The sequence below is a fragment of the Taudactylus pleione genome, unplaced genomic scaffold (genome assembly GCF_031769625.1).
Source record: "Taudactylus pleione unplaced genomic scaffold, aTauple2 ptg000306l, whole genome shotgun sequence".
Classification (NCBI taxonomy): Eukaryota; Metazoa; Chordata; class Amphibia; order Anura; family Myobatrachidae; genus Taudactylus; species Taudactylus pleione.
The window spans coordinates 5,298,520-5,370,608 of NW_028284707.1; the positions used below are offsets into that span (position 1 = coordinate 5,298,520).

The window sequence follows — 72,089 nt, forward strand, 5'->3', positions numbered from 1 at the left end:
AGATGGAATTTGGTACTGGGGATATGGGACCTCAATTAACTGTGTAAAACCCACTGCATTAATTGCAGATATTGGAGACAGATCTAATACTAGCATAGCCGTCATGGCATCAGTGATCAGCTTTGCGACTGGGTGAGAGCCGTTATACTTGTTTCCCCTTGCAAAGGATTATTCAACAGTCAATTGTTTTGTTAAACTACTACTAGTAGACTTCTTGGTCCACTTCGGGGATGAAGATCCACCCCCAGCTGCAGCAGGCCTAGCGCTCAAGGATTATTCTGAGCAGTACTGGAAAGGGGATGAGTCACCTAGCAAATTGGATGCCGGACTACCTCTGAGCATTACTGAGGATGTTGAGGATGAAGGTGTTGGCAGTGGAGATTTCAGATGCTGGGATCTAGTAGAGAAAAGGGAGCTAGCTGATGCTGGACTGCTTGTTGTTATTTTTTTAGCACCAGTTTCTGATGTTATAAAATACTTGTCATGAGCTTGCTGCAGATGACTTAATAGCGTAGAGGTTCCTAGATGCTTAACATCCCTACATCTACTTACTGTGGTTCCACAACTGCTACAGATGTCTTGACAAATGTTGTCAGGATTTGGGTAAATATAATTTCACACATAAGAGGTGGATTTGTTGGTCCTATGCCTAGGCATGACAATGGCCTTCTTCTTATCATGGCCAAGAGCTGCTTCCATTGGTGCCTGACTTACACAAATAACATCCTCATCCTCAATGTCCTCATTAGTGCCAGCGTCAGCTACAGAAATATCCCTCTCATCCTCTTGCAATTCCACATTGGCATCCTCAATTTCTATGTCATCAGCAATACTTATGCTGCTCATCCCCACAAATACAGAGGGAGCAGAAACTGTGGATGGCCACTTCTCTGAAAGGTCAGGCTCACTCCAGGGCCATAACTAGGGTAGTGCCACAGAGCACCGCAGGGCAGGGGTCCGGTGTTCGGGCCTGTCAAGTTTATTATAATTTTTACTTGTAGCTTCCTCTTCTTTTATCCCCAGCATCTACTGGCCTCCCATCCCTTCCCTGACCCTTCCCCATGAGGCCATGGCCCTTTTTTGAGTGTGTTTCTTATGTCCCTATTTGAAAAATAATGGGGGGGTGAGCGCCAATACTCTTTCTGGAACAGGGCACCAAAAAGTCTAGTTTTGGCTCTGGCTCACACATAGCACTCGTGGACACACTTAGACTCTCCTCAGGGATTTATGACATTTGTGTTTCTGAACGCACAGTTTGATCTACTTCCTTAGTTTGTTTTTACACTTTTTCTATAGTCTGAGTGTAAAGGTCTTTCATTGTCATGAGAGGCATAAGATGCCTCACTGACAGGAGCAGAATCACCACTCAGAAATAAAGGCCAAAGCATGAGCCTTTCCTTTCCACTGTGTGTGATGAATGATGTTGACAATTTTCTATTTTTCTGCACTAACGTTTAGAGGTTTTTTGTCTTTACCCCTCTAAAATCTCAATTTTATTATTTTAGATACCCTAATTTTTTAAAGCCTCTATGCCCTTGAGCATCAGCTTTAGATCATAGTACAGGACTAGTATCGTCATCATGACTGGTTCCAGCAGCTGCAGTGCTAGCATTTGCTTGCTGCTTCTGCTCTCCTCTCGTTTGGTTGTCATGATCTATATTGATGAAAACACTCAAGTTGTACAAAAACTAATATTTTGTATTTACTAATCACCACTGTGGTGATTCACAGTACTTGTGTGTTATGGAAACACAGAAGGCTAAGGCCCAAGGAGTTACGGTGCTTGTATACACAGAGAGCTAAGACCGAGTAACGGTGCTTGTACACACAAAGGGCTAAGGCCCAAGGAGTTATGGTGCTTGTATACAAAGAGGGCTAAGACCCAAGGAGTCACGGTGCTTGTATACGCAGAGGGCTAAGACCCAAGGAGTCACAGTGCTTGTATACACAGAGGGCTAAGGCCCAAGGAGTCACGGTGATAATAAACATTGTTTGTTATTGTTTTGATATTTTAATCCCTCCAAAGCCTTAATCTGTACCAAGGGCCTGATTCAGCGCATATTGCAATTGCAATCACAGCTGCGTAATCGCACGCAATGAAGCTGCAAAAAATATGCTAATTCTTCTGCTTTCTCACATAATACCTCCCAATCCTGCGTATGCATCGGTAACATCGAAGCACATCGGCCCGTCACGCACAATTACAGCAGATCTGACCCAACGCAGAATTTTCAAGTTTCATTGCACGCATAAGGCTCTCAAGCTGTGTAAGCAATCGCAGCCTCTAATTTATGCATGGATGAACATGCCTGTGTTTCTGCAACCATTCCCCTGTCACCAAACCCCAAACGCTCACGGACTGTCACTCACTCTGCAATGGATTCCTATCTGCGTGAGCAATTGCCGTGCATGCGGGGTGCATATGCATGCGTAATGGCTAGCAATAGCTTCATCTGCGTACGTAGTTGCAATTGCAATTGCTGCTGAATCGGGCCCCAAGTCCTTTTATGTACTAAAATCTTATGGGAGAAAAAAAATCTTATATATAAAATACATTGATCTGTTTGTCTGTCTGGTTATGCATTTGGACACCCCTGCACCGATAGGGATGAAACTAACGTGAGGTGGTCCAGTTGGATCCTGACCAAGTTTTAGGGGGGTTAGGTCCCGGTTGGACCCTGGTTAGAAATTTGTCCTGAGGAGCTTGTTCAGAACCTTCCACTGGAGGGATTTGGACGAAGACTTCACAGAGTGGTAACATTAGATCCCAGAAGGCATACTAGGAGGTTGAGGTTCCAGATGGATCTCACATTGGTGTATGCTTAGCAGAACTTTGACCTGTGGAGGCTGGGCAGAACTTTGACCTATGGAGCCTGTACTTGACCTTCCATTGGATGGTTATGGATAAAAACTTTACAGAGGGGTGGCAATTGGTCTTTGATTCCTAATGAAGTGGTTGGGGTCCCAGTCGGATCTCACGATGAAGTGCGCTGGGGAGAACTTTGACCCAGGAAGCCTGATCAGGGCCTTCCACTGGATGAAGCTTTAAACCCGGGCCGCACTGGTTACTTCAGCTAGTTAAATATAAAGGTGCTAGTCCCTGTGGGTATTGCAATTGATGCTGGCAATCTGGTACTTAACTGAACTGTCAGATTAGTGGTTCAGCAAGAAAGATACTTTTTTAATTGTGTAAGTTGTCAGCCATTTTGACAAAGTAGTCTACTGTACCAAAGTGTCAGTGTGAGAGTCATTTTCAAACTTTATATACACCCATCATCAGCCATAACATGAAAACCACCTTCCTAATATTGTGTAGGTCCCCTTGAGGCGCCAATCAGCAGTTTGGATATATGTGTGTGCCAAGACGTTAGCAGCAGATACTTTACAGAATATCCTGTAAGTTGCAAGGTGGGGCCTCCAGTCCTTGGACTTATTTTTACAGCAAATCCCACAGATGCTCTATCGGATTGGGGCATTTGGAGGCCAGGTCAAAACTCTTTGTCATGTTCCTTAAACCATTCCTGAACAATATTTGCAGTGTGGCAGGGCGCATTATCCTGCTGAAAGAGGCCACTGCCATCAGGGAATACCGTTACCATTAAGGCGTGTACTTGGTCTGCAACAATGTTTAGGTAGGTGAAACATGTCAAAAAGTTACATACATATGAATGGCAGGACCCATTGTTTCCCAGCAGGACATTGCCCAGAGCATCCCACTGCCTCCGAAGGCTTGCCTTCTTCCCAATACATATTCTGGGGCCATCTATTCTCCAGGTAAATGAAGCACACGAACCCACCTGTCCACATTATGTAAAAGTAATATTTATATTCTGTGATGTAAAATAAAATGATTTCTCATTGTATTTTTGGTTTGCTGGTTTCAAGCTGAATATCTATCTAGTTGTGCTGAAGAAATAGACAGACAGACAGACATAAAGATACTGTAGAGATAGACAGATAGATAGATACTGTAGATAGATAGATAGATAGATAGATAGATAGATAGATAGATAGATAGATAGATAGATAGATAGATAGATAGATAGATAGCTGCAACCAACTTGCTTTAATAAGGTCAAAAACTTTAACCTGAACTTTCCTGATATTTAAAAGGGTCAAAGAGGTGAGATCCTGAGCAATATTAGAAAGCTTATTTACATTAATGTTTAATTGATCTGCATTACAGGTATAAATGTGAGGGGTATTTACATTCATGTCTCATCACGATATGCATTCTGCTTCCATTTAAAGTAAATCTTGAACATTAGTTAGACGGCCCCTAGGGGGGATCTGTGTTGTTCACTGAATACATAGCTAATCTGGAGATTAAAAAACAGTAGATAGAGGGCCTGATTCAGCAAGGATCACACCTGCGATTACGCACGCCATTGGCTGGTTGTTGCGTTCTGTGCATGCCTATGCATCGCAGTGTGCATGCATGAACCAGCCACTTCGTTTGGGACAGCGATCGCAGTGACTATGCAGACCCATCGCAGAGTGATTGACAGAAAGTGCTCTTTGTGGGTGGTGACGTGGGAGGGGGTCGGTGAATCTCAGGCGTGCCAGTGTGTTTGATTGCCGTTGCAGGCGCGTGCATGAATTATCCACTGCGATGCCATACGCATCTTGGGCTTTTCTCTGCTTACCGGAAGGTTAGCAATTTCTGAGTAAGGTCTGACCTTGTGCATTGTGCGTGAGGATGCGATGGTACTCGATGTTACCGATGGTTTTGCAGTCTTGCTAAAGATTACAAATGTATGGTAAGGTGGGCGTCCTTATGTAGTGCTGTGATGGCATAGCGATCGCAATGAATTAGCATGCTATCACAGTGAGACTGCGTGTATAATCACAGTTACAATCCTTGCCTAATGACACAACATCCATTAGAACAGGGGTGGGGAACCTTTCTTCTGCTGACGGCCATTTTGATATATATAATATTATTTGTGGGCCCGGTGCAGGCCACGCTCCCTCTATGTGATGTCACACAGGGGGAGGCACAATTGCCAGTGATTATAACAATGCCCGGAGCATCCTGAGGATGCTCCGGGGAGCTGTAAGGGTAGCGGTGCGACCGTCTGAAGTGTCCTAAGGACACTCCAGGCAGCACTGCTGTATAGATTCTGGCTGCAGGGTGTCAGTTTAGGCACCATGCTAGCCAGATGAGGCTAACAGAAAAAGCTCTGAGGGCCAGACCAATTGATTCCAGGGGACTTATACAGCCCCCGGGCCTGAGGTTCCCCATCCCTGCACTAGAACAATGCACACAGCATAAGGCACTGCCATTAATCATGGTTCACCGACAATTCTCCTATATTGTGGGAACATTTCTAGTTACATATTTTGGTTTCTGTGATGATGCATAATGTTACATAACAGTTTATGAAAGGCAAAGATTAATATGTAACATTTGTTTAAAGTTTGCTGAAACTGAGAACAGCATAGAAAGTGCCCTTATAGAATGAAACACATTGTATTAAATACTGGAAAAAAACAACAACAGTATACAGATGTATCCGTGTGACATGAAAACATTCTCATACTGTACATAAGGTACAGTATCAAAATACCAATTATAGATATTGGTGAGGTCCCTAATCTTCCCAGGGGGTCCCTAAACCTAACAATCCCCCCCCCACCCACGGTTAACACTAACCTGTCCCCGCTTACCTTCGTTTGGGATGCCGGCTGTCGGAATCTCGGCGTTGGGATAAAGATAGGCGTCAGTATTTTGATGCCTATCTTTAATCCCAAATCGGGCTTTCTGCGTTGGGATTATGGCGGCTGCCATTCCGGACGCCGTTAACTTAACCACATCCTGTGTACTGTATATGAACACAATACTGTAGCTGTAATGCCCAGCATTGCCTGAATTTTATTTATTTTCTTTCCATAATCCCCCTCTTTCTTCCCACACATTCTACCCCCCCTCCTCCCTGCTGTCTCTCTATCACTGTCCCCTCACTCTCTCCTCTGCATCTCTGACACTATGGGAGGGGTGAGAGGTCATACCAACTTTACATGACCTCATTTATCATTTTTCTCATCAGTCAACTTATATGATAATTGTAGAAGGGTACCTGGGCGCCCCAACAGCTTCCACTGTGAGGGAGAGGGGAAAGACCCTAGCTGGCTGCTGGATAGGAGGAGGACCTGCCGCCTGAATGATGTCATTATGGGACCACGGGGATTGGGAAGGATCGTAGGGGGGGTTGGGATGCAGTGGTGGGGATGGAGCCGTGGCAGAACGGAGGCATACCTCCCAACTTAACCCTCTCTAGGAGGAACACAATGCTCTGGTCCTGGACTTCCCTGGTAATTTATGATTGGTGGAGGCTCCAGGGGTGGGGCTGCAGCACAGTCCAAAATTCAAATAGGGGAGTCACACCAACTGCCAGTGAGTCCCAGCCAGTGATGTTTGGCAGCGTGTGAAATGACAGTTGGTGTGGCTCCTCTATTTGAATTTTGAACTGTGCTGCAGCCCCACCTCTTACCAGGGAAGTCCAGGACCAGAGCATTGTGTCCCTCCTGGAGAGGGTCATGTTGGGAGGTATGTGGAGGGCAGGATAGGGTGGAGCGTGCAGGGGGTTGGAGACTGGGTCCAATATACTAGTCTATATAATACTCTTCTAAGGTCTGTCCTGTGTCCAACATGCAGGCGCAGTGGGAGCTGGGGAACACTCCAACGGCTCCCACTGCAAGAGCGATGGGACAGACCTTAGGGCACATATCCACTACACGATATAAATGGACGATTGAATATGCCGGAAACGACCAGCGATGCGTGCTCCTACTGGTCGTTGTCGGCATCTGCCATCGACTGAACATACTGCCCAACCTGACGATATTGTCAGGTTGTGCATGTTCGGGGATGAGGGAGGGTGCCGGCACTGACCGACATATCGTTCAGTGTGGGCACATTATCCACTGCACAGTATAATGCAGTTGTCATCGTTCAATCGTTCTTTCATCGTGTAGTGGATATGCACCTTTAGTTTAGCTGGAGAGGTGACGACCCACAGTGTATTTATTGATGCAGCAATGAGAGAGGGGGGACAGAGAGGGGGAGGGACAGGACAGAGTGGGGAGTGGAGCGGGACAAAACAGTGGGCATAAGTGGAGCTGGGGCTATATAGATATTATATAACTGCAATATCACTCAGTGCTCTATTAACCTGTGCAGGATTTCCAGTGCATAGAGCTCGCATTAACATAAATATAGTCTTTAACATAAAAAGAAAGTGGGTGGCTGTGACTTAGGGGCCTATTCATTAAACCTAAAAATTCTCTAGAGATAATTAGGTTTCGAACTCGCATGGAGTTCTACCTAATTATAGGTGGAATTCATCATTCCTCCTCTCCATAAGTATCTATTCCGAAAAGCTGTCATTTTTGCAATGACAGCTTTTCGGGAAATAGATACTTTTCCCTGCCTACACTACCTTATCGCATCTGGAAACAGTGCTGCGCATGCGCTGTTACATCTGTAAAACCAGCGCATGCGCAGCACTGCCTACAGATGCGTTAAGTTTGTGTACCCCCCTCCGCTCACCTATCCCCCCCAGACTTACCTGTCCGCGCAGCAGCCTCCGTCCTGCTGGTCTGTCATGTGGTTTCCCAGCAGACCACATGACAGAATAGAAAAAAAAAAAAACTTTTTTTTTTTCTAAACTTTCTTGTGCTCTGCTGGGGAGCACACATGTCCGACCAGCCTCCGGAGCCTGAGGACGGAGCAGAGCGCCGGAGGGACTAGTCGGGGGACCTGCACACGTGGATACAGGTAAGTTTCACCTGCTATTCACCACCTCACAGTGGCGAATAGTAACTGCATCAAATTCCGCAAATTCAGAATTTTCGGAATTTGATGAATACCACAATTTCCACATCCCCGTACTAATGTATGGGGAGTGTGGAAATTAACGCAGGGGAACTTAGCAAGGAGATATCTGTGATATCTCCTGTGCTAAGTCTGTTCATGAATACCAAAATAACGTTATTTAAGGAAAATGTCCTTAAAAACGTTATTTTAGTGTTGATGAATGGGCCCCTAAGAGTGGTGGTAATATTACCATGCTCAGCCTTTTGCACTTAATGATGTTCCCCAGGGCTGTAGAAAGCCTGGCCAACTCTGGGTACAGACAAAGGGCGTGACCCACAGGAGGGGACCTCATGCTCCACAGAGCAGCAGCCTCCCTGTACTCAATGCAGCCCAGTGTGTGCTGGCCACTGCTGCTGCCATCACAGGACTAAGAGGGGGAGGGATCAGCGGACCCGGGCCCCCGCTGGGCCCCTCCAGCAAGGTCGGGCCCGGATATTCAGTACCTGCTCCCCCCCCCCTCTCGGTGCTCCTGATGTTCCTACCCAACACTGTAGCTTTATATTGCCTGAGAAATATAACCAAACGCACTATGTTATCTTCTGTAGCCTAACAAGCTCATGTTAATTGCATGAATAATAATTTTAAAAAAAATGACATGTAATTGTATCTGATAAAATAAATTTTGATCGTCTAATAAAGTTCTTTTAAAATTCATCCTGTAACAACACTTGGTTCATTTATTTTTTTTAATCTAAATAATATTACATCATATAGTTATTAGGATTGTATTATTTTGACCACTAGTCATTGAGCAGTTTCTCTAAACCTCTACACAGCAGGGTGCGGTGTCATTAGCTAACCATACAGCAAATTACAGGAAGATTTTCAGAAGAGGTATCATTTGTGTGTATGGCCAAGGATAGCTGAAATGAATTGAGTGACATTAATAGGATGAATCACACCAAACCGTTATTAAACAGCTTGATACCTTTAATTCTTTCTTATCTCAAGTTATAAGGAATTGTCTGTATATTCCATATTTCACTGGTTTCCATAAATTAAATAGAACCTGACAACGGTGCCGCAGCCAATCAGTTCCCAACTGTCATCTATTTGAAATATGACAGTTGGGAGCTGATAGGCTGGAGCACCAGTTATCATACGCAACAAGTTTTATCACTCGTGAGTGATAAAACTCCTTGATAAATGAGGCCCTTAGAGCCCTATTTATGGAGACAAAACTATTCCTTGTCTTTGCTAGCAAAATGTTTTGTTTTTGTTTTTCATCTACATGCACAGTACTTTTTATCTAAATGTGACAGGTTGTCTTTATCAACTAAGAGATGTTAATGGATGCATGAAGCTTCTCCTGAGATTTTAACAAACATGCCAGACAGAGTCGGGTCTGAGGTGTTGACTGACCTGGTGGGTGGTGTTCCAGGCAATAGATGAGCGTGTAATAGGGCCTTGGGTGCTAAAAGCTACAATGCTGAGCGGTGAAGAGACCGGAAACTACATCAGAGCCGGCCAAAAATCAGCATTGAACCTAAAGTTGCAGGAAGAGGGGTATGACAGAGCGGGGAGGAGGCACGGCCATGGTCTGATGTACAGCCACACCAGAAACAGGTGTCTACAAGTCCGCTAGAGGAGAGAAGTGCACAGGAAAAGTACCCGCTATGTGTTCTGAAGTCAGAGAAGTACAGTGGAGAGACTGCACATCACTTGTGGGCATATTTATAACATCTTACCCGCAAATATTAAGATTCACCGGGAAGCAAGAAGGGGTGACTTTTGAAGACATAGGAGATATCTGCTACAGTACTAAGCTGCACAAGCAGCCCCAAAGGTTCATTTTAGGGTTGCTAAATTGTGTAATCCCCCAGTTTGCATTCCAGAGCTTGGCTCTGTTATCCAACCCCATCTAACTGTAAGACAAACATATAGGAGTAAACAAGGGGAACATTACCCGGAGGACTCCACACGGAGGGCGCGACGAACACACATCCCGGACCGCCGACAGGTGGGAGAAGGAGCGACCTTCACTCGGCTGGGCTTACCGGTAAGCTACACCATACCACACAGTACTGTTCGTTCAAGCGGCTGATTGTTCGCTCTGAGCGATGTTCGCACAACTGCGCATGCGTATGGGTCGTAATACGCATGCGCCAACCAGTCATTGCGGTCGGAAATCGTGCGCTCGCAAAACAGCGAGGGGCTGCTAATTTGATTGACAGAATGTACCGTTTGTGGGTGGTAACAGGGGAAGGTGCTTGAAAACGGGGGAGTGGAGATCCGAACGCAGGCGTGCCTAACGGTCAAAAGGGCGTTTCATGGGAGTGCATAATTAGTAAAGGAGCGTCATCGACCACGTCACTTGGTTGTCTTTTAGCCTGAACTGCTCGCAGTGATAGCGGTAAGAAAAAGCTACCACAAGCACTGCGAGCAGTTCAGATGCCTTTTGATGTTCCCGATTAATCTAATAAATACCGGAGATGACGTGTGATGCGAACGGCAAAGGGGCGTCTTTACAACATAGCGAGCGCATTTTTCGTTCGCTCGCTCAGACATAGAGGCGTCAACAAACCGCAAAGTGCGAGCGCTCAATTTAAATAGCCGGCCCCTTCTTTGGAATGACCGTTCGCAAATAGCGTCCGGGTCTGAATTAGGCCCAGAGATCGGAACTTTTATCTAAGCTTCTTTGATGATAAAGGAGCGGACTTTGGAAACCTTTAATATACTTTCAAACTAACTACCATTTACATATTGCGGTCAGCATTGTAACTGGGGAGAGTGAGAGACATTTTATATAATAATTTTTTTTTTTTCACTTTTATGCAGCATCACGTTTATTCTACAGTATATCTATGAGTATACTCATTGTTTTATGTTTATGAAGAATTAAACCTCTCTTTTACCACTTATGATCCACACATTATTACTGACGATTACACCATCTTTGTGCCAGTGCAAACACACTAAACATATAGGAGTGCCAATCCCATTGAGGAACCTGCTGTATCCAGAGATTAATATTGGAAATGGACCTCAGACTGCACACCCTGAACATACCTGTGGAGACAATTGATATATGCACTACAAAAATAAATACAGGTGCTCAACTCCAAATTAACTGATTATATATCAATACATTTTTGCAGTGAATAGAGGTTTTTGGCATAATCTTGGCCAAGGTTATGGGCCTACCCACCGCATCCTCTGTTGGGTAGGTCCCTAACATACTAGGGTTCAAATCCAGAGCGCGGGACACCTCCAAACTGGCCCAGCTAAGCCGCCCCAGGGCACCGCCATAGTAAGAAAAGTGCAATGTAAAAGAGATAGTTAAGAGCAGCCACAGCTGCATATAAATAATGAAAATAAAAAAGTGAAGTACATGTATAATAAACAAACAATGAAGGGTTAAAATTTGTTATAAAAGAAAAATGTGTTATAATGCGGTGCCCTGAAACAGATCAACCAAAGCAATCCAGGGGGACCCACGCCCCAAAAATTAACCAAAGCTGCACTACACAGTCTAAATATTTGCAGGACTTACCCATATTGTGCCTCTGACTGGTGGGCATATTACTATGCCAGACTCCATGCTCTAAACCAATGTAGTAGGGGTGCTAGTCTGAGTGGAAAGTGTCTCAGGCTTTCTGGGTGTGCAGAGCAACCAGAGGAACCTGCTGTATCCAGAGATTAATATTGGAAATGGACCTCAGACTGCACACCCTGAACATATATATATGAAAAATAAACAAAGATAATCTCGCACCAATAATCAATATATCAGTATATAAGTTATGAAAAGATAATATCTTGTAATCTTTCAGAACCCATCAACTTCACCTGTTTCATATAAGAAATATTCTATATATATGTGAAGGTGCTACCAGAAATCTTATAATAACATCTATTGAAAAAAACACAAGAAAAGATAAGATTTTATCTGGTGCACTGATGGGATACCAAATATCCTAATATTCTATCATAACTCCAAATTCATATAAAATATAACTTTTATTTAGGTTTATTAAAATAATAGCTGTGTCCAAAAATAATGGCGAAATATGATTAAAATAAAAGAAAATGAAAAAGGTGTGTATACATATGTAAGAAAAAATTATTAAGTGGTTTAAAATTCCACCTGTCGTCGGTCTATCACACGTTTTCAATATGATACCCAATATTTATCATGTGTAGTTTGTCAGAGATACTCGTAGTTGCTGTATTGCTGCAGAGCGTTGATATAACGTATAGCTGCACCTACACAAGATTGTGATTAGGGTAACAAATATGGAATTAACCTGACACTAGTATATGTTAGATTTTTGTTTAATAGGGAATATACAAGAAAAGTAATTCTTATACTGTTGTTGTTAGGTTTTCTCAAGTTCTGCAATGTGATATGGGTATTATAAATAATCCCAATATAAATTAGCTTACATTCAGCAGTTAATACTTCTTATATGCATATACATGTAATCTGGATTCTAAATAGTAGCGTTCTCATACTGCTGGTATATGTTCCTTTTAGTATTTGTAACAAAGCTGTAACATCCCTCAATAAAGATACTTTGCAGACACTATGTTATTCAGTAGTAAAGTCTCTTCCAATTCAGTATACAATTACCATTCTCAGTATTTGGTGCTATAGTAATAGTTGTTATATACACATAATATGCATATCTTCACCAAATCCCCGTGCGCTTGCAGTATTACGTTATAACACTTCTGCTCACTCCTGAAACCTCAGGGTTATAGCGCTCATTCCCTAACACAAAAAATTTCCAAATATTGGGTTTAACATGTACACATTTTTAAGTGCTTGTAACGTGATTGACATTCAATTGTGCCTCTGACCGGCGGCAACGTGGATGCCGCCGACGCGCGTTTCGCCGATAGCTGATTTCTCTAGGCAGTGATATATGCACAAAAAGAGATAGAGGTGCTCAACTCCAAATTAACTGATTATATATAAATAAATACATTTTTGCAGTGAATAGAGGTTTTTGGCATAATATAGTTAATTTGGAGTTGAGCACCTGTATTTCTTCTTTTTGTGCGAATGCAGAGATTAACCTGCAAATGGTCATGGTTAAGCTGCAAGAGAGGCTTGAGGGAGTCCAGGTCCAGAACAAGGGAAAGAGACAGATAATGCACAGATGAGAAGCAACACATCAGTACCAAGAGAAGAGGGGGTCTCAGACACAACCCAGAGATTCAGAGAGGTTCCAGGCGTGTCCTGGTTGTCATTAGCCTGACCTGTTTTATTTTTCTTGCTGTTACTTCCTTCATGCTACCATATGGTGAGAAAACTCACTGAAAGACATTTCAGATCTATGATTCCTGTTCAGAGACCCCTATAACTTTCCAGAATTGTTCAGTGTCCACAGAATGTGAGAATAACTTGCTTAATACTGCATCACACCACATCCACAGCTATGTATCAGAGATATCTCCTGTGTCTGGCAAACTAATGCTGCAGACCGCAGTCCAGATTATACTCAATAAGGACTGCGGGCTAGGCAAATTTACCATGCTCTGAAAAGCTTGGTCTCAATAGCTAAGCCCATCTTTAGATGGCATTAGTTGTTCTAACCTTATTGTGAGATCTTCTGATCCCTGTCTCCGGGAACTCCATGCTCCTCATTGGCAAACGCAGGGGGGGTTTCCATCTGCCTGGAAACCCCCATCCCCCAAAAACCATGACCACAATAGAAATAGTAATATAACAGAATTTTACTAGTGCTGCATGTTCTTCTCAGTATCACAAATGAAATAATTAGCACCACCTGTGGATCGTTTAACATGTTCCAGCCTTATTAAACAACCTGTGCACCAACTAGAAGATTTGGAAAACATGCACTGTTAGGGATGCACTACTATAGAGCCTAATATGTACATATATGTCCAGGGCAGTGCTAGGTTCTTCTGCTGCTCCTCCAGGCTCCCGGACATGCTCCAATAGTCTGTATTGGTGCCCACATTTAAAATAAATACGTTCAGCTCAGGCAGGATGGCCTACTGCCGCATTTAATAGCTTACTGTGATCACTGGTCCTGTATATGCTGGAATTATGACACACAATATACTTTGTTCGGCGCATATTAAAGCTGGTTAAGTACTAATTATGCCCTCTTCATGTACTGACCACACTCACTCTAAAATCAAGCATTTGGAAACCCTCTTCTAGAAATCCTGCGTTTGCCACTGCTCCTGCAATCCCAGCTAGCGTCATTTTTAATCTGCATGATGTCCGCACATGATGCGCAGAACAGTCAGTAAAGAGTAAGCAATCAATATCACTTTACTGCAAACCTGGGACAGTTTCCTATCAGAGTCACTGTCCCGGTAAGAGGTGTTTTTTTTTATTTAAATACAGCTGACAAATCATTTCTATCTCTGCAATATGTTTCCATAAGAATTATAGTTTACGGGGGGCTCTATGTCAGAGAGATCATATTTTTATGATAAGAGAACAAATCCCAAGAGGCACCTTAATTATTACAATTAAATAGTGAGCAGAAATGTATGAGTCATTATTTTAATGATAAAGTTAAGGTTTTTCATTAAAATAATTTTGATATAATAAAATGAGTACAGTATAATAAAAATGCGAAGGACACTTGCAGTCCCCTCATTAATTTCTGTTCCATTGCCAAAAAATGATTGTATTTAAAGGTCTCCTCCTGAATAATTTGTAAATTAGATGAAATGTTAAATTCATTTTGCAGTGAAAATATTTCATTCATTGATCTAGGGAATATTTTAATATTTTATTAATAAGTGAGAGCCTGGATTGCTGTGAAGAAAATATAGTACATATGGTTAAAGGCAAATGAAGGGACCTATGCATTACTGATGGCCTATTTCACCCCAATAGTTAAGTAGCAGCAGTTGATGCTTATTGGCTGTGGAAAGAAGGTGGGCGGAGTTAAGAGAACGTTCAGAATGTTTAATTCTATGCCTAGATTGTTAATATGAACCTAACTATGGCTCACCAAAGATACCCCTTCTAGAAGACCAGAGATAATGTCCTACAGAATGTACTCAGCATCTTTTGTTTTGCGAAAAAGACCAGGTCAACCCCAAGGCTACATAACTGCTCAAAGGAGAAATTCACATAGGGATGTCGGACATCCAGATAATCAAAAATGACCCAAAGAGCAATAGCATATCCATATAATTTCATACCAGCCCCAAGAGGAGGTCTGCTGGCATTTAAAAATCCCAATACGTGGTCTTCTGGATTGGTATATATGAGCAGTTGTTCATCTGGAAGAGTTAACATTATGGGTAGCACCTGTAGAAGGTATAGACATTTTGAGGGTACTTGACCATTATAGCAAGATGTAAATAGATGTAAATTACGTAGGACAACATGAGATGTTTACAACCATACTGTACTGTGCAGTTCTCTGATTACAGACCTGATCACCTTCACATATTAGAAATCAGCATTGGGAAAGGTGAGTGGACCATAGGCCCCATTAAGAAAATATGAGGTTGTAGGAGCAGTGAAGAATTAACAATGAGGAGGGCGGGATTAAAGCTCCAGGCTACCACAAAAGACGAGACTCCATTATTTTTTTTTCTATTTTTTCTTTTAATCTAAATCCATGGTGACAGTCTTCTGGAGAATAAATTTAAATTGCTTTAGCCAAACTGTCTCTATCTGATCAATACAGAGTGACTTTACTCTGATTGGTGAAAGTGTAAGGAAGCTGATCTGATTGGTTAGAAGTGTAAAGACGAGAATTAAAATGTCAGCAAGAATGATCTACTGTAATGTATGTAGTGTAGGGCTCAGTAACGCAATCCCTGCTTCCCTACCCCCAAGGTTAGCAGCAAGAGCGTTACTGAACAATGGGCCTGATTCACTATGGATCGCTATTGCGATCGCAGCAGCGATTACGCACGCAGGTCTGCTGCGAAAATATGCTAATGACTGCAATCGCAAAACTAGTAAAGAGATGCCCAAAGCCAGCATAGAGATGCCCACTACCACTTTCGCACATCCGTAATACCTTGCCCTCCTGCGTATTCATCGCTAACATCAAGTAACATCGGCCCCTCACGCACAATTACAACAGGTCTGACCTTACTCAGAAATTGCTAACCTCATCGCATGCAGTGAGTACACAAGCTGTGTATGCCGACGCAATGGCTAATTTATGCACACTCATGCAATGGCGTTCAAACGGACAGGCACGCCTGCATTTCTCCGACCACTCCCCCGTCACCACCCCCAAAAGCTGATGTCCCGTCCCTCCATCTGCAATGGTTTTGTTTCTGCGAGAGTGATTGCTGTGCAATCGCAATGCTAACTCGCGCAAGCGCACTGCGGTGCATACATATGCGCAGTACGCACAATCGGCTGTCTGTGTACGCTATCGCAGTAGCGATCCATGCTGAATCAGACCTAATGTCCTGGAGAGGTGTAGGTTGCTTAAAGGTGCGTACACATTAGGCGATTAAAGTGGACGACCGAACGATAACGATATCGTTATCATTCAGTCGTCCACTTTATCGTCCATTTTTAACATCAAAACGATGAACAATAATGACGACGCGCGTTCCCGCGGGTCGTTCGTCATTATCGTTCATCGGGTAATGGAGCATACACACGGTCAGATTTGTCAGACTTGTCAGATTTGTCAGATGAACGATTGAACGATTTGAACGATTTAACCAAAGTTTAGAACGATTTGAACGATTTGAACGATTGAACGATTTTTGACTTCATTAAAATGAATGGAATCGTCCAAGTCTGACTGCAAACACATCAGATGTCAGATATCGTTATCTGACAAACGGGAACGCGCATTGTAGATCGTCCATCGTTCAGGCATGTCAGACATGTCAGATTTTCCTTCAGATATGAACGACTGAACGATTTTTAAATCGTTATCGTTCATATTTGAAGGAAAAATCTGACTGTGTGTATGCACCATAAACATGCAGGCCAACCTGACGATGTCGTCAGGTTGCTGCATGTTGGGGAATGGGGGAGAGAGCCCGGCGCTGAATGATATCGTTAATTATATTGTTCAGCGGGTGTGCTCAATGTCATGAACGACACTGAGCACAGCCTGCCGGGGACACACTAGACGATATCGCTCAGGGAGCATATCGTCTAGTGTGTACGCTCCTTAAGTCTGGTACAGATGAAAAAAAACTAATAATACAGTTAAAAACAATAAAAAGAATTGAAGTGGTGAAAAAACACAAGCAACACATATATCGATCACCTCCAGGTCATTGTTCACAAATATTCCCAGGGGTAGATCAGCCTGGGTCTGATCTGTTTCTCACCAGTCACTGCACCACCCGCACCCACTTTCCGCAGCTCTCCCCAGCTAAATATGCTGTGCGCCTCCAGGCCCAGCAGACTGGCGCTCAGCCTCACGTCCCTGAGTCTAAATGATTCAGGGCCTGATTCAGAGCCGCTCGTAAAGCGGCCGCTCGTTTGTTCCGAGCGATGTTCGCACATCTGCGCATGCGTATGGGTTGTAATGCGCATGCGCCAACCAGTCAGTGCGGTTGGAAATCGTGTGCTCACAAAATAGCGAATGCCTGCTAATTTGAGTGACAGGATGAGGCGTTTGTGGGTGGTAACAGGGGAAGGTGCTTGAAAACGGGGAGTGGAGATCCGAACGCAGGTGTGCCTAACGGTCAAAACGGCCGTTTTAAGGGTGTGCATAATTAACAAAGCAGAGTCATCGACCACGTCACTTGGTTGTCTTTTAGTCTGAACTGCTCGCATGATTGCGGTAGGAAAATGCTACCACAAGAATAGCGAGCAGTTCATACGCCGTTCGATGTACTCGATTAATCTAATAAATAGCGGAGATGACGTATGATGCGAGCGGCCAGGGGCGTTTTTTTCAAAATAGCGAGCGCATGTTTCGTTTGCTCGTTCAGACATAGAGACGTCAACAGACCGCAAAGAGCGAGCGCTTAATTTAAATATCCGGCCCCTTTTTCAGAACGACCGTCCGCAAATAGCGTCCGGCTCTGAATCAGACCCTCAGTTCAATATCTTGAAGGAGAAAGGGAAGTAAAATGCTCTGGCCATGCCTCCCGATAATTGTATATACAAATACAAGCTAGAGATTGGAGACAGTACCCCTACCCTCCATGATGCTGTCCTCACCTCCTCTGGCAGTACGCTGCTGTTCACTAGAGGCTCTTCATCATTTTCAGCTTTGGCCCATGTGATCCTTAATTTGGCCCTGGGGCCATTGTACTTTTTTTATTTATTTTATAGCATTGCTGTCCGGATTAAGCAGCGATCTCCCGAATTGTGTTAAAGTAACTAAAGAAAGAGTCATAGAAAATAGTTTGTTTACTTATTTTGCCTGTTTTTTTTCTTCTTTGCCCAGTGGTTTCCAATCTTTCTTGAATCACAGCCCCCAAGAGTCTCAGCATCTGTTTTACAACACCCCCTAGGCCAAAAGTTTCCTATTGAAGTAATGAGCAAAAAAAACATGAAGTAAATTGTGCTTACCTATCACCCATAGCTTCAGTAATGTGTTGGTGGACACAGTGTCTGTTCATATTGTCCACGTAAATTTATGACTGGTAGCCACCAGCACTGGTTTTTCCTAACACTGGACCGCCAGTCCGTGGCACCCTGAGGTGCCATGGTACCCAGTTTGGGAACCACTGCTTTAGCCCATAAAAGATGTTTGCTCCAATATTCTTCTTAAAGCAAGCTCTATCACACAGATGTTCTGCAACACTATCAACTGGAATATTGACATCAATTAAGTTGTGGTCCTGACCCAGCCAACCCACAATTGAGATATAGGGATATTTCTGGGGGGAAAAATTCTCAGGATAAATTTTAATTAAAAAATAAATAAATCAATCAATAAATAGAGAAGAGATATTTTTTTCCCCCCATACAGCCTTATTTGTACATCTCAAATATATGTCAAAACACCTCCAGTTATAAAAAGGTTAATATATTTAATTAATATTTATATTATGTGATTTATCTCTAAGACTCGGGCTTCTGCTTAATTACCTTTACTTCAACTAACCCATAAAACAATATGAGATATCTCAAGCGCATCGGCAGCTATCTGCAACCACTGCAAGGTGGCAACATCTGGTGTCATGGGTTTAATCAGTAACTAGCAGTTGTTTTTATCACATGACAATATAATTCTTGTTGCTATTGGAAAGTAGGTTGAGACAAGGGATTTCTAATTGCAGAAAAAGCAGCGATGCCTATTACTGTTATGTGCCTATTCTTGTTGCATGTGAACCTTTATTACCATTATGATGAGTGAGTGCATGAGTTTGTTTATCAAGGTGGCGTCAGACGTAAGAGGAAATTTTAGGCTTATTTTGATGGAAGGGGTCAATCAGAATCGAGGGATTCCATAGGGAGGATCCGGCGCCGGAATCCCGACACCTGTCACAATCCCGGCACCGGCATCCCAAAGGTAAGTAATGGGGTTAGGGAGAGGGTTAGGGTTAGAGGCTAGGGTTAGGTGCTAGGGGAAGGGTTTGGTTTATGCACCGGGGAAGGAGGGTTTTGGTTTGGAAAAGGGTTAGGATACCTACCAACAGGTGTCGGTATCCTAACCCTGTTGGGATGCCAGTGTCTGGATCTTGACCTCCAGGATCCCGAGTGCCGGCATCACGTACCAAAACCCCATAGGGAACGCTTAGAAATGTAGTAATGTAACTGCAATGGCTGTGATTCATGATACCACCTCCCACCTCTAAAGTAAAAGTAGGCAAGTTCACCTCTGCCAACCCTGGCCGCAGTCCTGGCAGAACAATGTCAGGGCTCCAGGACTCCTGTTCCTCTCCATTGGACCCCATCCTGGTTGGCTTTCTGCCCACATTCATCAACTGCTCAGTTTCTCCGACTATGGCCCGCATTCAATTTGAGGCGAAAAGCTGTTTTCGCGTGTTTTTTGGCGGAAACTTTTCACCGATGACGTCATTTTCGCCTGTTTTGATTTTACTCCGTATTCAATTTGGAAGACTTTTCGCCTAGGCGGAAAGTCGATGCAATGTAATAGGTGGAAAAGTTTCAATTATGAATAGCAGGCGGGAAAGAGTGCAGAATTGGGGTTTTGGGGTACAACATTGCGGGACCCCCGGGCAGCCTTCAGGCTGTCGCCGAAAGGTAAACTGTCAAAAAAAACACTTAAGGACACCCCAAATAATCACTTTGATTTTGGGGGTGAAAAAAAAAAATGTTGGGGGACAAAGTTAAAAACTAGCGAACTTGACTCTGGGGGCATCCCCAAGTATGCCCCATGTGTTTTTTTCATTGCAGGGGCTTGCAGTAGGTGTATTTTTCACTATTTTTTTAACTTAACTTTAGCAACTTTAAAATATGCTGGCCCCCATTTTCATGTACCCCAAATTTGCTGGGATAAGTTATTTTCTGCAAAAAAAACTCATGAATACTATTCTGCACCACTTATACAAAAACGCTATTTAGCAGCTATTGAGCCCGTTTAAAAACACCAAATGCCTTCAGCAAGCCAAATCGGGGGGTACCATAGGGAACCCCCATGTCAGAGCATCTATTGGGGGGTGTCAGGCTGATTTCCCCAAATCTGACAGGACTTTCCGCTTGTCCGGCGAAGGGTCCCGTTTTCGCCTACTTTCAAATTGAATACGGGGATAAGCGGGCACACGCGTGATACTTTTCCGCCTGCAAAACACGCGATGTAGGCGAAAAGTCCAGGAGGTGAAATAATTTTGGCCTACCTCCGTTTCCTTCTACTCCTCTGTTTTACATTGCTTACTGTTTATTAATCGGCTCCTGCCAAATCATTGCTTTTAATGTTTACCTTACCATTGCTTGTATACATATGTGTATATCTAAATCTCCATGTATTGCTCATCCTGCTCGCTGTAGCCTATGTAGTGCACCCAAGATGGCTGCCTCGCCTGGTACTTTCATGGGTGGGATGAACAATCTGTGGAACAAATGAGTCTCTGGGTATTTTATATCTTGTACTTTGTATTTCATTTAGTTTTCACCCATTTTAATGTAGACAAGATGACCTCTGTGTAATCTTGTTTCTCTTCTGCTTTTTGTAATTTTGGAGAAGTCCTATATAATTAAACATTATTATTAAACATTATTGTATACTGCACATCCATACAATTACATTAATATAATAGTGCACAATGAGGGCATTGGAAATAAAGGCACCCCGGATGCACTCTTCACTAAATGAATACACAAAGAAGACATCAACATACACTTTCCCGGGAGAAACAAAGTAATTAATTGAGGCAGTGATCCAAATTGAATAGTGGGTTCTAACTTGCAGCGACATTCAACGGCATGACCCCAGCTAACTGTGCCCCCAGTCTAAACAGCACACAAGCCAGGGTTACCAAGAAAGAAAAACAGCTGCCGAAAATGGCACACCCAGTGTAACCTGGCTGGAGGAACTCTGATGCCAATCAACAAGATGGTACAAATGTAAAAAATTGTATAAAAAGTGAATTGGCGCTTGATCGTCACCACACATGTATCTTAATTTATTCAGATAAAAAATGCAATTTTATAAAACTATTTAGGTTTAGGTCGCTACAGAAGTGCAATTTTCATCATCCTCGGGGCAAGATGGTCCACAAGAGGAGCACAATAGGTGAAACCTGGGAGCCATTTTGTTATCTTGGAGACCATTCAGCAAGTGGAGAGGTGCTGCTGGAGGAGTGCATCCTGGGTAGGCTGAGGATACACCACAACATTCAGCGGAGGAAGAGAGTGTGAGCGCATGGGTCAGTCAGTGCTTGGTGTAGATATGGAGGATAGTGTAGTTTGTGGCTCTCTCAATATGACTAATAGGAGAGGTTATGTTTTTGTGTTTTTGGTGTAGATTGCACAGCCAAAATTTCTTTTTGACTAGCATCATTGCTTGGACCCGTCTTCAGCACTTTTGGGTTGAGTGGAATTAGTCACCATTCTCTAAATCCCGGTAATCAGAACTGCGGTGGGAAAGATAGGGAGAGCTGTCTAAACCATATCTCAATTATTCTATTTGGAGAGACTGTTTCACCCACCGGGATGGCTGGGCCTCCCTTGACCACGAACACCTGTACTGTGTAATGTCATTAATTTACATTACTTCAATCCATTCTGGTGTCAACGAGTCTTTAGCACAGCCTGAGCTCAAGTACTGTAAAGCCTGACCTATTATCCATACTCTACATGCTCTGGCTTCTACTAACCTCCATTATTGCTATACTGTGTTGGGGAATCTGAGAGTTTTTTCCCTGCATCCCTCAAACAAAATCTCTTTACCGCTTACTCCAAAATTTGTATCGTACAGTAAAATCTCCTTTTAAATTGTTTCATACCTCCTCACTGTGTGCTATTAACAAAGGTCCAATCAGGCAGGAATTCCCTAGGTCGACCCCTCAGTAGCTCAACCATCCAACCTCCCCTAAACATGAACCTATAAAAATGATGGAAGCACTGCGAAGGAAGAGTTAGCCAAGTAACATGTCTACTCTATACTCTACAGACCCGGCAAACCCAGAGTTGTACTTTCCCAAGCTCAGGAATACGATTTCAAAAGTATTTTGTTCTAATGGTAATGCTTTTCCTGGTAGTTCTGTAACACATTAAATATCTATAATAGAATATCCAACTTCCTCCATGTGGTCAGGTCACCTGTAGAAAACACATCCAATTTCCTCTCCAGCTCTTTCTGTTACAACCGCAAACAAATCATATCCTATCATATTGTATCAACAATTTTTTGATTCTTTCACTCTGTGATCAGCACAAAAGGTCATGTGTAAAATAAATAAGGAACCCAGTCAGCCATGTCACCACAGATTTAATTTAATATACTTAGATTTTCCACAAACCCCGCTGCATGTTTGCGGATGTTAGTAAAACTGCATATACCGTACGATGTTGAAGTTGAAACTTTGACCGATGACTCAATGGACGTCTCTAGCCAGTCACTGGAATGTGTGAGGTACAAAGAAACACCTCTTAACATTCACAAATCAAAGCCCATAGAAACAGCTATTCAGTGACTACACTGCCTCTGTCCTATCATGTGTCATTTGATTTGCCGGTCGAGTCATCCACTCTAGAAAATATGGACACATTTAAACAATCCAAAGTCGGAAACATGAAGAAGAGGTTGGAGGTTGAGCAAAGATCAAATATTGATCAAGATGAACACACGGAAGCTGTCTTTGTTCCTTGTTGTGGATTAAAAAAACTCTTGAGTTTATTAGCTTCCAACAAAGCATCCTCATTTGCTAGGCTTAATCGTAGAGCCTATAAAATACGAGAGGCCACCTTCATTTGTCCACTTACACTTCGTACCCTGGGAACTGCTGTCCTCTACGGAGAGTGAGTATAGATGATCCAAAATTCTTTATCAGCTTGAAGCTGGAAATTATATAGACTTTTAACCTAAACTTACACTTCAACATCACTTTTAAAACTCACTCATATAACTCTCACTTTAATAAATTTACCCCTAAAAGTAAGGTGTAAATTTACTAAAGTGAGAGTTTTTAGAAGTGAGTTTTAGAAGAGATGTTGCCCATAGCAACCAATCAGATTCTACTTACCATTTAACTAGCATCTTCTAGAAGATAATAGCTAGAATCTGATTGGTTGCTATGGGCAACATCACTTCTAAAACTCACTTCTAAAAACTCTCACTTTAGTAAATTTACCCCTTAGTGTTTACTTTGTAGATATGTTATTCGGTGGATGGCTTGAAAAAAGCTTTGTTTGATATTATTTGGAGTTTTATTACTGGGTAATGTTTTTATGATCCCTTCTTAGTTTTTGAACAGCACTTTGATTACTGTTGATGAAAAGTCATAATAATAATTCATTGGGCTCCGACTGGGAAACAGGGTAAAAAAAAAATGGAGGATAAAATAACCAGAGGATTCTCTAAGTCTAGGGACATATAGCATCTTGGACACAATAGAAACACAGAAATACTGTATACATTTATTGCCTTCTGAGGCCATACCTCATTAATTTATTGACCTACAGTATGCATGTCCTTGTGCAACTTTTGCTACGTATAGAGTTTTATTTGTATCTTAGTTTCCATCTCTCCTTTTTTTGCTTTTTCATTTTTATATAACCAAGCATTGTAGTTTATGGGGGAGATGTACTAAGCTCTGGAAAGTGATCAGTTCGAGAGTGGTAATAAACTACCAGCCACTCAGCTCCTAACTGTCATAATACAGGCTGTGTTTGAAAAATTACAGTTAGGAGCTGATTGTTTGGTAGTTTATTACTCTCCAGTTTATCACTTTTCAGAACTTAGCACATCTGCCCCTAAATTTAGTGCAAAGACACAAGCTAACTCTGCACTTGATATAACTGTATCAGAGTAGGAACTTCAGGTGACAGGTCAACCAACAGAAACAATTCCATCTTATGAGTTCAAGACAAATTTGCAGGTTAAAAAGATAATGTAATGTACTCATTAAATGTGGCCACAAGGTGCATACAAGCCCATAAAGTCATCTGAAGGTAGAGACCTCTATAAAATGTGTGTTCATATTGTATTCATGGTACAGTGTGTAATATTCATGCTACATGAAATATAGCAAACATATTAAATGTAGGTTCTTCAAACTTAGTCTTACAGTAACTAAATTTACTGTAGGCCTTACTGTACATACCCCAATCCAACGCTGACCCAGATCATATTAAGAGGGAAATGTATTAAACCAGTGGTTCCCAAACTGGGTGCCGTGGGACCCTGGGGTGCTGCGGGACACTTGCAGGGGTGCCACGGGTTGGTGGTCCAGAATCTTATCAAATTATTAATGGTCAAGGTGTTAGGTAAAACCAGTTCTGGTTGCTGCCAGTCATACAATATGTGGACAAACCCTGTTCCCCGCCACATAACTGACCCTCAGAATGACTACTGTAGGAAGCACAATTTACTTAATTTAATAATTTTTTCAGAAATTCTGATCAAGTAACGTTTGGCCTAAGGTTTCCGTGAAAACAATGCTAATACTATAGGGTGCTGTGATTCAAGAAAGTTTGGGAACAGTAATTTACAGTATACAGCGCACACATACTATGCAACGCTTTTCAGTCATTCACATCAGCCCCTGACGTTGTGGAGCTTACAATCAATACTCCCTACCACATGGACACACATACACATAGCTTTGAGATAGCAGAGCTCACCACTGCACTCCTGTGCTGCCCAAAGATTCCTAAACTTAAAATGAGTACGCTAGGTTCTTTAAACAACAATGACACAGGGGGAGATGTATCAATCCTTGGAGAGAGATAAACAGGAGAAGCTGCCGAAAGCACCCACTCAGCATCTAAACTGTGCTGGATAAATGACAGACGCTGATTTGTGCAACTGCTCCATGTTATCTCTCTCCAGGGTTTGATACATCTCCCGCACAGAGGAGGAGTGTGATATGCAAACTGCAGTAGATGTTTCCATAGACTATTGCATTTCTCTTTAAGGAGAATTATTTGTTTCCTCCGGACATCAGAAGAGCAGGACCTTTAAACATGAACATGGCTGTAGCTTACTTAGTGTTCTTCCTTGCTGCCACGCAAGCACTGGCTGAAGAGATGGAATGGACAGAAGGGAGTTACTGGCCATCTGCTGACCAGAATCAGGTATGTCCCATAGCAGTGACGGTGGGTAATGGGTATATAGTTGATAATTTAATTAGTGTGTTGTAGTAATGGCATTAGAGGATTGGGATATTGTAAACCCACAAATAATGACTAAATCTAAATTACAACTTGATGTATAGGTACTGGGCAAAGAAGGCTATTGATTAAGGGCATAATATTTTTGTTAGTGCCCATCAGAAAGTATCGCCTAAAGTTCTATGAAAGGACCCTACAAGGAGTAACTAAGAACCCACGATAATAACTGTGCGCACGCTTTTTGGTAATAACATAGCACAGACAATCACATTTCAAAACATTGTTATGTTGTCATGATTGAAGGTTGGACGGGATGTATTAAACCCCAAAATGTGGTCAAATACCCCAAAACAGCAGTTTCTGAGGTTTTCCCACAATCACCATATGCATTAAAGATATCCGCAGTGGATATCGGACATATTGGCTGCGGGCCACCGGCACTGCAGCCTCTACGCACAAAGTTCTAGTAAACAAACATGAACTTCCATGACAGGGATCCAACGGATCCCTTTCTGTCTCCACGAAGGCTAGCGCATGCTCAATAGGACTCCCGGATCATAAACCCGAAAGTGCTCACAATGCAAAGGAAGGCACTTATAGGAAGAGCTGTCTTTCGCGGAGCTTTTTTTGCATTTATTTATGCACACGGCATTAATAAACGCTGCTATGCATGCGATAAGTTGCGGGGATGTATTGCATGCAATAGGCAATGCATGATACATACCGCCCCAAATGTATAACAGGGGTGGCCAAACTGGTCCTCAAGGACCTCTAACAGTTCATGTTTTCCAGACCTCCTGTGGATCTGTAGATTGTGTCGGTTATGCGGCCATACATTATATCTGCGGTCTCCAATACCCATTCTGCCGATCTGATCCGTTGATGTGCGCTCCAAGTCGCCATTCGGAAAGTATTTAGGTTTTAGGCACCGACATTCTGGTGTCGATCTAGTCATTGTCGACACAGTGACTGTCAATGTCATAATTACATCCCGGTTTATAAGCCTAACTCGACTTTTTTCAAATAGGGGAGATGTTTTGGAAAGAGATAAATTTAGAGAGGTAAAGGGGTCCATTTACTAAGCCTTGGATGGAGATAAAGTGAACTGAGATAAACTACCAGCCAATCAGCTCCTAACTGCCATGTCACAGGCTGTGTTTGAAAAATGACAGTTAGGAACTTGTTGGCTGGTGCTTTATCCCTGTCCACTTTATCTCCATCCAAGGCTTAGTACATAGACCACAAAGCACCAACCAATCAGCTTCTAACTGTCATTTTTCAAACACAGGGGTCTATTTACTAAGCCTTGTAGAGAGATAAAGTGGCTGGAGATAAAGTACCAACCAATCAGCTCCTAACTGGCACTTTCCAAGCTGTGTTTGAAAAATGACAGGAGCTGATTGGTTGGTACTATGACAGGAGCTGATTGGTTGGTACTTTATATCCATCCACTGTATCTTTCTCCAAGGCTCAGTACCTCTCCCCCATAATATACAGCCATGGCCAAAAGTATTGAGAATGACACAAGTATTGGTTTTCACAAAGTTTGCTGCTTCAGTGTTTTTAGACCTTTTTGTCAGATGTTACTATGGTATACTGAAGTAAAATTACAAGCATTTCATAAGTGTCAAAGGATTTTATTGACAATGACATTAAGTTTATGCAAAGAGTCAGTATTAGCAGTGTTGACCCTTCTTTTTCAAGACCTCTGCAATTCGCCCTGGCAAGCTGTCAATCAACTTCTGGGGCACATACTGACTGATGACGTCCATTCTTGCCTAAACAATGCTTGGAGTTTGTCAGAATTTGTGGGTTTTGGTTTATCTACCCGCCTCTAGAGGATTGACCACAAGTTCTCAATGGGATTAAGGTCTGGGGAGTTTCCTGGCCATGGACCAAAAATTTGGATGTTTTGTTCCCTTAGCCACTTAGTTATGACTTTTGCCTTATGGCAAGGTGCTCCATCATGCTGGAAAAGGCATTGTTCATCACCAAACTGTTCTTGGATGGTTGGGAGAAGTTGCTCTTGGAGGATGTTTTGGTACCATTCTTTATTCATGGATGTGTTCTTAGGCAAAATTGTGAGTGATTCCACTCCCTTGGCTGAGAAGCAACCCCACACATGAATGGTCTCAGAATGCATTACAGTTGGCATGACACAGGACTGATCGTAGCACTCACCTTTCCTTCTCCGGGCAAGCAATTTTCCAGATGCCCCAAACAATCTGAAAGGGGATTCATTAGAGAAAATAACTTTACCCCAGTCCTCAGCAGTCCAATCCCTGTACCTTTTACAGAATATCTATTTGTCCCTGATGTTTTTCCTGGAGAGAAGTGGCTTCTTTGCTGCCCTTCTTGACACCAGGCCATCCTCCAAAAGTCTTCGTCCTGTGTCGTGCCAACAGTAAAGCATCCTGAGACCCTTCATGTGTGGGGCTGTACAGTAAGTTGAAAGGCAAGGCTGTAGCAGCAACATTTAGTGCCTGGAGCGAGAACAAAACTTTACCCCAAATCTTATTGTCTCCTTATTTTATTTCTATTATTGGAATTGTTATAATCATTTGTAAGGGGGAAGACATTTTGTAGGATCCAGATAGCAAGAGAGGGAGATATAGGAGCACTGCAAACATAGTAGAAGTTTGTGCCAAACAAGGAAACCTATTTAATTCACAAACTTAATTTTCAAACTTTCAATGTTGAAAATTCATCTATAACCCCATCATATTTTAATGATTTCAACTGACAAAGTAGCTGCAATGCTCAGTCCTCCTTGGCCCATTGAAAATCTGAAGTAACTCTATACAGTATTTGCTGAATATGTCCGGCACAGTTTCCCTAACCCTGCCTGGTGAGGAGTACAGCGTGTCAGTATCAGTAAGAGTTGTGCCTAGAATGAAAACACCTATCAATGTCAGCTTCAATTAATCCTGATTCCTGACACAGGTAGCCTACGGTACTCTCATCACCATATTGCCTGAAGGCATCGCTCTGCTCACCCCCTGCTCAAATTTATGCTCTCCTGACCCTAACAGGGATTTAGTTAACAACAAACAATAGCAATACAATTTAATTGGTTAAATACAATGTATCTCAGAATGTCTATAGTGGCCACATCATGCTGCAGTTTGTTTCTCAATCTTCAGCAAATTCTATGGATGTGTCCACATACATCTATCCTCCGTGCTCTACAAGTCGCTTTACATAATGCGTGAGTGCCTTGAGACTCGGTAGCACTGAGCATATATTAGCGCAACTTTTTTCCTTCAGATGCATTTTATTTGCACAGTGACTAGGACGCACAAGCAGCTTCTTCTGATTAGAATGATATGCAGCATGACTAAGTTCTGTGTGCGACTGCGGGTGTATCTGCATGCGACATGCTACGTTGCAGTGTTAGCGGCTGTGACAGCGTAACGTAGCATTTCACATGCAGATACACCCACAGTCACACACAGAATACAGGCATGCAGCATATCATTTTAATCCGTATCGCTGTGCGAAAAAAGACACATCTGAAGTTAAAAAGTCGCATGAAAAGACGCTACTGAATCACGCCATGGCTGTTTAACGCACACGGAGGCTAGATGTATGAGGACACATCTGTATATTTTAAACGGCCAGGACCAGAGATTGTGGCTCTCATTCAGAGTCTCTCACAAGATGCGATCGGTCGCTTGCAAAAAGGGGCCGGGTATGCAAATCAAGCGATCGCTCTTTGCACTGTAAGGACGCCCTCTATGTCTTAGTGAGCGACGGCAGTTAGCGTACGCTGGACTATAACACCTCCCACCTGTCACTTCCAGCACACGTCATCTCCGGGAAGAGTCTGATTAATCGTGAACAGCGAGGGCCATTGGAGCTGCTCGCAGCGCTTGGGATTGACCTAACCTACCCCAAGCACAGCGAGCAGTTCAGGCTAAAAAACAACCAAGTCACGTGTGCAATGACGCTACTTTGCTAATTATGGACGCCCTTTAAACGCTGTTTTGGCGGCCAGACACACCTGCGTTCGCACAACCACTCCCCCATTTACAAGCACCTCCCCTGTTACCACCCACAAACGGCACTATCTGTCACTCAAAGCAGCGACCTGAAAGTGGCTTGCGAGCTAGCAAAATCAGATCGCAACAAATGACTTGCGCATGCGCACTGCGAATTATACGCATGCGCAGATGAGTGATTATCGCTCCCTGCAAGCAAGCATGCTCTAGCGAGAGACTTTGAATGAGGTCCAATATGCTCCAACCTCCGGAAAGCAAAGCTTTCCGAAGCTTGGACCCGGTAGTCATCGCCATATATAAATGGCATATCCCAATAGAAACCTATGGGGTTCTTGTCAGGAAAATTCCTGAGGGGAATCCAATAGGATCCCTCCCAGTGTCTCCCGCAGCTTGTACATGTGTGGGCCAACGGCATGCGCAGAAGGACTTCGGGCTCATAAACTCGGAAGTCCCGACACCGCAAAGGACAACTCTTATCGGAAGAACTGTCCTTTGCTTAAATGGTTATACATAGGGTGTTACTAAATGCCGGTATGTATGCGATCATTGTCGGAATGCATCGTATCCCAAATGCAATGCTTGGTGCATCCCACCCAATGTGCACCTTGTGACATGGAGTGTTTTTCTACTGAAAGTAGCCACTAGAAGATGGGTAGACATGGTCAACAACAATACTAGTGCACACTGTCTCATTCAAACATATTGTATATAAGGGACCTTATGTACATCAAGTTATTCCCCACCATTACACCCATGGACATCGATTACCCTGGTCCAGGCTTGTTTGAGGGGCCTGTCATGGGGGCCAGATCAGCTTCTGAGGTGGACCTTTGCCATTCCCCTTTGCAGTGCTGTTGAGGGGGACAAATGTCTCTGCTTGCAGCGTGCAGCGGCTAGAATTTTTTTTTTGGAGTGAATGTGACCGTGCCTCCCAGATTTGGCAATGTCCCCAGTGCCCGGCCCATATCAGCTGAAGGCCCTGATCAACCACCTACACTTGCCTAATGCAGGATATAACAGGGTCTCTCAGAGCTACAGTATGTGGGACACGTCTGTGCCCCACTGCGGAACTCATTCACAATGACAAGATGAAACTAATGGTGGTCATCATGGTTATGTATGTATGGATCTTTAAAAAGCATCATGGAGACTGCACAGTAGCGTGCTTCATATCTCAACACAACCAACGTCACTAAGGTCTCATTTCTTCCTCATTCTGGTGTTTGGTCTTAACATCAACAACTGAATCTATTGACCATTTTTGCATGCATTGAGATTCTGCGATAGAGTAATCAAAGCAGTTATAGCTATTTCATTTAGTTTTGGGTAAAGTTCTACTTAAAATTAACTCATGTAAGCATACCTTGTAGTTTGAGACTTCATTTTTTAGATACTTTGCAGCATCTCAGAGTTTGGGAAACTCTGAGCTAATGTGTGTTCTTAGACAAGAGGTTGGTTGGGGAGGGACCTATGAATTTATCGCTGCCTGACCCAAATATTCCATAAAATCTGCCCCTCCTCCTCCACTAAAAAAAACAAGAAAGGCAAACATACTACTTATTCGAAAACAAGCTTTTGCTCCTGCTGCAGAAAACCAAGAACAAATCATTGTATTATAGTATGTCTAGAACAATGTTTTGCTACTCTAGTCCTCAGGGACCAGCGCATGTTTTGCAGATCTCCTCAGGATCACAAGTCAAATAATTAGCTCCACCTGTGGATATTTTAAAATGTGTCAGTCAGTAATGACAACACCTGTGTACCTACTAGGAGGTCTGGAAAACATGCACTGTTAGGGGCCGCTGTTCAGTCCCACACCCATCCCTGATTTGTCTGCCACCAATAGTAGGAATGCCTATTGATGAGTGAGACCATCTACGGTTTAGTGTCCATAGTTTCATGCCAATAATGCAAAGCACTGATGGCACCATTGATGGTGACCCCTTTGACGACCATCCCTATCAATTGTTCACATTGTAAGTATTGACTCAAGAGAACAGAAGAGGACCTTTCAACATGTCCAATGATGTTATTTTCTTATGTCCAAACCAGTTAAATCAGAAGAAAACATTTTATCCAGCATGTTATTTATGTGATATGCTATGTCCCAAGCAGGCTTCCTACAACCATCAAAGCAGAATAGTTGTGAGGTGTAGAGGAAGCCAACTGACATCGAACTAGGTTTTCACATGGAGCTATTAGACAGCACTATCCTAGCTACCGGGCCTTTTGTTTGCTCTGGTGGCCACATAATACTGTAACAGGACATGGAACAGGAGGGAATAGGCTCTTCTACTGATAGTCTTCTACTGATAGTCAACTGCTGATGGTCTTCTACTGATGGTCATCTGCTGAAAGTCTGATATTGATGGTCATCTGCTGATAATCTTCTACTGATGGTCGTCTACTAAAAGTCTTCTGCTGATGGACTTCTGCTGAAGGTCCTCTGCTGATGGTCTTCTGCTGATAGTCCTTTGCTGATGGTCCTCTGCTGATAATCTTCTACAGATGGTGATCTACTGATTGTCTTCTACTGATGGTTTTTTTGCTAATATTCCTCTGATAATAATCTTTGACTGAGGGTGATCTACTGATTTCATAAGTGTCAAAGGATTTTATTGACAATGACATTAAGTTTATGCAAAGAGTCAGTATTTGCAGTGTTGACCCTTCTTTTTCAAGACCTCTGCAATTCGCCCTGGCAAGCTGTCAATCAACTTCTGGGCCACATACTGACTGATGGCGTCCATTCTTGCCTAAACAATGCTTGGAGTTTGTCAGAATTTGTGGGTTTTGGTTTATCTACCCGCCTCTTGAGGATTGACCACAAGTTCTCAATGGGATTAAGGTCTGGGGAGTTTCCTGGCCATGGACCAAAAATTTGGATGTTTTGTTCCCTTAGCCACTTAGTTATGACTTTTGCCTTATGGCAAGGTGCTCCATCATGCTGGAAAAGGCATTGTTCATCACCAAACTGTTCTTGGATGGTTGGGAGAAGTTGCTCTTGGAGGAGGTTTTGGTACCATTCTTTATTCATGGCTGTGTTCTTAGGCAAAATTGTGAATGATTCCACTCCCTTGACTGAGAAGCAACCCCACACATGAATGGTCTCAGAATGCATTACAGTTGGCATGACACAGGACTGATCGTAGCACTCACCTTTCCTTCTCCGGGCAAGCATTTTTCCAGATGCCCCAAACAATCTGAAAGGGGATTCATTAGGGAAAATAACTTTACCCCAGTCCTCAGCAGTCCAATCCCTGTACCTTTTACAGAATATCAGTCTGTCCCTGATGTTTTTCCTGGAGAGAAGTGGCTTCTTTGCTGCCCTTCTTGACACCAGGCCATCCTCCAAAAGTCTTCGTCCTGTGTCGTGCCAACAGTAAAGCATCCTGAGACCCTTCATGTGTGGGGCTGTACAGTAAGTTGAAAGGCAAGGCTGTAGCAGCAACATTTAGTGCCTGGAGCGAGAACAAAACTTTACCCCAAATCTTATTGTCTCCTTATTTTATTTCTATTATTGGAATTGTTATAATCATTTGTAAGGGGGAAGACATTTTGTAGGATCCAGATAGCAAGAGAGGGAGATATAGGAGCACTGCAAACATAGTAGAAGTTTGTGCCAAACAAGGAAACCTATTTAATTCACAAACTTAATTTTCAAACTTTCAATGTTGAAAATTCATCTATAACCCCATCATATTTTAATGATTTCAACTGACAAAGTAGCTGCAATGCTCAGTCCTCCTTGGCCCATTGAAAATCTGAAGTAACTCTATACAGTATTTGCTGAATATGTCCGGTACAGTTTCCCTGACCCTGCCTGGTGAGGAGTACAGCGTGTCAGTATCTAAGAGTTGTTCCTAGAACGAAAACACCTATCAATGTCAGCTTCAATTAATCCTGATTCCTGACACAGGTAGCTTACGGTACTCTCATCAACATATTGCCTGTAGGCATCGCTCTGCTCACCCCCTGCCCCAAATTTCTGCTCTCCTGACCCTAACAGGGATTTACTTAACAGCAAACAATAGCAATATCATTTAATTGGTTAAATACTATGTATCTCAGAATGTCTATAGTGGCCACATCATGCTGCAGTTTGTTTCTCAACCTTCAGCAAATTCTATGGATGTGTCCACCTACATCTATCCTCCGTACTCTACAAGTCGCTTTACACATAATGCGTGAGTGCCTTGAGACTCGGTAGCACTGAGCATATATTAGCGTAACTTTTTACCTTCAGGTGCGTTTTATTTGCACAGTGACTAGGACGCACAAGCAGCTTCTTCTGATTAGAATGATATACAGCATGCCTATGTTCTGTGTGCGACTGCGGGTGTATCTGCATGCGAAATGCTACGTTGCAGTGCTAGCGGCTGTGACAGCGTAACGTAGCATTTCACATGCAGATACACCCGCAGTCACACACAGAATATAGGCATGCTGCATATCATTTTAATCCGTATCACTGTGCGAAAAAAGACACATCTGAAGTTAAAAAGTCGCATGAAAAGACGCTACTGAATCACGCCACGGCTGTTTAACGCACACGGAGGCTAGATGTATGAGGACACATCTGTATATTTTAAACGGCCAGGACCAGAGATTGTGGCCCTCATTCAGAGTCTCTCACAAGATGCGATCGGTCGCTTGTAAAAAGGGGCCGGGTATGCAAATCAAGCAATCGCTCTTTGCGCTGTAAGGACGCCCTCTATGTCTTAGTGAGCGACGGCAGTTAGCGTACGCTGGACTATAAAACCTCCCACCTGTCACTTCCAGCACATGTCATCTCCGGGAAGAGTCTGATTAATCGTGAACAGCCAGGGCCATTGGAGCTGCTCGCAGCGCTTGGGATTGACCTAACCTACCCCAAGCACAGCGAGCAGTTCAGGCTAAAAAACAACCAAGTCACGTGTGCAATGACGCTTCTTTGCTAATTATGGACGCCCTTTAAACGCTGTTTTGGCGGCCAGACACACCTGCGTTCGCACAACCACTCCCCCATTTACAAGCACCTCCCCCTGTTACCACCCACAAACGGCACTATCTGTCACTCAAAGCAGCGACCTGAAAGTGGCTTGCGAGCTAGCAAAATCAGATCGCAACAAATGACTTGCGCATGCGCACTGCGAATTATACGCATGCGCAGATGAGTGATTATCGCTCCCTGCAAGCAAGCATGCTCTAGCGAGAGACTTTGAATGAGGTCCAATATGCTCCAACCTCCGGAAAGCAAAGCTTGCCGAAGCTTGGACCCGGTAGTCATCGCCATATATAAATGGCATATCCCAATAGAAACCTATGGGGTTCTTGTCAGGAAAATTCCTGAGGGGAATCCAATAGGATCCCTCCCAGTGTCTCCCGCAGCTTGTACATGTGTGGGCCAACGGCATGCGCAGAAGGACTTCGGGCTCATAAACTCGGAAGTCCCGACACCGCAAAGGACAACTCTTATCGGAAGAACTGTCCTTTGCTTAAATGGTTATACATAGGGTGTTACTAAATGCCGGTATGTATGCGATCATTGTCGGAATGCATCGTATCCCAAATGCAATGCTTGGTGCATCCCACCCAATGTGCACCTTGTGACATGGAGTGTTTTTCTACTGAAAGTAGCCACTAGAAGATGGGTAGACATGGTCAACAACAATACTAGTGCACACTGTCTCATTCAAACATATTGTATATAAGGGACCTTATGTACATCAAGTTATTCCCCACCATTACACCCATGGACATCGATTACCCTGGTCCAGGCTTGTTTGAGGGGCCTGTCATGGGGGCCAGATCAGCTTCTGAGGTGGACCTTTGCCGTTCCCCTTTGCAGTGCTGTTGAGGGGGACAAATGTCTCTGCTTGCAGCGTGCAGCGGCTAGAATTTTTTTTTTGGAGTGAATGTGACCGTGCCTCCCAGATTTGGCAATGTCCCCAGTGCCCGGCCCATATCAGCTGAAGGCCCTGATCAACCACCTACACTTGCCTAATGCAGGATATAACAGGGTCTCTCAGAGCTACAGTATGTGGGACACGTCTGTGCCCCACTGCGGAACTCATTCACAATGACAAGATGAAACTAATGGTGGTCATCATGGTTATGTATGTATGGATCTTTAAAAAGCATCATGGAGACTGCACAGTAGCGTGCTTCATATCTCAACACAACCAACGTCACTAAGGTCTCATTTCTTCCTCATTCTGGTGTTTGGTCTTAACATCAACAACTGAATCTATTGACCATTTTTGCATGCATTGAGATTCTGCGATAGAGTAATCAAAGCAGTTATAGCTATTTCATTTAGTTTTGGGTAAAGTTTTACTTAAAATTAACTCATGTAAGCATACCTTGAAGTTTGAGACTTCATTTTTTAGATACTTTGCAGCATCTCAGAGTTTTGGAAACTCTGAGCTAATGTGTGTTCTTAGACAAGAGGTTGGTTGGGGAGGGACCTATGAATTTATCGCTGCCTGACCCAAATATTCCATAAAATCTGCCCCTCCTCCTCCACTAAAAAAAACAAGAAAGGCAAACATACTACTTATTCGAAAACAAGCTTTTGCTCCTGCTGCAGAAAACCAAGAACAAATCATTGTATTATAGTATGTCTAGAACAATGTTTTGCTACTCTAGTCCTCAGGGACCAGCGCATGTTTTGCAGATCTCCTCAGGATCACAAGTCAAATAATTAGCTCCACCTGTGGATATTTTAAAATGTGTCAGTCAGCAATGACAACACCTGTGTACCTACTAGGAGGTCTGGAATACATGCACTGTTAGGGGCCGCTGTTCAGTCCCACACCCATCCCTGATTCGTCTGCCACCAATAGTAGGAATGCCTATTGATGAGTGAGACCATCTACGGTTTAGTGTCCATAGTTTCATGCCAATAATGCAAAGCACTGATGGCACAATTGATGGTGACCCCTTTGACGACCATCCCTATCAATTGTTCACATTGTAAGTATTGACTCAAGAGAACAGAAGAGGACCTTTCAACATGTCCAATGATGTTATTTTCTTATGTCCAAACCAGTTAAATCAGAAGAAAACATTTTATCCAGCATGTTATTTATGTGATATGCTATGTCCCAAGCAGGCTTCCTACAACCATCAAAGCAGAATAGTTGTGAGGTGTAGAGGAAGCCAACTGACATCCAACTAGGTTTTCACATGGAGCTATTAGACAGCACTATCCTAGCTACCGGGCCTTTTGTTTGCTCTGGTGGCCACATAATACTGTAACAGGACATGGAACAGGAGGGAATAGGCTCTTCTACTGATAGTCTTCTACTGATAGTCAACTGCTGATGGTCTTCTACTGATGGTCATCTTCTGATGGTCTTCTACTGATGGTCATCTGCTGAAAGTCTGATATTGATGCTCATCTGCTGATAATCTTCTACTGATGGTCGTCTACTAAAAGTCTTCTGCTGATGGACTTCTCCTGAAGGTCCTCTGCTGATGGTCTTCTGCTGATAGTCCTTTGCTGATGGTCCTCTGCTGATAATCTTCTACAGATGGTGATCTACTGATTGTCTTCTACTGATGGTTTTTTGCTGATATTCCTCTGATAATAATCTTCGACTGAGGGTGATCTACTGATTGTCTTCTGCTGATGGTCATCTGCTGATGGTCTTCTATTGATAGTCCTCTGCTGATAATCTTCTACTGATAGTGATGTACTGATTGTCTTCTGCTGCCGGTCCTGTGCTGATAAACTAAATGAGTTCAATACTGGAACCTAATCCACCAGTTTTACCACTGGGGAAAACCAAGAAAAGAGCAAAGCAAGCTGAATAAAATCCTTTTTCTCTGTAGCTAGGAAACAGGATTCGATGGATACCCCAGTTTTTATTGCCTTATTCCAAACATAACCTGATAGAACCTGGTCACAGCTCCACTGTAAGACACTCAAGAACAGATGTTTCCATTTCTCCTTCTATTTAACTCTTACAAGTCTCACCACTAACTTGGTGCATTTGTGAGACAAGCAGCAGGAATTAGAGGCTGGGTGCACAAAGCCACAGTCATAATGAGGTCTTGATTACCATGAAGAATGGTTTCAAGAAGATGCAACTGACAGAAATTATCAGGGGAGAGGAATGAGTAGGAGACAGTGGATGAGAAATCCATTAAGCCTAAATTATACTAATGTTTATTTCATTTTGCAGTGTGCTCTGCTCAGACTACTGAAAGCTCATTGTGTGGGAAATATCACAGTAATAGAGAGAGATTCGGTGAAACCTTTATTTTCCGGGTGGAATTTTCACAGAAATTCTCAGAAATTGTTGCAAAATGTACGAGAAAAGTTCATGATAATAAATATGAAGTCAGTGTATTTGTAAATACTAATCCATCTGTGCTACTTAGAAAGATGAGGATATAAATCTTGTTCTTTGTCAATGAGTGAAATTACAACACAAAACTGCAATGGCATCTACACAATGCCAATGCATTCTATTTTGTATTTGCATTTCATGGCAAAAAGGAGTTCTGGATCAGGGCAGGTACAATACATATACTGTTAGCAGGTGAGGCAGCTAAAAAAGAAAAAAGTCACATTTACAATCTCATACCCACATACTGTACATTCTCCCCTTCATTTTACTTCCAAAAAGACTATGGGGAAGATGTACTAATCCTTAGAGAGAGATAGATAAAGTTCCAACCAATCAGCTCCTAACTAACACTTTATAGGCTATGTTTGAAAAATGACAGTTAGGTGCTGATTGGTTGGTACTTTGAGGCCCATTTATAAATGAGTTTTATCATACGCAACGAGTTTTAAAACTCGTTGCATATGATAAATGGTGCTCCAGCCAATCATCTCCTAACTTTCAATCTTCAAACAGATGACAGTTGGGAGCTGATTGGCTGGAGCACCATTATCCTATGATTCGAGTTTTAAAGCTTGTTGCGTGTGATAAAACTTGTTGATTAATGGGCCCCTAAATCTCCATCCACTCCAATACAACTGTTTGTCACTGTACCACTTACGCCGTATATATATGGCGATAGTGATACATCTATATAGAGCGATAGTGATTCAGAGATTTATGCATCAAGCAGCGAAAAGCGTGGTGAAGTGGACCAGTGGAGAAGTTGCCCAGAGCAACCAATCAACTCCTACCTATTATTTTATAGACTGTACATGATCAATGCTACTTCAAAGCTTATTGGTTGCTATGGGCAACTTCTCCACTTCTCCACGCTTTTCACTGGTTGATACATAAACCCTGCAGTCTCTAGCACAGCGATGGGGACCCAGCAACAGCCTATCTGGCTTAAGCGAAGCTTTCCAGGCACTGGCGCGTCCCCGGCGGGTGAAACTGTCATTCACATGTGCAAACTGGGTGTCGCGCATGCGCATGACACAGCAGCCCATTGCCTGCAGCAGTAGGCTGCCAACAACAGAGAGGAGGTTGCTGCCGTGGAGGGTGACATCGCTAGATCTCGCCAGTGAGGTGAGTAATGTTAGGTACCAATGGCATATTGGTTAGTATCACTGCAATACTAAATGAAATACTGACGGTAAGCAGCGGCTCCTGTCCTCTTATCTGAAGGGGGCTGCCGCTGCTGCTGGCCTGAGTCCCGGGGCCTGTTCAATGAATCTGGCAGATGCCGGGTCCGACGCATGCGCATAAGCGGTGGTGGAATAGCGCATGCGCATAACACCAGCTTCTCGGGACTGCATTGGTTGCAGCCCCCTGAGAAGCCCTGTAGGGCTGCCCGCAAGGCAGAGCAGCGGCTTCCACTGGGAGCCGCACTCTGCTGATCGCAGCCTGGACTGGCAGTCCCAGGGGGAGGAAACACCTTCCCCTGGGGCTGCCTGTCTTCAGACTGACTGGCAGGTGGCGCTTCCAATGGGAAGCCACCTCCAGTCACAGTGAAGCCAGTGCAGTCACGTGCTGCACTGGCTCACTGAACAGTGGAGGATTTTACTGGGGGGGGTGCAGCCTTGCAGCCCCAAGGTAAAATCCGCCACTGCTGACGGTGCTGTAAATAAGCCACAGCGGCTCCCCGGAAGGATCCCTCATTGCCTGTGCCCTGTTGATCACTGCACGAGTACAGGCAACAGTTAGATCTAGTTAATCTCTGGGGTCCCCTGGAACCTTGGGGCCTGGTACAGCTGTGCCCCTAGTCCCCCCCTGTCTCCGGGTCTGTTGGCTACCTAGCTCTAATGCGGGCCATACACGGGGCAATTTGAAAATGTACAACACCTCGGTACGTTTTCAAATTCAGTCCATTGCATTGCATGTTGCTGTGAATGGTAAACGATGCATCTTACAAGATGCTTCGTTTACCTATTTAACAGCATGACGGATCGCGGCTCTTATGGTTTTTCCATAAGATCTACGATGCCGATGTACGACGGCGGGGACGCGCGCCGCCATCGTACAGCATGCCATACCACACACGATATGCACTATTGATCGTTGCGATCGATCTAAATCGTGCACATCGTTTATAAAATCTTACCGTGTATGGGCCGACTAAGACATGTCAGTTTAAACCGCGATCACTGGATCCTCATGTTATTTTTGCTTCATATAATGCAGAGGAACACTGGGCTTCATACAGGAAGAGCAATGTCATAAATAATAAAGATTTTTCTCATCTAGCTCTTTACGTTAAAGTGTCATTTTATACAAGGGGGATGTGTGGATTTTGTGCCAGAGAACCTAATAGCAGCTGACACGATAAATGTGATTAAGTTAAAGTCAATTTCACAATGGCAGCGATAAATAAATAGCTCTGCAGTGAAGGAATGTTCAGCTCTATAGTGACAAGAGGAGAATGAGCCATTACAGCATCTAATTGTTATCAATGTGACTCAGAAAAGTACTGTGTTCTCCTAACAAAGGGAAATACATTTAGCTGGGCTGCAGTGGAAAAGCTTTGATCACAGGCAGGATAAGCCTTAATATATAAACGGAAAAAAAAAACAATCGAAAACAAATACTTTTTTTTTTACCTAAAAACTTGCCTGAAGTTTGAGCTAGAACTCTTTGTTAATTAGAGATGCGCGCTGACCCCCGTGTTTTGGTTTTGGCTTTGGATCTGGATTCATCTTTGTGTTATGGTTTTGCAAAACCACACTCAACTGTTTTGGTTTTGGATCTGGGTTTTAAATAAATAAATTGATAAAAAGTTTTTAAAACCAGCTAAATTCATGTCATTTTTGCAATCCAAAACCCGAAATTCGGATTTAACATCTGACTTCTGAACCGTGGGAAGATCAGAAAGGCGACACGGATACTATTTTGTAGGACACAGTAGATGTTTTTCGACTGCACTTGCGTCTAAGTCACGCCGCGCAGTTGTCCTGATTGTTAGTGCTCCGAGTCGCAGTACTGATGCAGACCCACAATCTCTGAAATGTATTAGAAATGTATCGTGCTCTCCTGAGCAGTGACCACGAGGTAGCAATTCAGACACCCGAAGTTGCTGCGACTCATGGGAATGTTACCGGCTTGTCGCTGAAAGTGGTTGTGGACATCGACGCTTAATCGCTCACGTTGGAGGCCATACTCAGACGGAGAATCTGCACCTCGCATAGGTCTGGTGCAAGATTCAATGGTGTAACCGTTGGTGTCTAAAGATGCACCAATCGGTATTTGAAAATCTAAACACTCAACATGGGCGTCTCAGTCCTTGCACAATCAGACACAAGGTTGTACACCAGGGAAGGGCCTTTGTAGCGGCATTAGCGTAAAGTCGCAAATGTGACTGCGGCAAAAGATGCACATAGGGCGCAGCTTCGTCCAGCTCTGAATCAGCCCCATGACATCCTGCTAAAACCGGGACTGCTGGGAGAATTGTATTCCAGTCTCATGTAGAAGTAATGTAAGGCATACGCTGGACGGGAACCCTCGTCTGCTGAAGGCGTTTTACCACAGCAACGCTAAGACACTCATAATAACATTATAATAATAACATTCCTGCATAAACGAGGCAGATGATCAGCTCTATACCTGTAAATCTTAGAAAGTAATATATATAATAAAAAATATTTTTTGTTATTAATTTACTTCAGGCGGATCTAGAGGAGCCAACATATGACAGATATATGCTGAGGATTGCAAGAAATCTAATTCCTGATAAGTTTTATGGACTTCGGGGAAAGAAAAATATTGGTAAGAAATACTGTATAAAAGGGTCAAGATGTTTTTTTTTAATTATTAATACATTATTATTATTATTATTATTATTATTATTAGTAGTAGTAGTAGTAGTAGTAGTAGTAGCTGTAGTAGTAGTAGTAGCAGGGGTGCCGAGGGGGGGGGAGAGGATACTAATTATAATTACCCTTGTCAAAATGATTTGTTATTCTCACATCGTACCAGAACAGTGGACTTGGCAAATGGCATAAAAGGAATGAACAAAAAATAATATAACTACCTGTAGCATGCAGAGTTGTATAAATGCAGCACAGCAAGATATGTCAAACACATTGGGCATTGTCTCCCCGTGTCCTCATTATGCAAATCTGGAGTTTTGTTTTGTTAAGTCAACATTGGTGGATATTGATGTGGGAAACAATCTAGCTTTAATTCCCTGTAACAGTAATTATAGAACCAGTACAAGGAAGTTTAAGCGGAAATCAAAGATTATTTTATCAAATGTTTAGCTAGCGGTCCAGGTGCTATGGGAGAAGTGACAGCTGTTCTGAATGTGGCAGACATATCTATCAGGCAGGAATTGACACGCTGGCACAGTACCAGTTGGATGGGCCATTTATTGTACAGTGATAGTGAAAGAGTCAACATGTCCGGCAGCTGTGAGTGATATTACATTTACTGTTAACTCTGATGACTTCCATAGTTCATCATGGTCATCATAGAAGATGAGAAGAAAGTTGGTAAGATCCAAGGAAAGGGAAATTTTTAGCAAGAGGTGATGTACAAGTACATCATTAGACTTCATCACTTACATTATATTATTATTATTATTATTATTATTATTATTATTATTTGCCTATTATTATTGTTAGCCTATTATTATTATTATTATTATTATTATTATTATTATATGATTATTATTATTATTATTATTATTATTATTATTATTATTGTTATTATTATTATTATTATTATTATTATATGCTTATTATTATTATTATTATTATTATTATTATTATCCTATTATTATTATTATTAGCCTATTATTATTGTTAGCCTATTATAATTATTATTATTATTATTGTTAGCTTATTATTATTATTAGTATTATTATTATTATTATTATTGTCCTGATTTATTATATTGTTCTTCATATGTACAGTCATTTAAAGTGCAGGTCAACCAAATCGAAGTCAGAAAATAATACTCAGTGACTTATTGACCGGAAGACAATCATTAGAGACAGTACACATCTAAAAATATACTGTTGAAAATGCTGCAAATATTGTCTCCATACAATGCTTAATCCATGTTTTGTATTTCAGCACATAAACCTGGTACCTTTATCGGTCTGATGGGAAAGAGATCATTAAGTCCTGGTATGTGTTGTGCTGAATTTTAAACATATTTATGTTGTGTGTGTAAGGATACAGCATTCAGAATATAGATGTATTCTAAATAATTAAATTTAAGGTATTTTATTGAACAGCCTAACAATTTACAAAATGCTTGTATAATTTCTAATAGTGATCATCATCCTTTAAGCATTGTTTCTGTTTGACTGTTTATGGGGGAGATGTATCCAGCCTTGGAGAGAGATCGAGTGGAACAGTTGTCTATAGCAAGTTAGCAACCAATCAATTTCTAACTGTCCTTTGATAGACTGCTAGGTAAATGACAGTTAGAAGCTGATTGGTTGCTATGGGTAACTTCTTCACTTTATCTATCTCCAAGGTTTGATACATCTCCCCCAATATGAGCTAATGTTATTTTTAAAGTAATGGGAATTAGCTGGTAATTGTTGCGGTGGCTTACAAAGTTAAACACTAATTCCACTCAATAAATGGTTTTGCCTCATTGATAACACAAAAAAAACACCATTGCTGCCATTTGATAGTTAGACTGTGAACAGCTGAACTTATTACTAACATTTGTAACCATGGAATAAAACAGTCTGTACTTTGGTTCCATGGTTACATACAATGTTAAAGTAGGTTATTCTCAACCTCTCTGTCAAATAGCAGCACTAGTGGGTTTTTTTCCTTAACTGTACAGCATTTGATGAATAAGTATCAGGAGCTATTCCAGTAACTCGGGCTCAAACATTATGATTTTACTAAGGGAGCATCATTTTTGAGTGAAGCTACAGTTTAAAGTCATGGCAGAGCCCCCTATATTAAAAATATTTTTTTGCTTTTGAAAGCAATTAGCATGTGCCACGTGGGTATTCTATGTTGGAGGGTATCTGGACTATAGATAGTTAAAAGGTCGACAATGTCTAGATAGACACCAGCGGGTAAATTTATCAAAGGTCGATTTGCAGGTCGATTTTGAAGGGTGATTTAGCTATTCTCAAACGGACTCAAATCGAATGTTGCAAAACCAGTGATTTTGCCAGATTTACTATTATTCGATTTGTTTTGCGATTTGCAAAACAAATTCGATTTGAGTCGGTTTTGAACAGTGATTTGCTGTTCGATTTGGCATGTTCATGTACAAATCGAACGGCAACTCACACTTCAAAACGAACTGCAAATCCCCGACAGCATAGAACTGCTTCATGCTTTCACTTTCAGCATGAGCATTTTGTTCTCACACAGATACATGCAGACATCAGTGAGATGCCTGCATGTATCTGACTGTAACAGGCAACCAAATAGTTAAAAGTAAAAAAAAATTACGTGAGGTCCGCTCCAAAACAGAACCAGCCCCAGACTTTCCAAACCCAGGTCTGGTTGACTAAGTACAGGGAAAAAATTGCGTAGGGTCTCCCTCTACTTAGTACAACCAGCACTGGGCTATGGAAATCGGTGCTGGTTCTGGAATTACAGGGAAAAATTTGCGTAGGGTCTCCCTGTAATTCACAGAACCAGCCCTGGACCTTTTCTAGTGGGGGGCTGCTGATGCCACAGCCAGGGGAGCCCTATCACCAGGCCCCCCAGCCACAATATCAGCCCTAAGCGCTAGTCAGCCCAGGCCAGGGATCCTTGGGGAGTTGGAGACCCCTCCAATAAAGGGGTCTCCCTCTCCAGGGCACCAGTAGCCTAGGCTGATAGCCCGGGGCTATCCCCGCCATCCCTGGGCTGTGGGTGGTGGGTTGATTGTGTTAGTGTAGTGTAAAAATTGAAGAATAAAAACATTGTCTTTACAGTAGAACTGTAGGTCCCAGCAAGCCTCCCCCGCATGCTGGTACTTGGAGAACCACAAGTACCAGTATGCGGGGGAATTAAGGGCCCACTGAGACCTGTAGTTCACCTGTAAAGAAATGTTGAAAGAAACGCACACACACCTTACACAGTATAAGTTTAACACATACATACAAACATACACACTCACACAATACTCACCTATATTACATCGAGTGGTCCCCTTGTCCAGTAGACATCCATGGGTCTTCTTAAAATAACAAAACTATAAAAGCGACCCTCGTGCTAAGCAATAACCATCCTAACCAGGATGAGTATTCCTTCCCAAATGAAGCGCACAGACGTGGCTTCCTCCTTTGAAGGTTCGGGTCTGAGCGTTCATTGGCTGTGAGAGGTCATGCGCCGCCTCTCAGCCAATGAATGGCTTCCTCCATTGAAATCAATGGTGGGAGCTGCAGGGTAACTAAAGTTCCCACCATTGAGTTAGGGATAGGCACCAAGAAAAAAAAAAGGTTAGAGTGAAGATTAAGGTTATAAAAAAAATGTGTTATCTGTATGTTGAGGTGTAAATGATGTGGGACATGTGTGTGGCAGTGTAAATTATGTGAGACATGTCTAAATGATGGTGGGCATATATGTTGAGGTGTAAATGATGTGGTACACATATGTTGAGGTGTAAATTATGTGGGACATATATGTGGAGGTGTAAATGATGGTGGACACATATGTTGAGGTGTAAATGATGTGGGACATGTATATTGAGGTGTAAATGATGTGGGACAGATATGTTGAGGTGTAAATTATGTGGAGATGTAAATGATGTGAGATATGTATGTGGAGATGTAAATGATGTAGGGATATGTATGTGGAGATGTAAATGATGTGAGATATGTATGTGGAGATGTAAATGATGTAGGGATATGTATGTGGAGATGTAAATGATGTGGGATATGTATGGTGAGGTGTAAATGATGTGGGATATGTATGGTGAGGTGTAAATGATGTGGGATATGTATGGTGAGGTGTAAATGATGTGGGATATGTATGTTGAGGTGTAATGATGTGGGATATGTATGGTGAGGTGTAAATGATGTTTGATATGTATGTATGTTGAGGTGTAAGTGATGTGGGACATGTATGTGGAGATGTAAATGATGTGGGATATGTATGTTGAGGTGTAAATGATGTGAGACATGTATGTTAAAGTGTTCTATTGATGGGAAAATATCTTTAGAACTTGCAGAAAGGTATTAGCCATCTCTTTGCTACTTGTATGTAAACACTTATAAATCACAATAGAGACATTTAAATGTACCCAAACATACTCTAAACACTTTATTGCCACTAACAGCCACCTTTATGGCTTTAAACAGCCTTCTACACTGTCCTTATGGTCAATAACAGCCTCCTTCAATGTCCTAAAGGCCACTAACAGACTCCTACATTGTCCTGCTATTTATTTGCACTTCACATAGTATGTACACTGTAAAATTAATCTGGCACAATGCCTGCTACTTGACAACTATGATTAAATTGCATGTACTGTTCCGGATTTATTGGCAAAAATATGCACAGAATATTAATGTGGGACTTCATAGTACGGAACTCGCAGCTAATTTAATCACCCCCTTAGTATCCAGCGCAATCAGGACTTTGCCAAGTATAACACCCGTCACTACAAATCAAATGAGTCTCAGAATAAGCAGTGATGTGCATGCTATTGCTATGGTGTTTCAGGAGAAAATGGGTCTACATTGTCTGAAATGGCCTCGTCCTATCCAATCCACATGATTTTTGCCCAATCCTGATTTTATTTCTAGATGACGCAAAACTTCTGGTGCTTATATTAGTTATCATTCTTACATACTCTAATTTTCATTTGATACAAGGGATTGTAGAACCTCACAAGCTTTGTAAAGAATGTTACATAGAGTATTGCATCATGTTACTTACGTTAGAGAATGTCAGTTATATCTTAATCTCACAATCTCTTTCGTCTCTGGCTGGAACTAGCATATATAAGCATAATATATTTATTCATTTCAGCAAATATTTTTTATTAAATTTTAAAAAAATATAATTTTTTTCTCGTTCACATAGAACTCCCATTGTACATATATCAGCTTTAAAAGTATTACATATATAGAATTTGTCCAAACGCACACGGAAACATAAATTGGCTGAAAAATTTGACTTTATTTGAATGCTTCTTTCAATAAATGGATTCATTTGATCAAAGACAATAACAATTCTAAAATATGTCTAAATCCCATCCATTTAATTACCAGTATTTCCAAATTCTATTACACACCAAATAATTCTAGAATCAAAGTAAGGTTCTCCCATGGTTTAATAAATATTTTTAAGACTGATATCACCGCTCCTACAAGCACAACATAAGGACAAGGAGAGGAAATGACTAGGATGTGTAAACGTTAAAACCTTTCTTCTTGCTGGATGAGCCGTTACATTACCCGTGGATCCCAGGCAACAGGGCAATTTTTGTCTCGTCAATGTCCTTTAATAGCTTGTTTAAAGCCTATTTGGTGTAGATAATGTGTGGACTGGAGCATAATTTGGTTGCAAAATCCATTCCCTAAAATTACTTTAAGAATCAGCATTTCGAGTGCTTGGTCTTTTTCCTAATGTAGAAAAACATCCATGATCTTAAAAGAGAGATAAATGTTTTATTTATATAACAGACAATGCTGCTTGGAAATAACATCTGTCGGTATAACAAAGCATTGAAACACAGGATTTTCCAACACAACTACAACAACGCCCAAAATAAGTCACGTTAAATGAAGGATTTCCCTTTGAAAAGAATAATGCACTCGTTAAGTGTATACAAATAATTATCTCCTAATTTGCTAATTAATACTGAGGTAGAACATCACATGCTTAAATTGACACTAGCAGACACAAAATACTTATTACTAGTTGACAATGTAACATCAGTCGACCAACAATACCGTAGTTACATTCAAAACACATAAATAATCCTCAGGGAATTTCATTTATGCATGATGGCTTCCATTATTATGCTTGTGCTGTACATAAACATACAGTATTATAGGTCTATCCTGAGAATAAACAATTAGAAAAAAACAGACAATAGTAAAGTGTAACAGGTATCTGCCTTTATGTCTACAAGCTACTGCAGATGTCATTTGATCATTGCTTGATATTGCTAATGCCTCATAATGTTCCACTAGAAAAAAATCTAATTATTATAAGTCATGTTGGAAAATGACCATAATCGGCCGGTGGGCATCACGTTCGGTGGAGTGGAATCCCCTACTGAGGGGATGGAAGCTGTAGTCCCTGGATAAGATAGGAACCGTGGGCGTGAGGCCTGGATATATGACCTCCTCATCCATGAGTATCAAACGTTGGTGAGACCTGTCCAAAGGCGCAGAGTCTAACCAACTGGGAGGTGTTCACCAGTGACCCCTCCAAGCGGCATATGGGTATTTATGCTGCACCCAGCTGTCAGGTCGCGACCCTTTGGACAGGTGTCTGATACTGTGGGAATGGAGACTAATAACCGGTGGCCCTGAAGGTATACTTCTACAAGAAGTACAGAGAACTTGTACTCATATGAGTAAGGGGTAACTGCTTGAGGCACTGCCTGGACACAGTATGGCACTAGCAGCTTACACTAGAGGAGTGGTGAAAGACGCACAATTGCGTCAGCAGGTGGTAGAACAACGCACACAGACAAGGTGTTAGGACGCACTGTTGCACAAGGAGTTGGCACTTGTATCGCACACAGGCAAGATGTTAGGACTCACTGTTGCACAAGTAGTTGGCACTTGAATCTCGAGGAGATCGTGTTGGGAACCTGGAACGGGGTATCAGCAATACACAGGGTAGCGACAACTTCCTTCTGTCCGGAGACTGGCTTTATACCCTAAGGTAGCAGGTTATTGGGGGACAGCGTCAGCTGACCAACACTGTGCTACCATTGGGTCAAGGGCAGTCAGGTGATGTGAACTGCCATGGCACGGATGTCCACATGACTCTAGGTATAATACTCAGCACATCACACGCAGCCGCACCTGGCGTCTGACCACCCAAGGGATTAGGGGACCCCAGCGCCGCGGTGAGTAACGGCCGATCCTAGGCCACAACCTGACAGTGGGTCATCTTCTGTCAACAATAACAGGTCCTAACTGCGAAACAGTTGGTCTTGCCCAATCTGGCAACCGACTCGTGTAGACCGTGCTCTCATTGCTCTGCATAGGCATGTACATATAGGGTCCACTCCAGATTGAGCCCAGATGCACCCTAATGTTGGATGCTTTCTCTATGCCTTTAATTGCTAGTTAATGGTGAAACATGGAATTGCAAACTTTGGCTAAGGATCCAGAAATAGCAACCTAAAAACCCAAGGCACCGGCTTTATTCACCAATCTGGCCTCCATGCACAGGCATGCTTGTGGAGGATGTCAGCCTTGGATGGGTTCTCCTTTGGTGGTAGTTCCACCATTGATGCTTGTCACACGACATATTGCAGTGGGTTAAACTCTGTGAACGAGGATTCACGATTCTGCTGGGCGAATTGATTCAAGCTGAAGACTCATATGTCCTACAGTATACTGGAGAGCATGGGTACCAGTGATGGGATCCCATACATAAGAAAAATCCTAGTTTCCTTTAATTATCCTGTAAGAAGTCACCATCCGTAAGACTATTTCCAGCAACCTACAAAAAAAAGTTTGCTTTGTGAAGTTAGGATAGAAAATTTGTTGTATAAAACATGAGCATTTATAACATTGATCCATTAGGAAAATGGTAACTTTAACAATATCCACAGTGATTTTTAAATTGCAATTTCTAGACAATTATATTTTCATTTTGCTATATTATTATTATTTCATTGTGAGAATACATTGATGAGTCTATTCAGCTCCAGGAGTCACCCAATGACTTAAATCGTAACCGGAGTACCCATTTATTTTCCAGAGTCTGCAGAGAGGAGACCTGAATTGGAATTCTACAGAAGACGTAAATGAAAGGTTCATCTACATGTATTTTTAACTATGGATTACGGAATGCAAAATAGTTTGTTTCTTCAAATGGCTCAAAATTTGTTCAGTGACTATAGCAGAAAATGTATTCAATAAATTATTTATACTGTTGACATTGTTTAGAGTATTTCTTAAAACAATGCATAAAATACAACACTTAGGGGGTCACTTATAAAAAGAAACAGCTATACAGTTTGGTTGAATAGTTTATAAACTGGAACATAAGAACAATTGTAAATAAAACATGGTGTATGTGTCTCCCAAAAAGGGGAGTGGGTTGGCATATTCAGAATAATGCTCTCAGCAGTGCTTCATTTTTCCATATAACAAAAAGAAGTGAAAAACCTTTACATTTTGGTACCAGGTCAAAAAGTATGTGTGTCACCAAATTGATTGTGACCAGTCTATAACGTGCTAGCCCATCTCTAGCTCCCTCTATTCTCCTATGTAATCACCATTTACTGCATGTGGCTTGTCGTTGATGCTGCTTCTATAGGATCCTAAAAGCATCCTACTGACTGATATATAATACTGTATGTAGTATTCTATTACCTCCTTAACAATAGAATGAGCATTCTTCTGACTGATATACAACACAGACATCATTCTACTGACTGATATACAATACAGATTATATCCTAGTACAATGCAGAGTGCATTCTACTGACTGATATGTAATATGTAGTATTCTATTAACTTGTATACAATTGAGAGAGCATTATTCTAACTGATATAACAATAGAATGAGCATTCTTCTGACTGATATACAATACAGACAGCATTCTACTGTCTGATATACAATACAGAGTATATCCTAGTACAATGCAGACGGCATTCTACTGACTCATGTGCAATACAGAGATTAATGTATTACCAGAAGGTAAATATAATTATATGGGTGCAGGGTGTGTGGTGGGGACCCCTCTGGACCCAGAAGCCCATGTGCACCACAGACCATGCACCTATTATAGATAAACCAATGTGCCATGATACTTCTGCATTTCAAATGGGGAAGCCTTCGATGGCAAACTTTAGCCAGGGTTTTTACTAGCAACAACAAAAGTTATACCTGCCATCCTTAGATGTCTCTTTGTTGCCTTCAGTAGAAGAGGAGGAAGAAGGTAAAGGATAAAAAGGATGTAAGCAAAAGAAGAAAGGGGAATAGAGGTTTAGATTTAATAAGAAGAGTAATGGGTAACACACAAAAAGTAGGAAAAGGAAAGGTCAGACACAGCTAAGGATGATAAGAGACATACTGGGGCCCCTGGGGACATGGTGACACATGCAGTGGGGCTTGGGGAGGGGGGGCATAATGACACACACACACTGGGACTTGGGGGTATTACATGTAGAAATACACACTGGAGCCTAGGGGTGGGAAGGGAAAAGAGACAGCTATATAGTGATGAACTGTTGGAAGCAGTGGCAGAGGCAGAGCAGCAGCAGTACTCAGATTGTAACTGAGAACCCACTGGCAGGGGAGCTCAGCACAAGGGGCACAGCATGTGCACAGGAAGAGCTGTGCCCTTAATGGAATCATACCAGGGTCCTACTAATGCAGAACATGGCCAGTTGTCCTGAATGGGGGTGCTTCTATTGGTGGTGTCCCCTGTCATATTTATGTTGTCTTGATAGGCAGCAACTTTGGAGGAGAGAGAAATAAGGGGTGGGCGGGGCAATCCTTCAGTGCCAGTGGCCACCTCCACTTTGCCCCCAGGAAGTATAGTAATGGAGGGGCCAGATCTAATTAACCCAGGCTACCAGGGCATTGGTCCTGGTGTTGGATAGGCCCCTTAGGCAATAAAGAGGTCTATGATACATACAGTAGCATCTACTCCCTCTGTGTATGTCTGTAGACTTATAAAATAGATATACAGTCCATCTGGTAACTGTTCTTCCAGGATCATTCTAGGGTTAGATGTCTATGGATGCTATTTGTCACTGTGGCTAACAGTGACCTGGCTACTGACTATTCCTTATTGGCATACACACCGGAGAGGTCAAATGAAAGCACAAAATGGCTGCTGTGCAGCAGAAAATCAGCTTTGGCCAATTTACAGACTGATATGCACCAAGGCACAACACATTTTATCAAAGCAAATATGAGGAGGAGTAGAAGTCTGCACAGAGAGAAAGAGCTTGATGGAGTGAGGTCATTCCTTACAAAGCACGGAGGAGATGACCCATTTGTAAAGTAGTATGTTCCTGTAATAGCACGCACTTTGTACTTCCCAGTTGCACGTATACAGACAGGCTCCTTTCTGGCTACACTCCCATCTAAGTAGTAGAATGCGTCACACATACAGAATCACACATGTGAAAGTGACTGTGTCCAGGTTTCCTTTCGCTATAAAAATCTGAAAAAGATACTCAATAAATGAAATTACCTAAAAGTCTTTTCATTGACTTTATAAAGTCCTCTAGGTCATCTTGAGATTTGAAAAACTATTTTTAGCCTTCAGTGGCAGAAAGGTCCTTAATATAAAATCATGAAATATATGAAATTTACTGGGGTTGTATTTACGGAAACAGTAGACATCTTCAGCAAGTTTTTGTTATATAAAATTATAGGTATTAACTTAAACACAGGTACAGCTGGGAAGGGCGTTTGTGGAGAATAAATTGAAACTGGCTTTAATACAGTATGTTGTCTCTACTTCTGGATCAATAGAAAGCTTGACTTTGCTTTTATATATTTTGCTGTATTTTGTTTATTATCCTCATGTGTTAGATGCCCTAAATGGGATCTCTCTCTCTCTCTCTCTCGTTATTTTTTTCATTTTAGAAAAAATATTGTGCATAGCTCTCACTATGTTGGTTCATGGGACAGCAGTACTCGGAAGTGCTCTCTAATATGATCTACTTACTTTTCCCACAAGATACCATAAAGCAGCGTTTTTCAACCACTGTGCCGTGGCACACTAGTGTGCCGCGAGCCGTTGTCAAGTGTGCCGCGGCGGTCAGCTCAGCGCGCTAGTACTGTAGTCTGTTTTATTCCTGAGTAGGCCAAGGTAGTGTGTTTAATTCCTGAGGAGGCCAATGTAGTGTGTTTTATTCCTGAGGAGGCCAATGTAGTGTGTTTTATTCCTTTGGAGGCCAATGTAGTGTGTTTTATTCTTGTGGAGGCCAATGTAGTGTGTTTTATTCCTGTGGAGGCCAATGTAGTGTGTTTTATTCCTGTGGAGGCCAATGTAGTGTGTATATTTTTATGTGGGAGCCATATTTTTTTTATTGAACACGCACACCGCATAGTATATAGTGTGCCTTGCCAATTTTACAATCTTGTGTAGTGTGCCTCAAGTTGAAAAGGATGAAAACCACTGCCATAAAGGATATTGATGAGCAGAAACCCAATCAGGTGGCTACTGTAGAGCTGAACCTCAATCTGTCAGCTAGTGTGAAACAGACCCCAGACTGATGGCTAGTGTGAAGCAGAATTCCAGACTGGTGTCTATTATATAGGTAGAACCTAGTCTGGTGGCTACTGTAGATCTGAACCTCAATTTGTCGCCTAGTGTAAAGCAGACTCCCAGACTGGTGATGGCTAGTGCATAGCAGACCCCCAGTCTGGTGATGGCTAGTATAAAGCAGACCCCCAAACTGGTGATGGCTAGTGTAAAGCAGATCCCCAGACTGGTGGCTATCTATACCAAGAACCCAGACTGGTGGCTACTGTAGATCTAAACCTCAGTCTGTCGGCTAGTGTAAAGCAGACCCAAAGACTGGTGGCTAGTGTAAAGCAGACCCTCAGACTGGTGGCTAGTGTAAAGCAGACCCTCAGACTGGTGGCTAGTGTAAAGCAGACCCTCAGACTGGTGGCTATTGTATAGCAAGAACCCAGTCTGGCTAGTGTAACAGACTTAGGGGTCTATTTACTAGACTGTGTTAGGAGAAGTGAAAAGTGAAGAGTAAAAACTGATAAGGTGCCAGCCAATCAGCTCCCAACTGTCATCTCACAGGCTGTGTTAGAAAAATGACAGTTGGGAGCTGATTGGCTGGCACCATATCACTTTTCACTTCTCCTAACAGTGCTTAGTAAATAGACCCCTAAGGGGTCTATTTACTAAGCAGTGTTTGGAGACGAAGTGTAAGGAGATAAGGTACCAGCCAATTAGCTCCTAACTGCCATGTCACAGGCTGTGTTTGAAAAATTGACAGTTGGGAGCTGATTGTCTGGTACCTTATCTCCTTTCACTTTGTCTCCTAACACTGCTTAGTAAATAGACCCCTATGGCCCCCATTTATTAATGAGTTTTATCACCAAAACAAGTGACAAATGTCACTGTGTATGATAAATGCTGCTCCACCCAATCAGCTCCCGTCATTTTTGTAACAGTTCATAGTTGGGAGCTGATTGGCTGGAGCACCATTTATCATACGAAGTGAAGTGTATCACTCATTTTGGTGATAAAACTTGTTAATAAATGAGGCCCTATGCTGGCTCTATATAAGTAATAATAATATTACTCCACTCTGCTTTCTCTTTGCTAAAGCAAGCAGCTCTGAACTGTTGATAAGGAGTTAAATGGTTAATCACTATGTGCTGTCTATTGTGTGTAATTGTGCTGTCTATTGTGTTTTATTGTGAAAGACTCATCAGTTAACAAGCACGAAAGTGGGTCCACACTCCCAGGCCCGCCAAGAGCTGCGGTGGGCCTGGGTAACAGGGGGCGTGGCCTAATCGCGGGAGGCGTGGCCACGTCCCCTTCCCGGAAAAAAAAAGCTTTGCTGGGAAGCGGGGGGCTCTGAGCCCCCTCAACCCTGCTCAAAGCCAGAGGGGGAGCGAGCATCCACAAGCAGTCTCCCACTGCAGCTCAGTACACGCTGTGTGCTGGGCTGCTGTGAGGGAGGGGGGGCGACAGACCCGGGCCCCCGCCGGGTCCCTCAGGAAGCCCGGGCCTGGGTAATCTGTACCCGCTCCCCCCCTCTCGGCGCCCCTGCACACTCCCACAACACTCCCCCAAATCGGAACAGTTCAGTGGGATCATATGTCTCCAACAGTTGTGGGCCAGAAAAGCCCATTTCAAAGAGAGTGTGGTCGTCATTGAACCGATCAATCCATCCAGACTTTCAATCTCCATGTGTATATGCGCGGTCTGGTGTCTGCGACTGCTTTATACGCCGCATACACAGTTTGCAGATGTCTGCGGGATCCATCAGAGCATCCATTTACATCTGACACACAAACAGGGTCAGACAGCGTATAACTGCCAGTATATAAATCATTAGTGCGGCTTCTATTTTATAGGGATGATATTCACATTCCAATAGTGAAAAAGAGAGGAGATTCCTATTTGATTTTTAAAGGGGCAGATGACAATTGATGTTTGTATTTTGACTTTAATAAGCACTTTTTTTGCATCTGTGTCAGCTTCCACATTTATTTATAATAGTGTCCAGACACTTTCCTCTCTGATGTTTATGGCACGTGATTACAGTATTATATTGTGTACAAATCAGGTAATGTGAGAGTAGCATTTCTTACTGACACTCTCCAGCCTTGTCTCTGTGCATGTGTTACTCCTGGAGTAAGTGCGGAGATGCTACTGTTTTCTCACAGAATAACCTTGGTACATATACAACACTGTAGTTGCACAGCTTTAAGAATGTCCATATGCATCCGACTCTGCATATAGACATAATTGTGTATGTTTTCAGGTAACATTATGCTCCTGCGGTTTTTTTTTCTTACATCAAATCCGTCGCTGAATTCATATGTCAACATTTTAAGTACCATGTTGACATGGTAAAATTTAACATTGTGGTGTCGACATTATGTCTATACCGTCATTGTTGACATGCTGACTGCATACCATTACTATCATGGACGGACTGGGGCTGTAGAGTGTGTGTGCACTGGGAGGCGGAGCTGCTCGACCAGGTTTTCGGGCCAGACTGGCGCTGGTTACTATATTCTATCAGAAGAAAAAAACTAATGAGCCTAACAAGGGAAAAAATAAATTAAAGCATGTGTTTGGCTATAGTTGCCTACCTTCTAAAATCTCTTCCCGGGAGAAACCCGGGTAAGAGAAGCAGGAGGATGGCAACGGGGGCAGGGCCTGATGAGTCGCGTCATTAAGCTCTGCCCCCTCACTGCAAAATTGCCGCGATTGGCTGTAATTTGCATAGGGGGCGGGTCCGAATGACGTGATTCATTTAGAATCACATCTTAAGCCCCGCCCCCTACACGGAGACCCGCGATCGCCGCGGGAATTCTCCTCATTCTGCCCACTTCACTAGGAAGTGGGCAGAATGCGAGAGAAATGTCTACCCCCCCCGGGTATGCGGGGGGTTGCCCGAAAAATCGGGAGCCTACCGTGAAAACCGGGAGGGTAGGCATGTATGGCTTTGGGCTAGAGATAAGCGGTTCAGATTCCTTTAGAATCCGAACACAAGATCGAGGTGATCTGAACACGGATCTCCCTTTCTGCCTCAGATCCCTATCCGAGCCAAAACCTCGAGATCTCACTGTCGGATCTCGCAGTTTTGGCTCGGGCGCCAGTTCAAAAGTCCCATTGAATCAATGGGCTCACAGCTGATTAGCTGAGTCAATTGTCACGGCTCTCAGCCAATCAGAGCTCCCCCGTAAACTTCAATGGAGCAAACGGATGCAAGATGACGGCCCCCACCACACAGAGGACACCAGCACCCACAGTGCCGACACCGCTGGCACCCCCTGCAGTGCCAACTCCGCTGCAACCCAGCACTGCCAACCCCGCTCTGAGGACACTATTGGCACCTCAGCACTGCCAACACCACCGGCACTTCCGCACTCAGAAAACTGTCGGCACTCCTGCACTGCTGGCACCCCCGCACTGCGACACCACAAGCACCCCAGCTTGGAGAACACAGCTGGCACCCCCACACTGCAGACAGCCCAGACATGCCGACACCACCAGCACTCCCGCACTGATGACACCGCCAAATCCCCAGCATTGCCGACACGGCCGGCACCCCTGCACTGAGGACAACACCATCACCCTCTGTCACAGTAAGTGCACCATTGCTGTATCCAACATACACTGTATTCAACTCGCAATATATTTGACCTGCACTGTAACCTGCACTGTATCCGAATCGCGCTGTATACGACCCACACTGTGGCGGTCATTCAGACCCGGTCGTTAGCCCCCCAAAAAGCATGCGCACGCCGGCACCGGCGTGTGCATGCGTGAGACCCGCTACAACCGACAGCGCCGGTCGTAGCGGGTCTCGATCCAAAGGGGGCGAGCTGTCGATGTTGATTGACAGCTCGCCCCGTTTGGAAGGCGGGCCGGGGGGGTGGCAGCCCAAACGGAGGCGTTCCCATGGGAACGCCTGCCGTTTGGGGGAGGCCCCGCTGACATCACTAGTGATGTCAGTGGAGAGCTTCCGGCTCAGACAGAGCCAGAAGCTCTCCGGGGCTTACGACAGGGGAGACCCAACCCTAGGGTCTCGTCGTAAGCCCCGATGGTCGCGATGGTCTCTGACCATCGCGTCCATCACCGGAGCGGTCGTTAGAGCTGTGTGTGTTAACCCACAGCCTAACGACCACAACAGAGGTGGGCGGTCAGGATGCAAGCGGCCGCCCAGTTTCTAAGCGACCGCTTGCATCCTCCGACCGCCTCTGAATGAGGCCCTGTATCCCTCACTCTATGCAACCTGCACTGTATCCGACCCGCACTGTATCCGACCTGCACTGTATCTGACCCATACTGTATCCGCCCCACGCTGTTTCCGACCCACGCTGTATCCAACCTGCACTGTATCCGACCCATGCTGTATCCAACCCGCACTGTATCTGACCCACGCTGTATCCAACCAGCACTATATCCGACCAGCAATGTTTCCCGCACTGAATGCGCCCAAGACTGTATGCAACCCGCACTGTATCCGACCCATACTTTATGCAACCCGCACTGTATCCGACCCATACTTTATGCAACCCACACTGTATGCGACCAGGACTGTAAGTGACCCGTGCTGTATCTCGCACTGTATCCAACCCACACTGTATTCCACATTGTATGTGACCCAAACTGTATCCAACCCACACTGTATCCCACACTGTTTGTGCCCCACACTGTATCTAACCCACACTGTCACCTGCAGGTACGGAACACTGTTTTTATGGTTGGGGAGATTTAGAGAAACTACTCAACAAAAAGGCTGATTAATCACATTACTAATTTGCAAAACATTTTGGTGAAAAATATTGTGAGCTGTGAGGTGGTCAAAATTGAGTGGATAAAACTGGAAATTCATGTTCTTGAGGTTAATAATACTCTAGGAACAAAAAAAGTTTATGTGATAAAACCAAAACCAAACCCGGACGACGAATTAGAACCAAGACCAGCAAAAATGGTCTGGTGCACATCTCTAGTTGGGGTAGACAGAGTTATTTCCTGTAAAAGTGACACACAATGACCAGTTATTAAGTGGATAAACCGTAAAAAAAGCAAATAATTGAATGAAAATGTAAAGAGCAGCCTCCAGCCTCCTCATCTTCCTACTGATTTATGTATCATCATGTAATGTTCCCCATATTTTACATGTTTGTTTGTTTTTTATAAATGCCCCTCACCGATTGGTTGAGAATGAAAAAGGCTGATATATATCTAACAGCATCCCGCATGCAATATGTAATCCTTTGCACAATAAATATGCGCTCCTTTATTCCACAAATATCAATTTATAACGGACACTTTGTTGTGGCGACGATTCCTCCTTCTCCTTTAGCCTCATAAAGCCGTCATTATCGTTCTCCTTCCAAAAGAACATAATTGTTTGTTTAAGAAGTTAATTACAACATCCAGAGCTGACAGTTACTCAATGCCCAGAATGAATCGCCCATTGTGTTCAGCATGTAGCATAATTCATCACTGCATTTAGGCAAAGTAATCGGACAAATGTGCTGGAGCAGCCCAAGGAATAGAGAACAACTGTATCATTTGTCATTGTTGCTTCTCGTTCTGGTCTCCCATATGCTACATTCCTGTGATTTTAAGGTGAGATCTCTTCTCGGGATGCAGATACATTTGTATTTTACACAGTATTTTATTCAACATTTTGTTTTAGGCAACTCCACTGTTTTTAACTATATTTATGCAGACAATTAAATTTAGTTTTATGCAATTCTACCCACAGGGTATCAGGCAGAAGTGCACGCAGCAATGTCTACTGGCACCGGTAACTCATCTGCGAGTTTATGCGAATGGCCTGTAAGCTCCTTCCCTTGTATATATCTGTAAAGCCGAATGTGCAAGGGCTGAGACCAGGTCCAACAACAGGGGGGGTACAACAGGTACAGCTGTAGCAGACCCCAAGGTTCACAGGGGCCCCTAAGTTCAGAGAGGCAAAGGACCAAAATTCTTAAAGGCCCCGGCACCAGACAACCATGACTGCCTAAATTTGATTTACAGACCCCCCCCCCCTCTCCGGGTTATGCCTGGACCCACGAGGACACATCACCTGGTACTACGCATGCGCTATGGTAATAATACAGTATATGACGATGCGGCGTCATTAAGTGCAATTCTGTGTTGGCCCTTCTGTCCCTGCCTCCTGCTACCTGCCGCTGTGGCCGCCTTGGAGGACCAGGAGGAGGTGAAACAGGCGGGAGAAAGCAGTGCGGTGCGACCTGCAAGCACAGGCAGCACCACGGTCTGCTCGGCTGCACAGCAGCACCGCTAACTGGAACTGCAGACACCTTCCCCATCCATCCCTAAGGCAGCCGCAGGAATGTGCACATGCAGGATAGTGTGGTGAGGTCAATGGGGGTAGGAGTTTCGAGTGGAGAAAGAAGGGGGGGCAGAGACATTAGTGTACTGAGCCACAAGATTTCTGTTGCCGGCCCTGACTGAGACGCCCACTTTTAGCGCTCGTGCACTCGTGTAATCCTGATTGGTCGCACTATCGAAACTTGCACCAGCCCTGCGGCAGGTGCAGTCCCTCTGTCTGAGTACGACCTCCTGTGCCTGCAGCTCTGCGTCTGTAGACGCAGCCGCTTACATTGACACGCCTGCAACACGCCCATAATATGCCCACTGTACGTCCAATTTCTGACAGCACTACTAGCTACCTACCCCATCACTTTTCCAACACCTTTCTGATCCCGCGTCTGTCCTGTTGCGCACACTCTGTAGGCGTTTTCATACATTTTCAGCATGCGTAGTTGCTTTTCCATAAATTAAGGGCTGTTCCATTCTATTACTTCCTTCTAAGACAGTGGGCGGGATGCACCAATGTCAGAAATGCGGTCAGATCCATGAAAATTCAGTCTTCTGGGGGTTTGATCATTTCTCATATTCACCAAGCTATGGGCTTCTATTCGCGATGCCCCCTGAGGTGGATCCAATCGGATCCCGCCCAGCACCCCCCGTGGAGCATGTGTCCTTCGGTGCGTGCGCCAGAGGGACTTCTGGGTCCTAAACCTGTAAGTCCCTTTCTCACAAAGAACAGCTCTTATCGGGAGAGCTGTCCTTTGTGTCCTTTGTGTTTTTCTTCAAGCATACCGGCGTAATTCATGCGATAAGTGGCGGGATGCCGGATGCAGTTATTTTCTGGCGGACAGGTTACCGGCAGTCAAAATACCGACACCGCAATCCCGCCACGAGTGCATAATGCCGACGCCAATATCCCAATGGACCACCTGAATCCCGAATGTCCAGACGGCGGGTAAGTATCAAGGTAGGCTGGGGATGGAGGTGGTTAGGATTAGGCACCCTCAGGGGGACATAGGTTTAGGCACCCCCCCACCCCCGGGAGTGTTAGGGTGCAGGGAGGGGGGGTTAGGATTAGGCACCCCCTGAGGGAGGTTACGGTTAGGCACCGCCCCCGGGAGACTTAGGTTTGTGGTGCCGGGAGGGGGGGCTAGGGTTAGGCGCAACTGGGGGACTTAGGGTTAGGCAACTCCCAGGGAGGTTAGGTTTAGACATCACTAAGGGTGGGTTAGGGTTAGGGAGGGGGGCAGGGGAGGGTTAGTATACTTACCTAGTCGTGTCGGGATCTCCTGCTGTCGGGCTTCCGGAGGTGGTATTTGAACTAGTGGCTAAAGAGCCGTCGGTATTTCAATACCATTCCGTGGAATGCATCACTAGCCAATACATTGTGCTTTATAGAGAAATGTATACATGATGTTACTTATACCCAGGGCCGGATTAGAGTTGTGAGGCAACTAACTTGTGGGGACCCCCACCAATAAATTTGTCAATAACAAATGATGGTGAAGTTGTTAAAAAGTATAATGTGTAAATACTCCCAGCATCACATATGTGTTAAACACAATGTAGTGACCCAAGTTGACCTTGTGCCACACAGAAACCACACTTCACATTATGCCACGGTCCCCCCCACACTGGTGATGAAGCAATATGTGGAGGTCTCTGGGCTGCCGCCCCGGCTGCCCGGCTCTGCTTATGCCTTTTACACCCAGGGCAAGAATGACACAAACGCATTCGGTATGGGATCCCGGCTGCCGCATGACTGGCAGTATGATTCCCGGCTGCGGCAGCCCGACAAAACAGCAGAGCCCGGCAGCGGAAGCCCGACAGCGCTGGAAATCCCGATCGTCCCTAAGGTAAGTATAAACTAACCTAACCAACCCCCCTAACCCTCCTTAGGGGTGCCTAACCCTAACCTCCTCCCCAAGTGCCTAACCCTAACCCCCCCCTTCCCCACTGCCTAAACCTAAGTCCCCCCGGGCGGTGCCTAACCCCAACCCTCCCTCCCCCTAGCCTAACCCTAACCCTCCCAGGGGGGTGCCTAACCCTATTTCCCCCCCGGGTGCCCTAAACCTAACCCTCCCCCCCGCGGCTGTCCGCTCGCGGCGCCCGGCATCCCTTCGATCGGGATGCCGGGCGCCTATCTCCCGGCGTAGGGGAAAATGACAGGCGTCTAGATTTTAGATGCGTCATTTAACCCTAGGCGGGACAGAGGATTCGGGAAGCCGGCGGTCGGGATTGCAGCCGCCGGCTTCCTAAATGTATCCCGACACAAACTGTACACCATTAATTTAGCATAAATCTTTTCATTATCTTTCATTTATTTATAATATGGATCGTGCTTATAACACTCTACAGTTACAGTAGTTTTTTTTCGGCAACAGGTACAATAACCAATGTGGCTGCAGAAGCCTGTATCAGCGTGTTATATCGTATAACTGGCCAAATCATATGACTATGATGACATGAATATGAATTAGGGCCTGATTCAGAGTCGCTCGTAAGCGGGCGCTCGTTCGTTCCTACCGATGTTCGCACAACTGCGCATGCGTACGGATTTTAATACGCATGCGCGAACCAGTCAGTGCGGCCAAAAATCATGTGCTCGCTAAATAGCGAATGCCTGCTATTTTGAGTGACAGAATGAGGCATTTGTGGGTGTTAACAGGGGAAGGTGCTTGAAAACGGGGAGTGGAGATCCGAACGCAGGCGTGCCAAACGGTCAAAACGGGCGTTTTATGGGTGTGCATAATTACTACAGCAGCGTCATCGACCACGTCACTTGGTTGTTTTATAGTCAGAACTGCTCGCATGATTGTGGTAGGAAAATCCAACCACAAGAATAGTGAGCAGTTCATACGCTGGGCGATGTACTCGATTAATCTAATAAATAGCGGACATGACGTATGATGCGAGCGGCCAGGGGGCGTTTTTTTCAAAATTACGTTCGCATGTTTTGTTCGCTCGTTCAGACATAGAGGCGTGAACAGACCGCAAAGAGCGAACGGTTAATTTAAATAGCCAGCCCCTTTTTCTGAACGAGCGAGCGCAAATAGCGTCCGGCTCTGAATCAGGCCCTTAGTCCAGCACAAGTCAGTTGTTTGTCAGTAGTGAATGTCAGTTAGACTGGCTATCTGGAGCCAGCGTAGTAACAATTGGCATCATTCCCTGGAATGATATTAGAGATGAGAGATATTGTGGCTGAATTTCTCTCGTTTAGATTTGTAGAGACCTTTTCCAAGAGATGCACGTTTCTCAGCTCTGTCTGTGTTCTACCATTAATCAGAAATCCATTCTGCACCATATTTGTACATTTGCATTTTAAAGAAAGCGCCATGATTGTAGCCTCCTCAAAATAATGATTTAAATATCAAATGAAGGTCGCCACAATTCATCGTAAAATCCGAAGTTGCTTTAGATTAAATGGTTCCCAGAAAATCACTGAGTAAACAAGAGGTTAAAGTATTTTGATGTAGGCTTCAGTGGGTATGCAGTCGGGAAGCCTGCAAACCTAATCCCAACAGCCGGCTTCCCGACTGTCATATCCCGGCAAGGGTCTAAAGACAGGCGTCGATATGCCGATGCCTGTCATTAGACATACACCGGGAGACCAAACGCCTGGCATCCCGGTCGAAGGGATTCCAGGGGCCAAGAGCGGATAGCCGCGGGGAGGGGGGAGGGTTAGGTTTAGGGTTCCCGGGGGTGACTTAGGGTTAGGCACCCCCTGGGTGGTTAGGTTTAGGCTAGGGGAAGGGGGGGTTAGCGTTAGGCACTTAGAGGGGAGGATTAGGGTTAGGCACTGGGGGGGAAGGTTAGGGTTAGGCACCTCTAAGGGAGGGTTATGGATAGGGGGTAGAGATAGGTTAGTATATACTTACCTTTGAAGATCTGGATTTCCTCCTCTGCTGGGATGCCGCTGTCGGGATTCCAACCGCCGGACCCATGTCATACCGATAATCATACCGATTCCCTTCAGAGACCTGATTTATGACACCAGGCTTTTATAGCTCATGCATTGATAACTGATGTCACAGCTGGGTAGCCAACCATATTCTTTATTGCCCAGTTACAGACTTCACAAATTCTAAAAGATTGGTTCAAGTCCTTAAGACAAAATTTTGACCAATGTAAGGTTATTATATATTATATATTCCTTACACTAAACATAAAGGGTCAAATGAAATAGGGTGAAAGTATAGAAAATGTCAGAGTTCTGCGCATGCGCAGTAGACCCCGGGCACACTCTAGTGCCCGGGGTCTACGAATGCTCCTGTGGCTGGCCAGCCGTGCCAGTCGGCTGCTAGGGAGTGAGGAGGGGGCCCTGCACGGGTAGTGCACACGGGCCCCCTCCTCTCTTAAGATGCCCCTGTTTACTGATAAACTCTCACATTTTCCTATTACATTAGTCCCAATAGATCAACATAATAAATGATAGGATAATCTATCTACCCAAGTAATAAATACAGTATATCATCATCATATTTAATAGTTATATATGTGTAATGTCATACTATATTTAGTGGAATTAATGCTCTATCTTTCTGCATTCCAAAAAGAGTCATCATATCGCATTATTTACACATGCCCCTCCACACAGACAAATATATTTGTCCTGGAAAGTACCAATGTGAGTAGCAGGGGCGTATCTATAATGGGTGCAAGGTGTGCGGAGCACACGGGCCCCCGGGTCCAGGGGGACCCACACCGCACACCCTGCCCCCATAGGTAATTATACTTACCTCTCTGACGATTCCCGAAGTGCTGCTCCGCAGCGCCAGACCGGCGCTGTAGAGCAGCAAACCCTCACTGGGAAAATGTCGGCGGCCTTTTTTTCCCAGTGATCTGTACATGCACAGAAAAGATGAACATTAGGTAGGCAAAGGCATGTGGCTAAATTAGTGTCATTATGCCCCTTACCCCTCCCAATGCATAGTGCATATGGCGCCACATGTGGAGAGGATGCTACCTGAGAAGAAATACAGAGTACCACATAGACGTGAGCAGCTGGAGTTGAAGTGTGATAATCTGAGAGCATTTCTCAGTGACTTCAGCATTGGAGTTTTTTTTCTTGAAATGACCCTTATAAATCATTCATGAGGAGTCTAATCGTGAGAAACAAAGGCTAAAAAGCAAAAGCATGTCCATACCTAATGAGGCAGAAGAATGTGTCCAGCCAAAAACCGATAATTCAAAAGAAAACAGTACAGACTTAGGAAAGTATATAAAATGTTAATGTAACAGTTATAGTGATTAATATAAAAACGTATTCAACCTTTAGATCTACTACAGAAGATATAGAACCTGAGTCACAAGCAAAAGCGAACACAGCAGCGTTTAATTGGCGGCCGCCCATGTGCGAGTTTATACAAATGGCCTACAAACTCCTTCCCTTGTGTACATCTGTGCGATCGAATGTGCAAGGTCTGAGACGCTCACTTTTTGCGCTTGTGCATACTGTAATACCGATTGGTGCATCCTTATACTGCACCACCGGTTGTCCCATCACAAAAAGTGCACCAGCCCTATGGCAGATGCAGTGTCTCCGGCTGACCGCGGCCTCTTATGCTGGTGGCTGTGCGATTGTGAGCACAGCCACTTGCACTGACACACCCGGGACCTCCTTAAGTATGTCCATGAGACGGACTCTTTTTGCGTTCACCTGCAGCCACCTCCCGCCCAGTAACGCCCATCATCTTTCCATCATCTTTCTGATACCGTCTACAGCACCTTTATATGTCAGGAACTCCGTTTCCGGGTCCCAATGCAGAGCCCAGCCAGAAGGGTTACTTACCTCCGGTCTCCACTTTGTGGTCCTGGGCAGCTGCCCGGTCATCTTTGCACACATTTCAAATCATCACATAACTACAAAGTCTTTACAGACAGAAAACGTTTTCCCTGGTGATCGTGTGTGGCTTTCAACTAAGAATTTGAGACTCAGGGTGCCCACCATGAAATTCGTCCCTCGGTTCATTGAACCTTTCCAGATCGAAAGGGTCCTCAATCCTGTGGCGTGTAGCTTTGCAATTGCGATCCTTGCTATTATGCAAATGCAGCATGAGGTGTATGACAACTAGAGATGAGCGGTTTCAGATTCCAGAGATCCGAACCCACCCGAACTTAGGCGATCCGAGCCAGATCCAATCCAGCTCGGGTTTTCCCGCTTGACTCGGATCTCAAAACGAGGCAAAACATCATCATCCCGCTGTTGGATTCTCGCTGGTTTTGGATTGTATAAAAGGTCCATTTTCATTCCAGCTGTGGAGAGTGAAGAGAGAGGGAGCTGTGAATGTACTGTTGCTGACACTGTGCATAGGGTCTGGCTACTGTTGTTATTGTCACTCAGGGGCTGGCTGCTTATGTCCATAGGGGCGGGGCTGGTTGTTGTCCATATATTGGGGCTGGCTGGCTGTTATCCTGTCCACTCCATAGGGGCTGGCTGGCTGTTGTCCATAGGGACTGGTTGTTATCCATATAGGGGTTGCCTGGCTGTTGTCCTGTCCATAGGGGCTGGCTTGCTGTTGTCCATAGGGGCTGGCTGGCTGTGCTGCTGCGTTGTCCAGGGGGTGCTCTGTCCATCAAGTGGGCTCTTCACCCACAGTGTGAAAAAATTCTGTGTGCGTGTGCGCGTCAGCCACACTTATCAGCAACGTAGGTGCGCTGGGGTGCTGTCTGTGTCATTTATGAAGGGGCTGCTGCCTCGTTCAGGGGTGTTTCCCCCCAGTGTGAAAAAAAGAAAGTATTTTATTTCTGTGTGTGTTTGTGCATTAGCCACACTTATCATCAACGTAGGTGCGCATGGGGTGCTGTGCTACCTGTGTCTTTTATCAATTGGCTGCTGCCTCTTTCAGGGGTGCTCTTCACCCCCAGTGTGAAAAAAATAAAAACAATATTTTGTGTGTGCATGTTAGCCACACTTATCAGCAACATAGGTGCGCAGGAGTTCTGTGCTGCTTGTGTCTCATTTATCAAGGGGCTGCTGCCTCATTCAGGGGTGCTTCTCCCCCAGTGTGAAAAAAAAAAAAAATACATTTGTGTGTGTGTGTTAGCCACACTTAGCAGCAACGTAGATACGCAGGGGTGCTGCCTGTGTAATTTATCAAGAGGCTGGTGCCTCATTCGGGTGCCTCCTCTTCCCAAGGGCCCTCAAAAACTAATTAATCAATCAATCAATGTGTTGTTTCTGGTGTGTGTCAGGGGTGCTGCCTGTGTCGTTTATTAAGAGGCTGTTGCCTCGTTCGAGTGCTCTCCCTCCCAAGTGCCCCCCCCAAAAATAATTAATTATAGTCAATCAATCAATCAATCAATGTGGGGGTTTTTTTTGTGTGTGTGTGTGTGTGTGCGTTAGCCACACATTTCACCAGCAACATAGCTGCGCAGGGATGCTGCCTGTGTCATTTATCAAGAGGCTGGTGCCTCGATCGGGTGCTCTCCCTCCCAGGTGCCCCCCCAAAAAATAATAATCAATCAATGTGTTTTTTTGTGTGTGTGTCAGGGGTGCTGCCTGTGTCATTTATCAAGAGGCTGGTGCCTCGTTCGGGAGCTCTCCCTCCCCAGTGCCCCCGCCAAAAAAATGAATCAATCAATGTGATTTTTGTGTGTGTGTGTGTGTGTGTGCGGGCTAGCCACACTTATCTTCAGCAACATAGCTGCATAGGGGGGCTGCCTGTGTCATTTAGCAAGAGGCTGGTGCTTTGTTCGGGTGCTCTCCCTCCCAAGTGCCCCCCAAAAAATAATCAATGTGTTTTTTTTTGTGTGTGTGTCAGGGGTGCTGCCTATGTTGTTTATCAAGAGGCTGGTGCCTCATTTGGGAGCTCTCCCTCCCAAGGGCCCCCCCCCCCCCTGAGAACAAATCAATCAATCAATGTGGTTTTTTGTGAGTGTGCGTGTGCGGGTTAGCCACCAGTGACGTAACTAGGGTATTTGGAGCCCAGGGCAAATGTAAAAATGGAGCCCCACCTATGTGTGGCAAAAAATGGGGCGTGTCAACATGACACACCCCTTTATCATCACTCTGAACATTCCTTTTCATTTGCACCTTAACCCCAGTAGTGTCCCTTATACAGTACCCCCAGTATGCAATGTCCCCAGTTGTGGTCCCTCTTATGCAGGCCCATAGTAGTGCCCCTTATACAGTACCCCCAGTAGTGGTCCCCCATATGCAGCCCCCAATTAGTTCCCCTTATACAGTACCCCCAGTATGCAATGCCCCCAGTAGTGGTCCCCCTTATGCAGCCCCTCATTAGTTCCCCTTATTCATTATCCTAATAGTGGTCTCCCATATGCAGTGCCTCCCCCCTATGAAGTGCCCCCAGTAGTGGTCGATTATGCAGTGCTCCTTTATATTGTGCCCCCAGCAGTAGTTCCCCCCCTTATGCAGTACCCCCAGCAGTGGTCCCCCTTATGCAGGCCCCCAGCAGTGATCCCCCTATCCAGTGCCCCTTATACAGTGCCCCCTGTAGTTTTCCTCCCTATTTAGTGCCCCTAGTGGTTCCCCCAATGCAGTGCCCCTAGTATTAAGCCACTTATATAGTGCCCCCAGCAGTAGTCCCCCCCTTATGCAGTGCCCCCAGTAGTGGTTCCCTTATGCAGGCCCCCAGCAGTGATCCCCCCTATCTAGTGCCCCTTATACAGTGCCCCCTGTAGTTTTCCTTCCTATTTAGTGCCCCCAGTAGTAGTCCCCTAGTAGTAAGCCCCTTAAATAGTGCCCCCAGTAGTAGTTCCCCCCCTCCCAATGCAGTGCCCCAATAGTAGTCGCCCCCCAGTTGTAGTCCCCAGTAGTGCCCCACCCCCAGTAATGGTCCCTCCCAGTAATGGTGCCCCCAGTAGTGGTCCCCCCAGTAATGGTGCCCCCAGTAATGGTCCCCCCCAGTAATGGTGCCCCCAGTAGTGCTCCCCCCCCTGTAATGGTCCCCCCCAGTAATGGTGCCCCCAGTAGTGCTCCCCCCCTGTAATGGTGCACCCAGTAGTGGTCCCCCCCTGTAATGGTGCCCCCAGTAGTGGTCCCCCCCTGTAATGGTGCCCCCAGTAGTGGTCCCCCCCTGTAATGGTGCCCCCCCGATGTGCAGACACACAGCACAAGTAAAATAAAATAAACAAAATACACTTACCTGAATCCACGCTCCGGCTCCAGCCACTGTTCCCGGCATCACATGTCAGTCCTCCCGGGCTGGCCTGCACTGCATTATGGGAGAGACATCATGACATCATATCGTCTCTCTCATTACCCACTGCAGGAGCTGGAAGGGAGCCGGCTCTTGCAGTGAGAGTTCAGCAGTCAATGAGAGTCTGTCTGACTCTCATTGGCTGCTGGTTAACACACACATCGCTGCCGCACTGGCGGCTATGTGTGTGTTACTGCACAGCCTGAGACCGCCCACCTCCCACTCTCCTCCTGGCACTATTGGGTAAGCGCTCAGGGGGAGGGAAGGTCTCGGCTGTGCAGCAAAGGGAGTCAGGGGTGCTGCCTGTGTTGTTTATCAAGAGGCTGGTGCCTCATTCGGGTACTCTCCCTCCCAAGTGCCCAAAAAAGTTTAATTAATTAATCAATCAATGTGTTTTTTTTGTGTGTGTGTGCGTTAGTCACACTTATCACCAGCAAAGTAGCTGCACAGGGGTGCTTCCTGTGTCGTTAAGAGGCTGGTGCCTCGTTCGGGTGCTCTCCTTCCCAAGTGCACAAAAAAAATAATTACTCAATCAATCAATGTGTTTTTTGTGTGTGTGTCAGGGGTGCTGCCTGTGTCATGTCTCAAGAGGCTGGTGCCTCGTTCGGGTGCTCTCCCTCCCAAGTGCCCCCCCCCAAAATAATGAATTAGTCAATCAATCAATCAATCAATTAATCAATCAATCAATGTGGGTTTTTGTGTGTGTGTGTGTGTGTGTGCATGTGGACATTAGCCACACTTATCACCATCAACATAGCTGCACAGGGATGCTGCCTGTGTCATTTATCAAGATCCTGGTGCCTCGTTCGGGAGCTCTCCCTCCCAAGTGCCCCCCAAAATATAATCAATCAATCAATGTTATTTTTTTTGTGTGTGTGTGTGCACTTTAGCCACACTTATCACCAGCATTATAGCTGCGTAGGGGGGCTGCCTGTGTCATTTATCAAGAGGCTGGTTCCTTGTTTGGGTGCTCTCCCTCCCAAGTCCCCCCCCCCAAAAAAATCAATCATCAATCAATCTATGTGTTCATCACAAACGCCTCTGCTGAGATTTGCATAAACATTTTCAAAGGTGAAACTAGAGGATATGGTTTAAAAAGTGGAATAAAGCAGCTAAAACTCTGATTATAGTGACCCTACTCCCTAGCCATGGCCTCTCTACCTGAGCTTCAGTGAGTCAGAGGGGCAACTCCATGCAACCGTATTCCAGAGTGCAGCTGCTCCTCCTGTAGCCCAGGGTGTGGTGACGATATAGACAATGAATCCCCAATCTAACAGGGAGCGCAGGTGTAATTTATACACAATACAGGATGGGATGACAGTATAGGCTTGGGTGATGGTATAATCTGGGGTGATGTATACATCATCTTCTTCACACAATATTAATTTGTCCCCGCTGGAATCCACCATTACAGGTGCCTCTGTAATTTTTGCAGGTAATTGATAGTAAAGGTCTTTCTCGTAGAATTTGTATTTCATTTTGATGGACATCATCTTTTCCACATTTTGGAGAAGTAGTCTCAGGCAGATCACTGACAAGGTTCCTGGCTGTGCTGAAAAATCTTTCTGAGTACACACTGGAAGGTGGGCAGCGCAAGTAAAGCAAAGGCAGTTTTGTGTAAGGGCTTCCAAATTGCCTCTTTTTCCTGCCAGTAGTTATTTACATGTATCTCTTTCTCTTCAGATCTTTTGGGAAGAAAAAACAATGTCTTCATCCCTTATGGGATGAAAATCAACTCCTAGCCGGAGACGCAGGTGCAGGATTCTCAAGAAAGACACAACGTAAGGCCTTAAATCAGGGGTAGCCAACTTTGGTCCTCGAGAGCTACTAACAGTTCACATTTTCCAGACGTCCTAGCTGGTGCACAGGTGTATTCATTATTCAGTAACACATTTTGAAAAGATCCACAGGTGGAGTTCATTATTACACTTGTGATTCTGTGAGGAGACCTGGAAAACATGCACTGTAGGTAGCTCTCGAGGACCAGGGTTGGCTAGCCCTGCCTTTAACCATAGATCTTACACTTGTCCACATTTCTGTGCTGGTTAGGTTAAGTGGCACTTTGAGGCCACTAACTATGGGCCTGATTCAGACCCACTCGCGAGCGGCTGTCCGCTCGCAAGTGGGTCGATGTTATGCACTGAGCATGCGCACGACGGAGGGAGCTCCGTCGTGCGCATGCGCCAGACGCGACGAGCGAAGGAAAGTCCTTCGCTCGTTGTGTCCGATCAAAGGGGGCGTGCTGTCAATGTTGATTGACAGCACGCCCCCTTTGGTGGGCGTGCCGGGGGCGCCTCCCATCAGAAGCCGGCCCACTGACATCACTAGTGATGTCAGTGGGAGTGATTTTGGCTCTGATAGAGCCAAAATCACTCCGGAGCTTGCGGTTGAAAACCTCAACCGCAGGCTCCGGCTCGCAATTTCGATGGTCGCGATGGTCTCGACCATCGCGGCCATCAAAATGCACGCTCGTATAGCCTGTGGGTGGTGACCCACAGCTATACGAGCGTCCAGGAGGACGCTCCATGAAAATGGAGCCCGGCCCTCATTCAGAGCGTGCGCTCTGCTCAGAGCGTACGGCTCTGAATGAGGGCCTATGTTTTTTTTAATATCCCTGTACAGATTGGGAAGTGTTCAATGTAGAAGCTTTGCAAAGGATTATTTTACAGTCAATTGTTTTGGAAAGCAGTCTTCCTGGTCCCCTTCTGGGATGAAAATCCACTCATAGCAGCCGAAGTTGGTGTAGGATTCTCAAGAAAGACACAACATTTAATTTACTTAAGTGACAGTTTTAGAAGTGAGTTTTAGAAGTGATGTGGCTTGCCCATAGCAACCAATCAGATTCTAGCTATTATCTTCTAGAAAGTGCTAGGTAAATGATGTTAAGTAGAATCTGATTGGTTGCTATGGGCAACATCACTTTTAAAACACCCTTTTAAAAACTCTCACTTTAGTAAATTAAATTTACCCCTTATTATCTTTGTGCTGGTTAAGTGGCAGTTTGGAGGCAACTAACTAACTATGGCCCTCATTCAGAGCCGTACGCTCTGAGCAGAGCGCACGCTCTGAATGAGGGCCGGCCTCCATGAAAATGGAGCGTCCTTCTGGACGCTCGTATAGCTGTGGGTCACCACCCACAGGCTATACGAGCGTGCATTTTGATGGCCGCGATGGTCGAGACCATCGCGACCATCGAAATTGCGAGCCGGAGCCTGCGGTTGAGGTTTTCAACCGCAAGCTCCGGAGTGATTTTGGCTCTATCAGAGCCAAAATCACTCCCACTGACATCACTAGTGATGTCAGTGGGCCGGCTTTTGACGGGAGGTGTTCCCGTGGGAACGCCCCCGTCAGGGAGGCACGCCTACCAAAGGGGGCGTGCTGTCAATCAACATTGACAGCACGCCCCCTTTGATCGGACACAAC

The 72,089-nt window shown here is 44.2% G+C and overlaps 1 protein-coding gene across 1 annotated transcript; it reads left to right on the top strand.

Annotated features, from left to right (window-relative positions):
• Positions 1 to 23,165: 23,165 nt before the first annotated feature.
• On the top strand, positions 23,166 to 49,878 carry LOC148511461 (protachykinin-1-like). The gene is made up of 5 exons (XM_088442202.1): positions 23,166 to 23,189; positions 25,308 to 25,466; positions 41,541 to 41,640; positions 42,951 to 43,004; positions 49,740 to 49,878. Exons 2-5 carry the CDS (start codon positions 25,356 to 25,358, stop codon positions 49,787 to 49,789), a joined length of 315 nt encoding a protein of 104 aa, XP_088298328.1. The 5' UTR covers positions 23,166 to 23,189; positions 25,308 to 25,355; the 3' UTR covers positions 49,790 to 49,878.
• Positions 49,879 to 72,089: the final 22,211 nt, after the last annotated feature.

What these genes read in the sequence shown, in the direction of transcription:
- LOC148511461 (XM_088442202.1), top strand. Translation starts at nt 25,356, where the DNA reads ATGAACATGGCTGTAGCTTACTTAGTGTTCTTCCTTGCTGCCACGCAA. An exon ending in TCGGGGAAAGAAAAATATTG is followed by an intron (nt 41,641 to 42,950) that starts GTAAGAAATACT and finishes TTTGTATTTCAG; the next exon opens with CACATAAACCTGGTACCTTT. An exon ending in AAAGAGATCATTAAGTCCTG is followed by an intron (nt 43,005 to 49,739) that starts GTATGTGTTGTG and finishes TTTATTTTCCAG; the next exon opens with AGTCTGCAGAGAGGAGACCT.